Here is a 71,904-nt window from a genome sequence, read left to right as displayed (position 1 = left end):
TTCAAGAGTTATTTCATATTCCCTTAAGGCATTCCTATAATTAAGGCAAGGAAGGGTAATCACTCGTCTCTGCAAGAGGGAGAACTTCACTGAGACAGTGCATATGAGGGTGGAGGAAAGAAAGAGGGAAAATTTGATGGCGTTGGGAACTTCATGGCTCAGGGGACCCTTCCTGCATGGGAGTTAATGTCAATCAATGAGTGTTTTTCAAAGCTCACAGAGAACTGCCAAGGTTCAGGCTGGTTTTGATAGGAGAATATGAATGTGATTTTCCAGAAATAAAATATCTCAGCATTTGTGTTTGTGCTTTAGGGCTAGTTTATTGCCTCCAGATGCCATTTAAGAGGCCAAGATAACATGAGATCTCATTTTTTTCAAGGTATTTCCACCATCAAAGAAGCAAAATGCCTCACTTGGCATATTTCACTGATCTTTCTATTTACTTCTGACGTGCCCTCACCATAGTATGTGAGCACTGGTTCTGGATCTGGATGCCTGCAATGAACTGTGCAGAGACAGTGGGAGCTGCTTATGCAATGCTCATTGCAAGATCGTGCCCTAAGTTTGCAAATTTTGCACCATCAAGTTTCTGCGAGCTGCTGACCCTCCCTTCAACACTGATATTGAAGTCAAGGGACACTGTGTAATGTTTGCCCTTTGATTTTAATGAAATGTTCATTGCAGACAGATATCCAGACACAGGGTCAGATTCATCCTTCTGGGCATAACTGACCTTCTACTATTTTATTAATAATTCCCTTTACAGGGTGTGTTTTTTCCTTCTTCTTCTTTCCATTAGTGCCACGCAGCTTCCTAAGATAGAAATTAACCTAAGGGGAAAAAAATAAAGATGAAGACACGGGAGCCAACACATCTGTCAGCCAAATGGTCTCTCGGAAGAATGGCGCCCCAATTTCCAATCCCTGAACGGCACTTTTTGTCTCTTGCGAGAGGGTGAGTCTGGACTGGTGCCTAGGAGCCAAAAAAGAGCTAACCAGAGTAAGTCTCTGTGCTGCTAGCAATACAGGAAGAGGCGGAATTTCTGTGGAATCTCCCCCTGTCTCCCCCCCTCCTTCTGGTTTCCTGCTTGGGACATGTGAGCAACAGAGACGGCTTTTGTATTGGAAACTAAAGCAAAGCTGCTATTCTGGGATAACCAAATTGGAGACAAATAGCCTACGGGTAACCCATCACCACTAATCTTACTTTAACCTTCTTTGTGGTGTGTAGTGCAGCCAACGACTGGTTTGGTTTCTAGTAGCACATTTAAAGTCTTCCCTCTTTTTCTATGTCTCTCTGTCTTAGACCCTTCAGTAAAAAATTATCAACCATCCATCACCGGCCAAGTGGAGAACAGAGGAGGCCAATGTGGGAAACAGAACTGGAGATCACACACACGCATGCAATGCCCCCCCACGTAGAGGCTTCTCCCTCCCACCCATTATTCCTAATTATTTATTATGTGCTGATCTGTAGTCTTCATTCAGGCAAAACTATCACTGAAGCCCAGAGAAGCTTTGCAGAACAAGGACTGATTAAGAACTTTCATCCAAGTCTACTCTTATTAAGGGAATGAAAATTAAAAAGAAAAACAGTGACCAAAATGTTTCATTCATCCATAAAGGATGCTGGGTTTGGTCCAATTTGATGTAGGGAAGGGAGTGGTTTGATTTCGGCTGAGCCACTTCACTGAGCAAAAAGTGTATATAATAGAGATAAAAGCCTATTAAGCCATCTCAGTACAGTGCAAAATGGTTTCCTGAAGTACATACTTTGCTGCTTGTCCTGTCCATATTAACATGACTCAAGTGATGGGGCTTCCTCCCACCCTTCCCCTTGGTAAATGATCCCAGATTTCATAGATCTTGCTTTTAGGAAGGTTTTCATGCTGGATTTTCATTTTAAATTTTCTTTTGCTCAGTGTCATCCCATTAGTCTGAGATATAGGACTAATAAATAAATACATAAATAAATAAAATAATGCCAAGCCCACAGAGAAATTTATTCATTCATGTTTGTAAAGCACGTGGAGAGCACGGGATGGCAGGTGCTGAGGAAGACAAAGATTTTTTATTAATGACATATAGCACCTTGCAGACAATGAATGAATGCGCAACTAGAGCTGGGCAAAAATGTTCCACCCAAACTTTTTTTGCTGAAAAATGCAAATTTGATGACACCAAAATGTTTTGAGAATTTGTGTTGATTTTACCCTGCAAGGAGAGAGGGTTCTAGAACCCAGGCTCCAGCCCAAGTCCAGACATCTACACTGCAATTTTATAGCTTTGCAGCCTAAGTCAGCTGATATGGGCCAGCCATAGGTGTTTTATTGGAGTGTAGACACTCCACAATGACTGTTGGCTTAGTTCACATTAATGACTCGAGTTACTTTGGTTGAACTAGCCTTGTTTGAGTCATAGTGGACTGAGATGGTATGTCTATACTGCAATGTCAGCCCAGGGTTAGTTGAACTCAAGTTAGCAGACCCTGGGTTTGTTAACCTAGTGCTTGAGCATTTACATTCATTTGTAACACTAGGTTAGGAATTTTCCCAACCTGGAGCTCCAGTGTCTATACTGAATTATCTGGGCCCAAGTTCAACCACCCATATCTCAGATTTCCTAGTTCCCTCTCAAAATATGGCTGTTCTAGCCCTTTGTTCATGGTGTAATGTGGAAAAACTTGCCTGTCCTTATCCAGAAGACAAAGCAAGTTGACTTGGGGGATTTGTGGGATATTTTTGGCGGATCCCAAAAGCACAAGTCCAGTGGGGCTGCATCTACACTGCAAAGCAATAGGGCTTGAACCCTGGCTCCCGGCTTGACTCAGAATCAAACCCTCCCCCTCGTGGGCTTCTGGGATCCTGGGTCCAAGCCCTGGATTTGCATGATTTGTGTGTAGATGGAAGGAAGTTAGGCTTGAGCCTGAGTTTGAACCCTGAAGTTTCACTGAAGTGTAGATGTACCCAGGGTGACCACACTGGGAAACAGCAGTGGGAGTTACACATAGTGATTGGATTAGCAGTCAATGAGGTATACATAATTTGCTGCATCCACACTGCATTGCTAACTCCGGCTTCAGTAGCACTCACATGCCAATCCCACTCCCCAACAGACCAGCTAGCTAGGGCTTAATACATGGCTCAATTCCAGCTAGAGATTTTTGTTTGTGGACAGTTGTTGGGTTAGGAGCAAAATTCAATTTATACCTCAAGCTGACACTTTAGTGAAGACAATCCTCACTTCCAGTCTTTTGCTTGGTTCTCAAGAGCCTGCTGCACTGAGCTAACATTGTGCAATTGTACTACAGAAGTTAAACGTCAGTGGAAGTTATTAAAGTGAAAATGGGTTATTATTCTAACCTCTGGGCTGACAGGCTGATTGGTGTAACCTCAAACTCTGGCTGAGCTAGTCCTGCTTGCACTTGGCAATTGAAAGATGGTTTTTAAACTGATTTCACATCTCTCTAGTTTTTTGTAATAATTAATTTCAAGTGAGTATAGTGCTGTGAGTGAAGGGAAAATTCAACCCAACAGACCCCAGAATCTATCGGGAGAGTAGTTGCAAGAAGGAAGGATAAAACATATAAAACCGGAATGACAAAACCACATGACAAGTGTCTCCAATAAAGTGAGGAACAGTTACTAGGTGGGGCAGGATTGAGGCAAATACAAATGCATTAGGACATTTGAGTTGTCCACAAGGATTTAAAAAGCAAACAAGCCCCAAATCCTCTGAAGCTCTGCCAAAGAATTTTGCTTTAACAGCTTCAGCAATAAACTGCTGCCAAAGGGTAGGAATTGTGTGTCTGTGGGGAACAACGACAATGCTGGATAAAGACACCTACATATCCTCACAGCAGGTATGCCACAGATGGCTGCAAGTTCAGTATCTTGTGGGTAGCACATTGAAGTCTTAATGGCAACAGCATGAATAATAAGTGAGGTCATCAGGACTAATGTTATTACAATAAATACCACAGGAATTAATCACTATTGAGTCATAATGATAACAGAGTGTGAGTTAGAAAGTTATCTGTCAAGGCCTCCCAGTTCTCTGCCCCCTCCCCACCTTTACAGGCTAAGGCTGTTTGGATGTGTCACAGAACTGGTTCTTTACTAACAGAATAAGTAGACTAATTTAGTTACATCAAGGGTTACTATCAGGTAAGAGGCCTCCAAGTTAGGTGATGTAATTTTAAAAAAATGGATTTATGAAGATAGATTTTTTTGTGTATTGTTCTTTTTTTGTTTCTATGAAAATGTATTCTGGGGTCACCGAAGAGTCCACTGAAGTGATGGGAGCCTAAAAGGGATTTGTCATAGTTGTGTGAGGGATATTACAACTGGCTAGTGCATCAGAACCAGAAGGTGTAACTGACCAAGCGAGTTTCACTCTCTAAACTGAGTGACATGCAATAAGTGAACATGTAGCACTGATGGTGAAAAGTAAATAAGAGCTTTAAAATTCATCCCGAGTTACTAACTGAAGTTGTTGCCTGCTGGGAGAATGTGGCAAACATAAAAATCCTGTGAATAGTTGCTCTTTTTAAAAATAAACTCAGTTTGATTTTCTACGTGTCCCATTTACTCTTTGTCCATGAATATTCTAGGGAAAGAATTTTCTGATAGAAATATATATGGAAACATGGGTTTCTAGCTGAATGTTGAAGAATATTTGCTGAAAACAAAATTGTAATTCATGATTGGAAGCAGAATTAAGCTCATCCAGTCAGGGCAGACACATACCATGTGATCTACGTGTCCTAACAAAACAGCTCCAACTTTGAATTGTGAGCATTGGCAACGAACTAATTGTGAAATGACTACGCAGCCAAATAAAATAGAGAAAATCATGATCTGGACACAGACACCTTGCAAACAGAGAAAAAGGTGAATTTTCTTGAATAAATAATTGATTATAAATTATTCCCTCTGCTCTAAGGAAAGCAAAGTTGTTTGAAATATACTAGATTTTGATGGCATGTCTTCCAAAACACGATAAAAACGTTGCTTCCTACACACATTATTTTCTTATAGCTGAATGATCTCCAACCTTTTTCAATGTATTTTTTCCCACTAAGTGTTAGTTTATAAGAACAACCAGGGGTGAGTCCTTCCCAACATTCCCAGGGCTGATTCTGCTCCTTCCACAGTGCTTCCATCCTCTGCCAATGCCAGGAGCCAAGGACCAAGCTGAGCACCTGAAGACGAACTCTTTGCATGTCAGCCCTTTGCACTGTTGCATGGAGGACCTGATCTTAGTTGGTGCCTGTAAGTGCTAAACAACTAGTAATAAATAACGGTGACGATGCAGAACATCCCTCCCAGTGCTCTTTGCTGACCCCCAAATACTTTTTCATTCGCACAGGAAGATCCCGCTCCAGCACATTCTGAACAATTCTCTGCCCTGCTGCACACAGCTAACATCGTCAACGTTAGTACGACCCTGAGAACTGTTCCTGCTTGTTCTCTTTGCACTGTGTGTTAACTATTCACCTCATCCCACAGCTTTGAAGCAAATGCTGCCAGCTGGGCACAGTGCAGAGAGATCACATCAAAATGACCTGAATGGAGGAGCTGACTTTCAGCCAAAATAAATAAAAATAAAAAGTACGGCATTAAAACCATTGCACAGAAGTTAATGTTACTGAAGTTTTTTTTTAAAAAAGAAGAAAACACAGCTCATGGGAGGGTCCAAGATCCCCAGCTGTCCTGTGATGTCCCCATAACAGTACTCTGACAGTGAGGTACATGAACTCTGAGTATTACTGATCCATTACATCAATAAACAGCCAAATCAAAGCCTTCAGTCCAACTCGGGAGGGCACCAGACCCACTCCAGGCACCTTCCACATCTGTTTTTACAACCTTCCCCATACACCTTGATTCTGTTCCACTGAAAGCAAAGGCAAAACTCCCATTGACTTTAGTGGGAGCAAGATTAGGCTGGAGTTTACTTGAGGGTTGCTCAGCAGCACTGGTTTATGATGAGCACTTGTTAAGTATTGTAGAGTTGCTTGTAAATGCTGTACTGTGCTGGTAGGTTTGTTTTTGTCAGGTTGCCTATGAATGCTATGCTGCACATGGCGGTTTGTTACTGTAGTGTTGTTCATGAACCTGGGTTGTGCACATTTCTTTAGTATGGTGGTAGGGCCTGTGAATGTTGGGATATGCATCTAGGGTTTGTTTCTATAGGGCTGCACAAACATAGACCCCATACTACTCATGCTGCTTTGTTATTTGGAGTGCTGCTCACAACAGCTGGACTGTGTATGGTTGATTGTGACTGTAGTGCTGCTGAGTGGTGCACACTGGTTTGTGTTATTGGGCTGCTCCTGGCTGCTGTGCTTCCAGCATTTCATTTTGGTTTCGAAAGGAAGAGCACCGTTGCTTGTATTTTGGAATTAGAAACATCTTTAAAGCATTATCGAGCCTTGGCTAACAAGTAGGAGAAAAAGACCGAACCCGTTTTGGAATACTTGACTTGGCGGCTTTAACCACAAGCCTCAGCCTAATTCTTCATCACACAGGGAGAACTTTGGGGCAAGAATCCCATCTGACTGCAATGCCTTTGCTTACTTTGCTGTGGGTCTTTCTTTGATCCATGCCTGTAACTGCAAAGTGAAAGGGTTTAGAACTATTTGTGCTTGATTTTCCCACTGCCAAAAAGATGGCTTCACCATGCTGGTTCTCCCCAGGATCCCTTCTTCCATGTGGGCAGACAGCAGAACAGCTGTTCAAGCAACTGGAAACCGAGGGTGCAAGTGCATTCAATTGTTAATGCTTTGAGGATTCCGCCAGCTACAACAGCAGCACCATCTAGAGCTTTGAACTGTTCATGCACCCACTTCAACCTGTCAGCCCCTAATGCCAAATGCTTTCAGATCCAAAACCTTTCCCCTTCTCCAGCTGTGCTCTGAGAGTTCCCAAGGTCTGGCTCCGTCTAATTTCATTCCGGGGCCTGCAAAACCCATGTGAAGTTCTGATTAAGATGTAATGGCCAAGCTTTTTGAGCACCGAGATCTAGAAGAGCAGGAGCGCTGCAGGTGAGGAGTGAGGTGCATCAGCCATTACAGCTGGTCAGAAAGTTTTTTTTGGGGGGGAGACAGGGTTTTTTGGGGGGAGAGCAGTGTTTGTTTTGTTTGTCAAATGGGATTTATTTGAAAATGAATATTTTTTACATCAATTTTGTTTTGAAATTGTGGTAAAATAGCCACATTCTCAGAGTTTGTTACCCACGCCTCCTTTTTCCCCCACTGGAAAATGTGGAGGAAAGGGTTAAAACTGAGAAAAAGTTGGGGGAAGAAAACATTTTATTTCACTTACTTACTTTTCCCACTAGAATAGTATGAAAAATGTGTTAAAAAGTGTGAGAAAATTATACTTTCCTCTCAATTATTATTATTATTATTTTTTTACTTTCCCCTGTTTTTCAAGTGGAAGACTATAAAAGGAAGAAAAAAATGGGGGGGAGCAAAATGTGTTGGGTTTCCCTCTCATTTTCACTCCCTTTGCCACTTTCCTCCCCTTTTTCAAGTGAGAAAGGAGGGGAAGGGAAACCTAAAAACCAGAACCTACTTTTTGTCAGTTTTCAAAAAGGAAATTGAAATGAAAATTTTGATTCTGAAACATGTTTCTTTCATTTAAAATTTTTCCATCAAAAACGTTGAAGATTTTCATTGATATTTCATCAATAAACTTTTTGTTCAAAAATGTTCACTGGGAAAATATGACTTTTGCCTCAGCAGACCTGGGGAGAGCGGGACGGGTGGGAGGTGCAGCGGATTGGAATAGCGACTGGGTGCTGCAAGTCAGGAATAAGTTGTATCAAGAGAGTTGTGTGGGGAGTAGACTATCAGGAGCTGCTACAAGTGTGAAGTGCCTTAGCAGATCTGTGCAGCTTACATAATATGTGCCTCCAGTTTGCCTGATTCTGTCCAACTAGCCAATGACCCCAACCCTCTCGCATGCACAAGCTCTAATGCACTCAAAAAAGATTTTAAAAAGAAGTTGGAGTGTGAAGTGCTGATGCTCTTGTGACCCAACTGCATCCTCCCCACTCAAACTTCTCCTTGCACATTAACAATGCCTCTTGCTCCCAGTGCCCCCAGCTCCTGCTGCCATCATGATCTGCAGGAGCTTCAACCCCTCCGTGCTTTCATTTATTTATGGTGAACAATTCTGGCTAAACACTCCCCCCATCTCTGCTCACTATCATCAGCAGTCCCTCAGAAAGCTAGAAACTCTCAGGCCAGCTCAGTCCCTCACTTCATTTCACATCCTCTTGGTTCTAGCACTGCAAAGAGACCATTTCCTGCTGGGCATGCCATAGGCTGACTCAGTGGATGACACCTGTTCCACCCAATACGTGCATGCAGCATGACTAGCATTTTGTTCATGCATCTCAGTTTTTTCCCCAGGTTTTTCCTTTCTTGGGGGGTTAAGTAGTAATTTATAACCTGGTAGACACACACACATAAAGATACTACTGCAGTCTACAATCATTGTCTGAAACACCACAGTGTCAGCCCTGTAAGCTGTAGAATTTGTTTGGTCAGGACAGTTGTGGCGAATGCAACTCTGTAAACGTGGGAAAGGTGTTATGATTCTGGCTTATGTGCAGTGCCCCTGTAAGGGTGAACAGTCTCCCTATTGCATGTGCTGGGGCAGTGCTGTGAGTGAGTTCTAGCTAGATGCTGTTTTACAGTGAGTCTCACACATTATGTTCCCTCTCGCAGAGACTTTATATTTGGTCTTTCTTTCTTCCTCTGTTGCTTTCCTGAATAAAAGTCATCCAGACTGAATACGCATGTTTAGCTCTGGGTACACAGAAACCATCACACAGATAAATCTTGCTCTGCCAAGTTAACAGCAGGGAGTGAAATCCATCTCTGGAAGTGATTGGCGTTGCATGAAGGATACATTTGGCTGGAAGTATCTAGGCCGGTATTTTCAAAGGAGTCTAAAAGTTAAGAAACCAAATGGGATTTGGGCATTTTAGACACCTTTGAAAATCCCACACCTAATGCCTAAATGAAGTATTTCCAAAGTGAGTGTTTGAAAACCAAGCCTCAAATTATTAACTATTACACTGCCACAGCGATGAGGGGTCCCAGTCGATATCAGGGACTGTACAAACAGTTGTTACCTTGGGCCTGTTACTTAATCTCTCTCTGACTGTTTCTGTCCTCTTTATGTTTCCTGTGAGCTCTCCTGGCCAGTGACAGCCTCCCCCAATGTGTTTGTGAGGTGCCTAGCACCTGATCACAGCTGGGGCATTAGGCACTACTGAAGTACAAATACAAATAATGAATAATTACAGTCCTTGCCCTGAAAAGTGCTTACCATCTACAAAGACAGGGGTATTATGAAGGGTAAGGGAAAGACAGAAAATATATGTAATATGCAGGAGCGGCGCCAGGGTTTTTGGTGCCCTAGGCAGGGGTCCTTCCACGCCCCCCGGTCGCTGGCAGCAATTCTGCGGCGGGGGGGTCCTTCCGCACTCCCAGTCTTCGGGGAACTTTGGCGGCGAGTCCCGGAGCGAATGAAGGACCCGCCGCAGAATTGCTGCCAAAGACCCGGAGCGTGGAAGGACCCCCCGCCGCCGAATTGCCGCCAAGGGTGGCAAAATGCCACCCCCCCAAATCCCAGTGCCCTAGGCGACCGCCTAGGTTGCCTAAATGGAAGCGCTGGCCCTGGTAATATGTGCAAATTTTATAAACATATATACATGTTTATATTAAAAATGGATCATAAACAGATAAAGTATCATCTTTCCTCATCTGCCGCTAGGCTGAGACATCATTCATTGGAAAGGCCTTGTTTCTATTAGGCACCATGGCATGAGCAGGGATTTGAAGGAGAAGGTAGTAGCCCCACGGTTCTGGTCAGGGAGAGCATTCCAAGTGTAAGGGATGGTGTATTCTCGAGGAAGCAGGGAATCATCCATTTCAGGGAAATGCTTTCGCTTAACAATTCCATCAACTGCATGACAGGTGAATAGGGTGACCAGACAGCAAGTGTGAAAAATTGGGACAGAGGCTGGGGGTAATAGGAGTCTATATAAGAAAAAGACCCAAAAATCAGGACTGTCACTATAAAATCGGGACATCCGGTCACCCTACAGGTGAAACCAGACTCAGTCTCTGACTCAGAGCAGCCCTAAACTCTGAGTCCATGTCTTGCTGTAGCCTACTTCCTGCTAGATGGCAGCAGGGTCTACATGCTGACTCTGTGCCACAAGGGGCTGCACAGCGGAGGGGACTGATCATGCAAGAAGCTGATAAACCAAGCTAATGAATATGTATAGTTAGCATGACTGGATGAGCTCTCTGTGCGCTCAGCTCTGCACAATACAGGGGAAGACAGGGTCCCTGCCCACGAAGGGTTAACGTCTCAAATATACAGACAATCCTGTTCAGGATCTTAATGCACAGAATGACCACAGGAAGGTCCATGCTCAGGACACTGCCAATTTCTCTATTCTTATATCTTAATGAGGCAGATTATCATTAGTGGCCTCTGCAAACAGATCATGATGTAGGGGGTAACTCGAATGATGACAGGACACTCAATTATTGCATTTGATTGACCAGAATAGTTCTGATGCAAGTGTTCATTGCTTGGCTTTGAGGCTGACACAGTCAGGCCAGTGAGGTTTCTTTAATACTGGGCTAGGGTTTACACTGGGTCCTAGTAGAGCATTGCCACCAACATAATGATGCTGAAAGTCGCATTTTTGGTGATGGGAGGATGGTCCCCGGAGTAAGTGATTTGGTAATGCTGATTTTCTCTCAGAGTTGGTTGTTTTGGTGGGATTGTCTGGGAATGTCTCTCTCTCTTCAACCCCCCTCTCCGCCCTTCTCTCCCCCCCCGTGTTCTGGATTCCACACACAGAGACAAACCTTTATTTGCATTATTTTTGCTTGTCCTTTAAAAACACCATTATAAATAAAACCCAGCCCCTTGCCTGAAAAATCCTCCTTGCATTTTCTGCCCAGCAGCTCTTTCCCTGGGGACAGCGCAAGCCCAGGATTGCAAAGAATGTTCCCATGCAGTTTACACAGAACCACCCATCATGGAAATAGAGTCTCTGGCAACCAGCAGAGGTTTAGAGCAGGCAACTATTCCTCCACCGGACTAGATCAATATCCACCCCCTTCTCCAAACTGCAGAGCTCTAGGGGGTCAGCCAGCAGAACTAGGGAATGAGTCTGTGGATGGGGTGAGATCGGAGAAGTGTGGAGGCTTTGCTTATGTGCTGTTACTTCCCAAGTTTTATGTTGGTACAGGCAGGAGTGTGCAGCAGAGTTTGTGCAAGTGCCAGAGATATAGTGAGACTTAAGAGAGAGACTCAGGACCAGCCTCCAAGCTCATGCACAGACATTTCACAAATGAAATTGATTGAGCTCAATCTTTCTCCAATTAAAATTAATAATAAAATTCCCCTTAATGTCAGAAGCAGCAGAAATTACATAACTTTGTTGTAAGGCCTAGTGCTGCACCGTCAGCAATTCCTTACTAATGCTCTGTGGACTTGGAAGGGGATGACTTCTTCCCAGAAGAGAGCTCAGCTCCTATCCCTCTCCCTGCCCCTCCACTTGTCCCTCCCTGTAGTGCAGAGCCACAGATACATGGAGGTCTCATGCAGTGGCTTCCATGGAGCCAGAGCGAGAGGAAAGACAAAGCCTCACACCTTCCTCCAACAAATACTGGTCCATTCCCATTGCTCTGGCCCTGAATCACCTCTCTGCTCATTGATGCCCCTACCAGGGCAGGGAGCAGCATGTGGAGGAAGCTGTCACTGATAGTGCTGGTCAGGCAGTGTCTCTCTCCAGCAGGAAATTCACGGGGGGGTGGGGGGGAAGAGAAACGTGCGTGGAATTCTCAGACGATTGACCCCAAATGTGCATCAAATGCATCTGGCATCTTGACATTTAGTGCAGTTTACAACCAAGTGATTTTGAGGAGAAGGAAGCATCTCTGCCAAACTTCCTGCTCATAGACTCATAGACTCGTAGGTCAGAAGGGACCAATATGATCATCTAGTCTGACCTCCTGCACAAAGCAGGCCACAGAACCCTACCCATCCACTTTTATAACAACCCCTAACCCATGACTGAGTTTATTGAAGTCCTCAAATTGTGGTTTGATAACTCAACGCAGAGAATCCACGACAGCAAGTGACCCATGCCCCACGCTGCACGAGGAACGGCGAAAAACCTTCCATGGCCCCTGCCAATCACCCTGGATGAAAATCTCCCTTCCCGTGACCCCAAATCATGGTGATCAGACTAAACCCTGAGCATGTGGGCAAGACTCACCAGCCAGCACCCAGATAACGAATTGCTCTGTAAAAAGAACAGTTAACTCAGATCGCCAATCCCAATCCAACATCCCTCACAGACCATTGGCACCACTTACTGCTGATAATCCAAGATCAATTGCCCAAATTAAACTATCCCATCATATCATCCCCTCCATATACTTATCAAGCTTAGTCTTAAAGCCAGATAAGTCTTTTGCCCCCACTGCTTCCCTCGGAAGGCTGTTCCAGAACACAGAGAGTTCAGCAGCTTGACAAGATGTGAGTAAAGTGAGCAATAGGCTGACAGGGGGTATGTGTGAGTGTGTGTGTGGGCTAGATGTTCATCTGTGTCACAGCAGTATGCAGTGCAGCTACAATGGGGAAGAAAGGAAGTTCAGCCACTAGCAGCCTCAGAGCTGGGCTAAACTGCACAATGGCTTCCCAGGAGACCTTCTAGCATCCAGAGATAGCTTCACTCTGGCACACCCTCTTTCCCCCAGTCATTCTCCCCCTTCAACCTAACACACACACACATTCCATGCTGAGGCAAGGAGGGACATGGTGAGGACTGACTACTAAAGCTGGCAGAATTCTTTTCCCCAAACCTCTCTTTGATGAAAGCTTTCACACAAAGCTCTCTGCTTTTGCAAAATTTTCCAGTTTCTCATCAAAAGTTAAGTTTTCCACATTTTGAATTTTCAGTTTTGGGTCCAACTCCTTCCTTTTTCCCTTGATTTCCTTTGGTTGCTGAATGCAATAGCATGAATGATGTCTAGGAATTGGGGTCATTTTTTCTTTTGCCACTTGGTAACTTTTCAAAACGTCCTCAACTTTGGAAAAGTTCCAGAGTGGCAGAGGAAAAATTAAACTTGAAATCAGTCACTCTGGAACTTTTCCAGAGTTGAGAAAGTTTTGAAAAGTTATGGAACAGCAAAAGGGCAAAACAAACCCCCTCAAACATGACAAATATAGATAAAATAAGAGAAAGGGATGAAAGAGGGAGAGAAAGCAAAATTGGATTTGTGAAAATTGGAAATTAAAAAAAAAATCTGGAAAAAAACAAATAAATCTCAAAATGGAAACGACTTCTACATTTTTTCATGACATGGACCAGATCTTTTGGACCAGATCTACCTGCTACACCAGCTCTGTGCCCATGTGCCAGAGGATCTCTATGGAGCATGTTATGGTGGCTTTAAGACTGCTTTGTGTCACAGAATGTCATAAAGCAGACTTGATGGAGGTCAGGATCTGACACCATGTGTCTGCCTATGTGTATCTATGTCATCAGTACACATATACCTTTGTGTGTGCATTTGTGTATGTGTGAGACAAGGAAAGATCTTTTCCTGGACCAACTTCTATAGGTGTGAGAGAGAAACTTTCCAGCCACGCAGAGCTTCTCTTCAGGTCTGAGACAGGAACTTCCACCATAGCAAAACCCAATAGATTGTTTAGCATAAGTAGTTAACACATATTGTAAGGGACCATTCAAGGTGGAGCGGTCCATTAACACTTTATCAGTCATAAGACAAAAAGAGGGGATTAGTGGGTTACAGACTGTTGTAATAAGCCATAAATCCAGTGTCTCTCTTCAGTCCATAATTTTTATTGTCTAGCAGCATATTGAATTTAAGCTCCCAGGCTCATCTTTTGAAAGTGTTGTGCAGGTTTCCTTGAGGACAAGGATTGAGAGGCCAGATGTAGAGTGATCACTTTGTGAAAAGTATTCACCTGCAAGTGATAGAGATTTTTTGTCTTTTGTCATTTTCCTGTGTGAGTTCATTCGAATGGGTGTGTGAGAATATGTGTACATCTGTATGTGTGTACGCGTGCATGGCTGTGGGTGCACATACATGTCAGTGTATGTGGGCATGTATATGTCTGTGTATTAGTGTAGTGGTAGTGGTGTAGAGGTAATAAAATAAGCGGGTAAACTATCCTTAATTGAACTCCATAATCTCCAGATGAGAAGTGGGTTTACCTGAGTTTACACTGGACTACACTGCCATGAGTATGGATAAGTAACTGATCCATGTGTGCCTGCTCGAGATGTGGCTTTGCTGCCTCATTGAATCCACTTTCCCTCCCATTTCCCATTTTTCTTTCTGTTGGAAGCTGTGGCACCATCTTGTGTTGAGCAGATGGAAGCACACATGCTGAGAAAACAGCCAACTGCTGAAGTGCCTAAGGGCCTGTCTCCTGGCGTTCTGAAACAGCAGCACGGTTTGTCTTTGGCTATATTTGGCACCAGTTCAGCGGCATGTGGCTGGCACTTATTGTCAGCAGTGGATCATTCTTCCATTGTCATAAGGGGGAATGGGGTAAAGAATGGCAGGAGCCCACAAGAAGGGATCCTGGGTTAGCTAAATAAGTGAATGTCCCTTCCCCACCCTCCCACCGCACTTTTTCTTTGAAGGAGAATAGAGGAATGAAGCAATCAAGCACTATGCTGGTGCAGAGTGTGAGTCTTTGCCTTTTCGATTTAAGGCCAATACCATCAAATCTGGGTGCCTAAAGTGAGGATCCTAAATAGGGTTGCCAACTTTCTACTCATACAAAACCGAACATCCCTTCCCCGCAGCCCTGCCCCTTCCATGAGCGCCCACCCCTTCTCTGAGGCTCCACCCTGCTGACTCCAGCACCCCCTCCCTCTATCACTCACTTTCCTCCACCCTCACTCACTTTCACTGGTCAGAGGCAGAGCATTGGGGTGCAGGAAGGGGTGACGGCACTGGCTGGGGCTGAGGACTTTGGGGTGGAGCCAGGGATGAGGGGTTTGGGGTGAAGGAGGGGGCTCTGGGCTGGGGGTTGGAGTGTGTGTGGGGGGGTGAGGGCTCCGGCTGGGGTGTGGGTTCTGGGATGGGGCTGGGGATGAGGGGTTTAGGGTGCAGGAGTGGGCTGAGGCAGGATGTTGGAGGGGTGTGGCCTCCGGAAGGGAGTTTGGATGCGGGAGAGAACTCTGGGCTGGGGCAGGGGGTTGGGGTGCAGGATAGGGCTTGGGGTGCAGGATCCTGGGAGCGCTTACTGTGGCTCCTGGGAAGCGGCCCCCAGCTCCCTGCAACTCTAGATGCATGGGCTACCAGGGAGACTCCATGCGCTGCCCTTGAACCCTCAGGCGGCACCCGCGCAGCTCCCATTGGTCACGGTTCCTGGCCAATAGGAGCAGTGGAGCTGGCCGTTGGCATGGGGCTGTGCACTGCGCCTCCCTGGCCACCCATGCATCTAGGGACTGCAGGCACCTGGCAGTCACTTCTGGGAGCCTGCCTTAGCCCTGGGCCCCTGCTGCGCCACCGATCGGTCTGGAGCAAGTGCCGACTGGAGCCAATGACCAGAGTCCCTTTTCGACCAGATGTTCCGGTCAAAAACCAGGTGCCTGGTAACCCTAATCCTAAAAAGGCGGCTTCGTTTTCACAGGGGCTGAGCATGCACAGCTCTCACTGATATCAGTGGGACTCAGCACCTCTGAAAACCAGCCGCTTGGGTAGTCTAGCATCAGGCCCCCAAGTATGACAGTTTTGACCAAATGCTTTAATCATTTAATGGGGTTCTTTGGGTGGGGGAAGGAGGTGGGGAGTAGAAGAGAGGAAAGAAATTGGTAATGATGTGACTCCAGCTGGTCAGCCTCCACACCCCAACTCTGTACTTAGTCTTGCCTAGCACCACAACATGCACACATCAAGGACAAGACTATTTCAACTCAGAGTCCTGCCTGGGGCTGGACATGGCAACAGGTGCTGCAGGAAAAATTCATGCTGATTGAGATTCCTCCTCAGGCTTCCAAAGAAAGCACACAGTGCAGTGACATCTCTGCCAGCTGGTGCATCATGCGTTCTGTCTGTGCCAGGCCAGCTCCCCATCCCCTCCGACCTTGTCTAAACAAGATTTTAGCCCATAAAATCTCCTCGTGGTGTTTCCACTAGTCCGGCTCCACCAAGCAGAGCAAGCCAGGGCATTGGTGGCTGTTGACATTTTACCCACTGTGTTATCTAGATCAGTGGTTCTCAGTCTCTTTGGGCTCACGACCAGTTTGTAAATGTTTATGGTCTGTCACAACCCAGTAAATAGTTGGGGTGTGGAGGCCCTGGGGTTGTTTTATGTGGGTTCTGCCCCCTCGCGGGGGTGAGGAAGGTTGGGTCCTGCCTAGCACGCACTCCAAACTGGCAGCTCTTGTGCGGTGGGGCTGGCTGGGCTTGGGTGTCTACTCTAGGCTTTGCAACCTGTGGGGTTGCAGCTCTGCTCAGGTTTGGCCCTGCCCCCTTGACTGGACCAAATTTGTGAGAGTGGAGTTGTGACCTGGCTCATGGTGTTGCAGTGCCACTCACGCAGATTTGGCCTACCTGGACAGCTGTCATCACAACAGCTGGGCCAGACTCGAGTGGCATGGGGACCCCAGAGGTTCCAGTGCCTGGAGCAAGGAGCCACAGGAACTACCACATGACCCTTTGAAACATTCTGGCAACCCAATTTTGGGTTTCAACCTACAGGTTGAGAAACCCTGATCTATTCTGCAGAAATTTTAAGTGGAAAAAATTAGAGTAAACATAGCTTAAGAGGGACTAGTGCAGGCAGCAGCACTAGCATGGAGCAGTGACTTTGCTTCCCCAGTCGATATTTTATACGTGCAATTGTTTTTCTTGCATTCACCAGAAACAATCTGCCCACCTGCCTGATTTTAGTACCCAAAGATCTAATTTATGTTTCATAGACATTTTGCAAATCCATAAGCTAAAAAAATGGGATAAAATACAGAAGTTACACTACACAATAGGCTGATTCAAGCTATTTAACAAAAGTGTCCTGGCCCCCAATGCATTCAGCTCCCAAATCCATGCTTGGGTTTCCACAACGTAGCATTTGCATCTCTGTCTTTATCCAGTGGTACTGTATGAGCAGTACTATGCACAGCCAGAAAGTGTGCTGTGTTGTGCATTAGTTCATCACCCTTAAATATTACAACTATTCATAAAGTGATCCAGCCTGTTCTTAATTCTACACTCAATGGATTCACGTAGTGTCTGCTGTAGGAAATGTCACCTTGTTTATAGATTGTGACTACGCTGATCTTGAATTTCAAATGCTTGCTGGTTCCCACATTATGGGACAGTGAAAAGGATGCATTGACCAGTTTTTTACCGGAACTTGCAGTGTTTTAATTACCTTTGTCGAAGGAGAAACTCTGTCTCCTTCCTCCAGTGTTACTCCATCTTCCTTTCTGAAGGAGTCTTTGCTCCATCCCTGAGCTGTGTAACTCAGGTTAAGCAACTCAGCAACTTCAATTACTGTACATGTGATTTTATACTTAGATTGGAAGCTCTTTGAACAGGGGCTGTCCTTTTGTTGGGTTTGTACAGCACCTTGCACAGTGGGGTTCTAGTCCATTACTGGGGCTCTTAGTTGAGATCAAAATACAAATAATAATAACAGTACAGCAAAATGAGCTTATCAGTCTTGTGGCTTAAATACGTCACTGTTCTGGGGCAGAAGAATGATACCCCCATGTCTAAGCAGTGGCTTGCTGCCTGTACCTCAGCACTGGCAATTTCATAAACAGCATTAGCAAGGAACATTATAGTTTGCTCCCAGCCTTTCAGTGGAGTGTCATCAGGGCTGACATTGGTCCGTTGTGTTTTAAAGAAGGAAACTCAGAACACGCCATCCAGGGGCCAATGATGTGAGACGAGTTGGTTTGTTTGCTGGGTCCCAGTTCAGTTCCTGCTTGCAGAGATGTCACAAATAACCCAGAGACTGCTCCCTTTGTGGGCAGACTCAGGAGAACTGCTGAGGACTGACTAGACCCTGGGAACTGCTCCAGGGCAGGAGCATGGTGAATTGTCAGTGCAGCCTGACTGCCAATGCCCATCTAGTTGGCAAGGAGGGGACTTCAGAATATAGCCCTATACTATTACAGGGAGGAGGGCCATACCGGTACTAGATAGACAGATACACAGACATGGCTTAGTACAAAGTTGCAGCATAAGTTTGCTTTCAGAATTTCTAGGGAAAGTAACAGCCCTGCAGTGAGAGAACACGAACAGAGACCCACGCTGTCAATTTCACCAGCACAATTTTTTGGGGCCAAAGTTTTCTGTGGAAGGCCCTGACCCAGCAAGAATAGTGGTGGTTATGCTGCAAAAAAGCAAGATTTGGAGATGACCTACAGGGGATCTGCATTGCACCATTCGTTGCAGGCTCCCTATGCAGCCACGTGCACAGGGTGCCAGGGATAGAGCAGGGCCCAAGCTACAGGATAAATAATTTTGGAGCCACTTGGCACTCTTCCTCCATGAATCGGGGAAAAGGGGGGCACATCAGCCACAAGGGCTGCTGCCTTACAGCTGCCAGAGTGATATAGTGCATAAGAACGGCCGTACTGGGTCAGACCAATGGTCCATCTAGCCCAGTATCCTGTCTACCAACAGTGGTCAGGGCCAGATGCTTCAAGGGGAAGGAACAGATAGGGGAAGAACAATTATAGAGTAGCTCTGGAAGGAGCACAGCAGGAAGGAGCCCCCTCTTCCCCATGGAAATAATTAGTGTGCAGTCTTGGGACCCAGCATTTGGCTCTTCAAAACTAAAAATTCAGAAGCCACATTTGAAGCAATGGAATCAATTCCTCATGAGGCCTCGAAATGTGACACACCCTGGACTGAGAGACAACCATAAAAATCCACGCTGTCTCTGTGCTATTGCTGCAGCTGAAGTACATCTTGTGCTGTTGGGGAAGCACGTCGTTGCCACAGAGGATGATGGCTGATGTAAACCCAACTGTCACTCTTGAGCAACTCAGGGCAGGAGCTGGGGCCTGGTGGTCACACACTTCCCTGTGACAATGACTCTGCAAGCAGAGGCCGCAGTGTTGAAATGCCCTCTTTGTGCTAGATGAGTGGTGCCAGATAAGCAGCGTGCCTGCCTCCTCCCAAAAGCCCACAATGCACAGGCCAAGAGAAGCAAACACCAGTATCATGGCTATGTTGTAGTGGTTGCTTCCCAGCCTGTGGAACTGCAGGACTGATAAACAGACACTTTTATATCTAACAGGATTCTTGGTATCACGGTCCCTTCTGTTGTTTCTGCTGACATTGAACCTTGAGCATTGCCATCAGTGGCTAGCCCTACTCTGGGCATCTCACCATTCTGCAAAGCACTTTTTTTCTATCTAAAAATGCATGGAAAGGATTCTGTGCTGATGAAATTGAGGAGCTAACAGGCCTGGTCAGAGCCAATCAAAGTGCAAGCTAGTGCTGTACAAGCTTCTTTGATAAAACTCTGCCAATACACCTCAGTCCTGATCTTGCTATCTTAGTCTGATGCTCTCCATGAGCTCAGCCAAGTCACCTGCATGGTGACTGGTAGCACCCCGATTTTCCAGTTTTGGGCTTCTCCTGAGCAGAGCATTTTTAAATGTCAAATGCTGCCTGGATGTGCAAAACTTGGAAACTAGCATAGCCCCCACCTAAGTGATTTTCATTTATAATTGATGCCAGGATTTGAACCCAAGTGAAAGGCTAATTCCTTACCTATTGGATCTCCCTGTAAAGCATCATCTTAACCGAGATGTGAGCCCAAGACCTACATTCAGGGATGGCTCTATGTATTTTGCCGCTCCAAACACGGCAGTCAGGCGGCTTTCGGCAGCGCGCCTGCGGGAGGTCCACTGGTAACGCGGATTCAGCGGCATGCCTGCGGGAGGTCCGCTGGTCCTGCACCTTCGGCGTACCTGCCGCTGAATTGCTGCTGAAACCGCGGGACTGGCGGACCTCCTGCAGGCGCACCGCTGAAGGCAGCCTGACTGCTGCCCTCACGGGGACTGGCAGGCCACCCCCCACGGCTTGCCACCCCAGGCATGTGCTTGGTGCGCTGGTGTGTGGAGACGCCCCTGCCTACACTATAATGACAATACAACCCTGGCACTATTATGAGTGAAACAATAGATCTTTCCTATATAAGATTTAAAGATCATTAGATGTGCACCATCTATAATGTCTGTCAGGCTTGTGGTATGTATGTAAACAGGAGTATAATCCATTTCAGTTGCAGCAATATTATGTACGTGCTCTAATAGTTAGCATCTCTACAGCTATTTCCACTAATTTGTAAATCCATAGAACTGCTGCCCATTTAGTGTTACAAAAAATAGTTATTGATCCAAACTTGAAAGCTCTGGAGTAACAGGGAAGCCTGGATCTATATGAAAGGAGAACAAACTGCTCTTTAATTGGCTGACATAGTTGGGGATATGACATCTGACTTTTGAAGGTGCTGAGCTGAATACCTATAGTTTCCATTGATTTTAGCTGGAGTTGTGAATATACAGCACTTTGGAAGATCAGGACTCTGGTATATATTCCTTTAAAGTGTTTTTCACAAGTTACAAAGATCCCTGTCTCCCTCTTAAAAAAACCCAATAAACAAAACCCCCAACTTTTCCCAGTAAAGTCTATGTTGGGAGAGCAGCACAAATGGATGTGAGATGTTCATGAAAGGATATAACTTGGATAATGCCAGGAATCGAAGGTGACAGTGCTGCATTATAAACAAGAAGTTCTTGGCAATTAAAGATCCAGATGAGACCTTAGAGATCAGGGTGAGGCCCAAGGGGGAAGGAAAGGCTGGGAGGCAGATTGTCCAATATCTGCCTACTGCTGAGTTCTTACACCTTCCTCTGAAGCATCTGGTACTGGCCATAGCCAGAGATGGGACAATTGGGTCTCATCTACTATGACACTCATAAGAACATAAGAACAGCCATAATGGGTCAGACCAAAGGTCCATCTTGCCCAGTATCCTGTCTTCTGACAGTGTCCAATGCCAGCTGCCCCAGAAGGAATGAACAGAGCAGGTAATCATCAAGTGATCCATCCCGTCACTCATTTCCAGCTTCTGGCAAACAAAGGCTAGGGACACCATCCCTGTCCATCCTGGCTAATAGCCATTGATGGACCTATCCTCCATGAACTTATCTAGTTCTTTTTTGAACCCTGTGTGTTGTGTGAAAAAATACTTCCTTTTGTTTGTTTTAAACATGCTGCCTATTAATTTCATTTGGTGACCTTAGTTCTTGTGTTATGAAGAGTAAATAGCACTTCCTTATTTACTTTCTCCACATCAGTCATGATTTTATGACTCCTATGTTCCTATGACAGTGCTTTGGGGGTCCTAGTCATGTGATTTAAAAAGCCATCAGCTTGTTGCTGGGATTTGCTTTCCCTAGCTGTTGGTATTATTTATTAATGTAAATAACACCACTCACAAGGATCCGGATGCCCCACAAGCAAAAACAAACTCAAACTCAACAGGAAGTTAGCAGCAAGACAATATTCTGCTTAAATTTAAAAATACAAATGAGTCTCACCCTGGAATCTCTTTAGGAAGTGATTTCCATCAGAGGGGAGGTAGAATCCTGCTTAGCTCCATTTGGGGTCTTCAGCTTTAGACATTTATCCCCTGATGTTCAGAGATGCTGGGCATTTACAGCTTCCATTGGCTTCAAATGGAGTGAGGGGTGTTCAGTACTGGACGTGTCCAAAGTTTGGCATTGAAAAATTACAGGTTGATTTTCAAAATATGGACCTAAATAGTCTAGAGATTCTGTATTTTGAATGTGCAAGTGAAGGAAACTGGGCTGACCCGTGACAAAATGTGGCAAACACAGAAAGACTGAATTAGCCACAAAGACTGATCTGTGCTCTCAACCCTGGATGATGTTCTTCTAGGCCAACTGTTCTGTGGATAACAGGGGGCTTTTGTCTCTGGGGCTGTCAATTCAGTGCTTTCTCAACAGCACAAAATCCATACAGAAACTTTAAAAAGAAAAATAACTCAGTAGTAGTCAGAACCGATGGCAGATGAGTGAATAATTCACAAATAACCTACCTGGCTAATTTAGCCAGTGTTTCTGTTCATGGAGTCTCCACTAATGGGTCGTGATTTTCACAAAGGTGTTTGTCATTTGAAATCTGTTTGAGTTTTGGCCTCTGTGAATTAATGAAGAACATATGAAATTCAAGTGGTGTTACTTAGTGGTGGTTGGTCAGATACATCATCTGGTATTGATTCTATTCCTTGACTGGACCAGCTTGCAAACACTTCTGTTGTGAATACTTGAGTGTGCAACTTTCTTCAAGTTTCCACCAGTGCACAGGACATTGAAATTCACTTCCTGCAAACATTTGTGTCAGTGAAACTCAATTGCCTGAATGTTCATGGAAAGCAAATGGAAAAAAGGGCTCAAATACATACAGCGCAAGTTCAAGCCAAACAAAGCTACACCAAAAATACGAGGCACAATTCCCTGAGCTCTAAAACCAGCTCTACTACTGAACATACCTACTGAGACAATGGTGGGAATGTGACCATTGTGTTTCACGGGCCATACACACAGAATGGAGTATGTGCTAGGCCTAAACCTTTTTGCTTCCTACACTCAGTACTAATCAATGAGCCTTCATACTCAGGATGTTAATTTGATAACATCTCTAGGGACTCACAGTGGTTAAACTTGGTTCATAGGTGGTGATTAAAAGCTATTAGGCATAGAAAGGCATCTTTAGTGTGTTCAAAAAAAGACACCAATTAGCACCAGATACACAATAAACTTCTGCCTTACTAATTCGTAGGAAATCAGCACAGTATTGTTTTAGAAGTATTTATCTCATTCAAAATATATTCTAACATGTTCTGATGCCTCACCCTCCATTTGAAGAATGGGTTCCAACCCACAGCTGTTTTTGTAGTCTCCCGGGACCAGATTCTGCCCTCAGTTACACTGGTGTAAATCCAAAGTAACTTCATTGACATAACTGAGATTAAAACACAGCCCCATAGCCTCTGATTATATTAATTGCTAAGGGCTAGCTTTCGTTGCCTTGCAAAATATGGAGGAGTACCTTACTCCTTACATAGCCACACAATGGGACTACCAAGGAGTAGCAGTTCTGTTCTTTATATGAGGAAGAGTGGCAGAATATAACCCTATAATATCACAGGGATGAGGGCCATACCAGTACTAGATATATAGACAGACAGACAGACATGGCTTAGTACAAAGTTGCAGCATAAGTTTGCTTTCAGAATTTCTAGGGAAAGTATCAGCCCTGTAGTGAGAGAACACGAACAGAGAACCACACTGTGCTGTAAGAAGGCTGACAGGTTTGGGGAAAGAGAAGGCAGATCCATTTCTTCCCCCATTTTAAAATAGATCTGAATGAACCAGTTCAGATGAAATAAGACCAGACCCAGGCTGATCTAAACCTCTTGCTCATTGGCTGGTGCTATTTTTCTATTCCTTTCATAAACACTAAGTGTACACAAATATTATTAATAATAATTAGACTGTATATTGTACAGGATGCTTATGGGTCACTCAAGATCATTTTTAGACTGAACTTGGAACTCCATGCAAGGGCGGTGACAGTTAGTGGGGTTTTCTTATCTGACACAGGCCATCTGAAAAACAGCTTGAGCCTCACAGTTTCTTTCGTGTTGGTTTTTTTTCCAAAGATAGAAGTTTAAAATAAATGTGACAAACACATAATCGCCCATGAGCAGCAACATCCTGCATTTGCTATAGCCCAGCCTCCAACACTGGCTGCTGAAAATAGGACAGAAAAGCTATAAATGCCCAAACACACTATTTAATGAGACACTAGTGATGGTTTTCTTTTCTGAGAGGTATAAGCATATGTGAGCAGCAACCAGGTGCTCATGAGATCAAACTCTAGCCACCCCACCTTAGCGAGCTGTGTACATATCAGCCAGTAAAGAGTTCATTTTGAAAGCGCTTTTTGCTGAAGGTGCCAGAAACAGCTTAATGCCCTCAGAGTGTGATTGACCAATCAGACTTGTGGTGAAGATGCAATGCTTCTAATCTAGTATCTCACTGGTTGAATGGGTTGTCACTCAATGTCTTGCTGCTGAGGTTAGAGACCAGCGTGATGTGGCATCTCGTAGAAGAGGCTCTCCATCATGCATGGCTCACTTAACTGCTTATAAAGACTCAGTTGTTATTTTTCTGCATCATCTGTGGGGTTGTTGCAGGCACAGAAGAATGCCCAAGGCGAGCAACAGTGGTCCGTGCCCAGAGTGCTTAGCGCAATAACACACCGGGTGGAATGAACGCAAAACACAAGTTTATTTGGGAACCCAAAGTGGTGCTGGGAGACTTAGTACGCCTCAGATCCAGCCCAGCCAAAACAAGCAGTCTGTTCCTTTATAAATCCATGAGAACTTTTCTTGCTGACGTAGCAAGCCCCGTTCCCCTCCCTCTTACTGTCCAGCTGCACGATTCTTTCTCACCACCACGTTCTTTGTCTTTCCGCCTGCCTCCTCCCCTTCTGCTGCAGAGACATGTATGCTGTATCTAAAACTGACCTTGAAACTTGCTTTTCAGTTTTAGCTTCAGTAATATTAACAGCAGGGAACTGGCTGTTATAATCAGAAAACTAACTGCTGACAATTACATTTTACAGCTAATTAACACATTAGGTTACCATTGGGTAACAAACGTGTTAAACATGGAGGAACAATGGTCATTGAGGCCTGAACAGGAGGGTCTTTATCGACACTCGTGGTCTTTTCCATTTTCCCGTAGTACCTGATTTAATGCTAGTACACCAACAGGGTCTAAATGCTTAAGAGCTCTGTTGTCCCCATTCCTGGAAGCCCAGCACTGCCAGTTGGCTTTCAACATTCAAGTGTGCAAAAGACCCACCCACCCCGGCAGAGACACAAGGGAGGGGCTCGCCTTACACCATCCTGCCTCTTGTGCACCCACCCATGGCCAGGCATAAGTGCCCTGAGTATGGGCCTAGTCACCTGTAAACTGTGGGAACTACCATGTTTAATGGAGAACTGCCGCACAAAAACACCAGAGTGCCATGCTTCGAGATGTGCTCCTGTTGGGTGTGTCTGTTCCTCCACAGAGCTTTCAACCCAGGGCCCTCTCCTTAAGGCATAACACAGCATACGTGGCTGCTGTAAGGCACCTGAAATGTGGGGCACTCTGGGTCTTAGTGTCCACCCACTCCATCTCTTCCTTTCCCTGTTCTGACTCCGTCTCTTTGGAGAGACGGAGACCAGTTTCTGGTATTGTCAGTTAAGAGATTGCATAATCCCCTCAGAGGCGGAACAACGGAGAGAGAGGGGAGGAGGGAGGGAGATCATTCCTTTGCCGGTAGACTCATAACTTCTGAAGTCTTGGGGGTCTCCAGGGAAAGTTGGGGAGCCAGAGAGGGGGGTCCCCCCCCAGGAATCTTGGGGAACCCGGGCTGATAGTAGCCTCAATACTATCTGGTGGCAGCGAAATAAGATCCAAGCTGGGTATAAGCTTGGGGAGGTTCACAGTAAGCACCCAGATTTTGTACGCTAAAGTCCAGATTTGGGACAGACGTTTGTAGCCTGATGATTACTCTGGAGGGGAACTAGTAACTTAAAAGTGAAAAAGCCTGCCAGCTTGCCACCCTTATTAGCACAACATCGAAACTGTTAAAGAGGCCATTCGAGTGGTAATGAAGCCATTTAACAGCCATTCGCCAACCCCCGGGTATATATGCATTACTGTAATATTTACTCAGAACATGTTAGTCTACAGGACCTTAATTTAAAATTTGCTTTAAAAATAGTTCATTAGTTAGTTGGTGAAGATGACAAAATCACATCTCCAAAAAATCCTTGAATAGATTTTTAGATGCACAATCATCTTTAGCCTTAAATGCTTGGATCTGCAGACATATAGTTTATTAAATAAATTCTTCAAAAGACCACCCTTATCTAAAATACACATTTTAATTTCAATTACTAGAGTAAAAAAAAACTTGCTTCCAAAGTCTTCCTGTCCGTCCCTGTCTCCCTTCACCCTCTTCCCCGCTCCTCCCCCTTAAAGAGAGCCCTTAAAAGGACAACATCCCTTTCCTGCCAGATAGCTGGACAAAGAGTTTCCCTTTCTTTACTTCTGACTATCTGATGAACTGGTTTTAAGAGAACCCTCCAGCAAAATCAGTACCTTAGTAAGATATAAAACCCTTTGTTATGCCTAAAATCTTTGGAAACATATTTTTTAAGGTTGCTGAAATTTCATAAACATGTCTATTGTTATGGAGATCCCGCAATGTAAATTAGTGTTCCCTTTTTCTAAAAGCAATGAATATAGTTATGAACACACTAAACTTCTGTGACGGATTAATTTAAAATAATGTCTTTGTTTCAGCGAGTTAAATATGTAGTAATCTGGAATGATTACTTTATGAAGGCTTAAGAGTACATTTAAAATATAAAATCAGCTTAGAAATAGTGATTAAGAACACGTAAAACAGAGAAGAGCTGCATCATGTATGCCATGATATTTAATGTTGTATTCAGCAAGACAGCTGACTTGCCCTTACCACAAAGTTTTTGCAAATAAATCTCTGACAAACTTCAGGGCTGTGACTAACATTTTTTATTCCCAAGTTTAGTGTTTTTAATTAGGTACCTTCTGCATTTCCAGTCTTTTCCCTCTGACATGCAGTGGAAAACATTCTCGATTTTCTTTTGAAAAAACCCTCTTCTGCAATTTCTTTAATGTCATTTGCTTCCCCATACCCCACTCCCATCCCCCTAGCTGCCATTGGGCATAGCGGCACCAGTTTAATAATACTGACCAGGGCCCCATAAATCCTAAGGATGGCCCTGCTCCAACCACATCAGACTGTCCCTGTGGTGAAGTCAGACACAGCAGCCGCTCTGGGAGAAGCTCCAGTAGCAACTGGCTTTTGTGAGCTTTTAATCGGAAACATCTCCAGGATCCAGGGGAAAAAACAGGGATTCGGGAGGTGGGGGAGTCGGGGGGGTGATTCCACAAGTGGGAAGGAAAAGAGCAAGAACATTTGAATGTTATAATTATAGCAGTTTGTCAAGCAAGGACCAAGTAGGATTCTTCAGGTGAGAGGAGAAGCCTGAGAGAGAGAGCACTGGGTATTACAGTGTGATGGGGAATTACAATTCTTGTCCACACTGGGATTTTCATCCTGCATTAGCAGGGCTTAAAAATAGGGAGCATCTGTGCTCCAGCTGGGTTACCGGACTGGGCTGGAACTGCAGTAAGGGCCTGATCCAAAGCCCACAGAAGTCAAGGAAAAGCCCGTTCACTCTCACTAATGGTTTGGATCAGGTCCTAAACTGGCAGCACAACACTTTAATTTGCTTACATACTGGTGGAGTTTTGCCTTCCAAGACATCTCTCAGCGCTTTACTTTCAATGAGCTTCCTATTGTAACACCACTGCCCTTGCACTGAATCCAGATCTAGCCCAGAGGACCAGATTCTGCTTTAACCTACACTTGTCCAGTCCCACTGACATCGGGGAGGTGGCATGGGTAGGGTGGGGTCAATGAGAGCAAACTATGGCCACATGAATTTCACGAGTTAGCTCATCCTGAAATGAATGCAAACCAATTTCTGACCCTGGCCTCAGCTGGGAGGGGCATCACTCATGATAGGCCCATCCGTGCATCCTATACAGACATGCTGCTTACTCCTACACGTATTGACAATGGAAGTGCAGGATCTTGAAAGTAAAATGAGCGAGGACGTGGTGAAATGAACCTCCCATCCCATTCTGGGTGTGGGCTACCTCATTCAAAGGTGCTTTGTCACCCACATTTGCTGCACAGTTTTGTGCTTTTGGGAGTTACCAGGCAGAAGGCTAGAGCTGATACCCTATGCAGGGCTGGCTCCACTGTTTTTGCCGCCCCAAACAGTGTGCCGAATTGCCGCCACAGACGGTGGGGGCAGTCTGTGTGCCATTAGAGCAGCATTTGCGCTTCTGCGGCAGCGGCAATTCAGAAGCAGCTTCTGTCTTCAGCCGGAAGACAAAAGCTGCACTGCTGTGGATAGCTGAAGATAGAATCTGCCACCGAATTGCCGCCACCACGGAAAGGCGCGTGCCGCCCTAACGGCACACGGACTGCCCCTGCTGTCTATGGTGGCAATTCAGCGCGCTGCTTGGGGGCAAAAACACACAGACTGCCGCCCCTTGCAGATTGCCACCCCAAGAACCTGCATGGAATGCTGGTGCCTGGAGCTGGCCCTGACCCTAAGTGTCTCAGAGAGGTTATGTCTGCACTGAAGCTGTACTTTCCAGCTCGAGGAGACATGCCTGCACCTGAACAAGCTTGAGCACGAAAAGCTGTGGCAGTGTGAGTGGTGGGAGGGGCTAGCTGCCCTAGTGTGTGCCTTAGGACTCAGATGGGATTGTATTCGGGGCAGCTAGTCCATCCCATGGTAGAAGCAGCCCCAGATACACTTCTTTTTTTAGCAGGCTAGCTCTACCAGAGCTAACCGGAGTATGTCACCTTGAGCTGGAAATTGCACCTTCCAGCTAGATTGCAGACATACCCTGAATAAAGATCGTTAATATCCCCTAGGGGATGCTGCAAACATGTTCTGGAAAGGCTGACTTGGTTAGGAAATGTGGAGTGCAATTTCAAAGCTATTGCATGCCTTGGGGTAGTGTGATGACACCTGACGAGCTGAAGGGGAAATTAGCTTCACTGTCAAATCCCCACCTGCTTTTGCTAAAGCTGGGCCTAGTGGCTCACAGGCAGTGGGGTGTGCTCTAGAGCAGGGTGTCCAGACTGGAGAGAGATTTAGGGTCTCTCACTGTCTGGAGACTCAGACCCATTGCTAGCTAGTTTAGGTCACCAAGGGTATGTCTACACTGCAAGAAAACACCGGTGGCTGGCTTGTGACAGCTGACTCGGCTCACGGTGCTCAGGCTGTGGAGCTATAAAATTGCCGTGTAGATGTTCGGGCACAGGCTGGAGCCCAGACTTTGGGACCTTGCAAGTGGGAGGGTTCCAGAACCCAGTTCTGCAGCCCAAGCCCTGTAAGCCCAAATCAGCTGACACTGGCCAGCTGCGGGTGTTTTACTGTAGTGTAGACAAACCCTAACTCTAAGGGGCTGTGTGGTAGCTGCAGATTGTCAGAGCACTACCGTACTCCAGCCATGCCCCCGACAGCGATGGCCACAGCCGGTGTGTGGTGTAGGAATGGCTCTGCCTGCTCTGTGCCAGCTTCAACACCTCTATGGGAGGAGTCCTCAGATGGCAGGTCTGGGTGCTCTCCAGCCCCTTTGTGCCACCAGCTTGGTGAAAACAGGCTGAATTATAATGTAGAGCCTGGCCATTTATGTTTTACATGCAAATAGTTTAATGCTTTTTATCCATATTAACCACTATCTTTCTTTAGCGCACGGAAGGTCAGTGTTATAGGCTATGACACAAGGGGAGCATGAAATATAGTTGTCCTGTCAGTATCATGTTTCAGACATAATAAAAGACTGGTGAATAGTTTTCAGATGTGTTTGCTTCTGCATAAAGGGTCAAATATTCCAAAGCTCCTAAGTGAGTATTTCATTTTCACAAATGACATAGGCAAAAAGTTCTCTTACAACTGCAGGCTGAAAGAACAAAGATATTTTGGCCAAAATTTTCAAGCCTCTAATAAGGCTAAACCCATACATAGACACTAAAATTTAAGTGTCCTGATTTTGAAATTTTCTAATTTCCACTGGGCGTTAGGAGCCTAGATACCTTTGAGGATCTGAGTCTGAGTGTTCACCACTGCCATCAAAGAGAATAGGAGCTGTAGATGTTTACACTTAGCCATCAGCTTGCTTTACTTAGGCACCTACTTATGGATTTAAAAGCCCAACTTTAGGCACCCAGGTTTGAAAATGTTCACAGTTTCATGTTAGATTTAAAGACCGGAAGAGACCATTTTGTTCAGCTGGTCTGCATAACACAGCCATAGAACACTAGCCTTCATCTTTAGTACAGTCCAAGGGTGTTTGCTGCGTGAGCAAGATCAAACACTGCTCTGAACACTACCCACCACAACTACCCTGCATACATTTTTTTATAGCAATTTAATTTGTGGAGCAATGTATGGACATCGGATTGTGGCTTCTTGATGAAAATATTTGAGCATGTTTACAGCTGTCAGATCTTTTATCAAGCGCTGGGTTGATTTTTTTTGTTTATTCAACAGCCTGATTCTGCTCTCCCTCACATAAGTAAGAATCAGCACTGACTGCACTGAAGTAATGGAGTCACACGGGTGAAAAAGCGATGTAAATTGGGTCAGATTCAGGCCCATCATGTTTTATCTACAACATTGCAACTTGTGACACAAACAGCATAGGAAACTAGTGAGCACATATCAGATCTGCCATTGCATTCACTTAAAGAGAGAAGCATGATGAAATTGCTCCAAATTGAAACGCTAACTCTGAGCTTTCTTAGAAGTGGACCTCCAGGACTATGGATTGGGGCTGGATTTCTAGCACGTTCAAAGTTTGAGGGTGTTAAGATTTAGAGTTCTGGCTTAGGCTGTCCCTAGGTTTTTTCAACCCTGTTATTGTCACAATAAGCACATGCTTTAGTGTATGGACCAAACTCTGTGTTACACTGCACTGCTCCTTGTATTGCATGCCCAGAAAGGAATACAAATAAAATATGTCCTCCCTCACCAATAACTTGACCTGGAAGTTCAAGGAATTTATGGAAGTTTCCACTGATTTCAAGGGCTTCTCTGTGTTTGCATGGTATAAGAGAGAGAAAGAAAAAAAGATTCAGAACAAATTGTACAAACTACATCCCCAATTCCACTCCCTCCCATTTTTTTTTAAAAACCATCCATATTTTCCATTCCTCTTTATTATTATATATTTTAAAATGCCGGGGATGAAAGAGGAACTCAGCATGCTAGCTATATTCCTCATTCTCTAATACTCCCTGTCAGACACAAGGGTTAGGGCTTGTTCTTAGCTGAGGACCTGAACCTGGATCCTGCAAGCACGAGTGACTTTACACGCACGAATAACCGCATTGAGTTCAAAGTGTGCATGCCACTCATGTGCATAAGTGTTTGCAGAATCAGGGCCTTGGCCAGCACAGTAACAATATGGTGAAACAAGTGGCTGCCTCCCCCTGTGTGTTGATAAAGCAACTGAAAGCTGCTGGCTTAGTTTAGGTCCCAGCAGGCAAAGACTACAGACCCCTGCATGTGGTTTGGCTAGAGGTACTGAGACAGCAGTAAAAGCAGGAAAGTTGGAAAAGGGAAGGCTAGATGGGTAAAATGGGAAGGAAAGGCAGCTTCTGAGTGGCAACAAAGGCAGAACTGATCCCTGGTAATAGATGAGACACAAGCCAGGAGCTGACTAAACATGCAGTGATATCTTTCAAACGAGCACTGACTCCATAGGAAGATGCTGCACACAATGCTGTCTGCGCTAAGACTTTTCCAAAAAATTCCTGGCATTGGTAACACAAGTTCAGCTTTCATAGTCCTAGCTGTGTTGTGGAGCTTAGCGTGGGGGGCTTTCTGGCAGTTGTGTTCAACACTGTGTGGATTAGATGAGAATGACAGTTGGAACTAGCAAGCTGGCTCCACCAGGGCTCCCCCTGTTGCTAACACCCATGGAACGGGCATGGTGTTCACAATGGTGAGAATGGTTTGTGAAAGTTCTCCAGTCAGAACAAGCTAATGGTAAACAAACCATTGATGTTTTCTGTGCTGGTATGTGTAGAACGCTTAGATCAGGGGTTCTCAAACCGGGGGTCAGGATCCCTCAAGGGTCACAAGGCTATTACATGGGGGGTTGTGAGCTGTTAGCTTCCAACCAACTATGTCTCCAACATTTATAATGGTGTTAAATATATAAAAACATGTTTTGTTTTTTTTATAAGGGGGGCAGGTTGCACTCAGAAACTTGCTATGTGAAAGTGGTCACCAGTACAAAAGTTTGAGAACTGCTGGCTTAGATACTCTGGAGATAGGGGTCTTACAAATATGGTGGGTGAATAGTTAGATGAGCAGACAGATGGACAGAGAGAACTATCAGTGCAGTCTGTGGTATATACAGTGACTTTTAAAAACAAATGCTTCCTTCCCATAAATCGCCTGTGGAAATCAATGGTGATCTGATGGGGGCTGGTTATTTCTTTTGCAAGAGAGAGGGGTCCAAACTCCAATTTCAAATCCAAAGACATCTGATCGGTTTGGGAATGAGATTCAGTTCCTTGGTCCCAAACCAGCCCCACCTCTTTTGGTTCTGGCTTGGGACCTTTTTTTTTAAAATTGGGTCCATAAGCAACTGAAAGTGTCAAAAAATCTCTCAGGAACAGCTGATCTCATGAGATATCCTCTCTCTTGGGCTGAACGATATCTCTCTGTCAGCCTATGTCTCTCATCTATTTCCCTTCCCAAGTGCATTCCCCATAACTCTGCTTTCCTTCTGCACCAGGAGTCCACATTGCCAGCTTTGTCACAGTGTAGCCATGGGCAGCATCGTAATCCAAGACAATCTGGCTATTTAAATAGTTAAAGTAAATTTCCTCTTCTAAAAGCAATAGGCTAGCCCCTGGAGTTCCTTTGTAAGCAGTGAACAGCCTCCCCCAAGGCGTGATTAGCTCAAATACAGTAAATGTGGCCTGGTTACCAGTTCTGCTGATGCCTTGAGGCCTGTTCTAATCTGCAAGGTATTCAGTCTGAAAGTGCATCTGGACAGTTTGCACAGACCCCGTCCAGCTTCGCTTTAGCTGCAGTTTGTGAGCTTTGCACCCTGTGAGAGGGACAAAGCCAGGAGCTGATGCTGCTTGCATTTCACAACTCTGACATGTTGTCACTCACATCCAGACATTTCCTGTTATCTAACCTCAGCCTTATCTTCCCCATTTTCAGCTTCCTCTTGAAGAAGGAGAGGCCCCTTCAAAAACGAGCTGCCTTCCTGGGCTGAGCCCCACTGCTCTGCTTCTGCTTTGCTCCCTGGGTGCCCCCAGCAGGCCCCACGTGCCTGACCCAGCACCATACAACTTCTTCCCCTGTGACAGCACAGCTACAGGTATGGTTTGTACCCGCTGGCACTCCTGCAGCTGGCACTCCTGCTTGGCTTTACTCTCTTGTATGCTGTAAAAGGGGGTGGCAGAGGGGGAAAGGACGGAGTTTCAGCTGGGACACTTGTCTCACTCCCCCAAAGGGCCTGCTACCTCTACTTTGAGGTGGGTACAGCCTGGGAGAACAGGCAGCAACAAACTACTTCTAGCAATTCTCCTGTCTAAAGTTGTTTTGGGGGGGTCTCTTTCGGGAGACTTTGGGGTGAGGTCCCAGGGAACAACTCCAATTTCTGCCAGCCCTCTGCCTGGACACTCCACCCCCCTAGGGTGACCAGTCAGCAAGTGCAAAAAATTGGGATGGGGGTGGGGGGTAATAGGAGCCAATATAAGAAAAAGACTCAAATATTGGGACTGTCCCTATAAAATCAGGACATCTGGTCACGCTAACCCCCCACCTTCCTTGGTGTCTTTCCCCTATATTTACAATTTGGTCTAGCTCATCTCTTAGCCCAGATTCCAGAATCTCTCTCCCCAAGATACAGAATCATATCCAATATTCAAGCCTCCTTGGGGCAGATATTTTTAACGAGGGGGTTTGCCGGGTCTCTCCTTGGACCATGCAACTGGACAGTAAATTTTAAGTATATGGATAGAAGGGTTGGCTTCTTCATTTGTCTTTTCTCCCCATGCATCCTGTCAGGAAAGAAAATGCAGCTGATTGTGCCTGGGAGCTCTGCACTTGGAACCATAATTAATTTATGATGATGATGATGATGATGATTTATGATTAATGACTATGTGTACAGTTTCTAATGTATGCCTGGTGCTTTACACAGAAATAAAAAACATGTTGTTGGCCTTGGGGAGATTTCAATCCAAATGAGACATAGAAAAGCCAGGGCTATAACTAGCAATGAGCAGGGGGAGGTGATCTGGGAGGAAGGAGGTTTCCGCCAGTGAAAGATCATACAATAAGTTAGTGCGTATGCCCCACTGGCTCGGTCCTTTTCTCGAGTTCTGTGTATGTGAATTTTAGATATTAGCATTTTTCCTCCCTTTTTCTTTTCTCCTTTCTTAGAAGTTAGTGAAGCAAACAGTTTGAGAGAGCAGAGTCCAGCAGGAGTGCAGAAGAGGTGGGGTGGAGGCCGGCGCTGGAAGGTGAGTTTCAAGGTGGGATTTGCAGGACCATTCAGAGATATGCAATGCCAGCAATAATTAGTATTGTATCAAGCTCTTCTACAATGTTTTGCCTAGAAGCATAAATTATCATGTGTAAATTGCCACTCTTCTGATTTTCAGGCTCCTAAGCCATTTCTGCAGCTCTAATTGATCCCCGATGTGTTAGACTCAGATTATCCATGTATTGATCAGCTATCAAAAGGTTCTCCTTGGCTAATAGTTTTATCCTTTCTGGGTTTCTGGATTGGGTTGCAAATAAGAACACTGGGGACACCATGTGCTTTTATGTCAGCCACAGTGAGATGGGGCCCAGCATTAAACTCTGGATGCGGCTTTTGAATATCCCAAAGTTCAGGGGTGTCTGTACCTGGATTATTGGTTCAAGCCCATCCTTGAAGCTGAGTTTAACTGTCTGCATTGTAAATTGGCTCCTTGTCCAATTATCCAAATAAATACTCTATAGGATTTTTTATTTTTCTAACTCTGTAGGGTGAGAGAAGAGAGCTTTAATACTGCGTACCTCATAAAAATCATTAACCTCTGGGTCAGATCATGATGCCCTTACTCACACGGAATAGGGCCCTGCTCCATGAATAGTCCCACTGAAGTCAATGGGACCACCTGTAGAGTAAGTGATCCTCAAGTTGAGAAGAGATCAGAATTTGGGCCTATTTTTTATTTAAAACAGCAATGTATGTCTGAACGGTGCATTATATTCATCTATTACATGGCACCACAGATGTGCACAGGGCAGTACAAAGACAAATGAACACAACCCTGCTGCAAAGAGCTTTACCATCTAAGCTATGGTGCAAACAACAGGAGAAGATGTCAACGCAGGGAGGGAGAGGTGGAAGGGAAGGGCATGCAGTCCTATAGTTGCTGGGGAGACTAATGCATGGACCTTAGGGGGTTGACTTATTGTTTTTGGGACTCTGGTTTATAAGCCTCTGTGGAGAAATGGGGTTTGAGAAGAAGGTGGAGGAAGGGGTCCAGGTGGGTTTGCAGGGAGAGGGAACCATGTGAAAAAAGGGCCAGAGGCAGGTGTGGGGCAAGGACAGAGAAGGGACATTCAGATGAGTAGCTTGGGCTGAGTGAGGATGAGTGGCGTTTCTGGCAAAGAATAAGAGAACCACCTAGGACCTATGTCTCTACTCTAGACAGCTGGCATAAGTAAGGACAAAATCACGCTGACTGGGGGTGGGTTATTGGGATGACAAGACATGGGGAGCAGGTGCTTGGGGAACATTTCATTGTTTTATACGTTTCCTTGTAGGGACATTTGGTTTGAGCCTGGTCACAAAATCAAGAAAGCAGCCTGAGCCCAGCTCCCTGGAAGGTTAGAGGGCACATGCGAGGCTGCTTGCCGGCCCTGGTGATAAGCTGAGCTGGTGCCCTGGATCCAGCACCCCTGAACTTTGGGGTGTTGCCAATCTGGTTCTGGAGCTGGATGTCTCAGCTTGAGCCTATCTCTGGAACACGTAGAGCTCCATGTGCCTGGCCCCTGTACAGAGGGAATTGGTGCGAGAGGCCTTTCTCTACATGCACCTCTGTGCTGAGGCTGGGCACAATCTTTGTGCCTGATCCAAAGTCTCCTGAAGTCAATGGGAATATTTCCATTGAGCTGGATGGCCTTTGGATTGGATGCTTTTTCTCTGAATCCGTAGGAACCGCTTTGGTTTAGTGCTGTTGGCAGGGCTGGATTCCTCGGAGAGGGTGAGGGTGAGATGAGACCATAACCTCACCCCCACTCCCTCTGCACCAGCCAGCAGAGCTGCAGTGTGTACCCTGCACCTGCTTCCAGGTGGCTACCTCAGCTGTGCTCCTGGAGCCAGTGCTCTTCCAGGAACTCTCTGCTGCAGCTCCACTCTGTCCCCTATAGTGTATGGTGGGTTAAAGCCATTATAAAGCCCTTAGCAAGTAAACAGGAGAGTTTCCATTAATTCTAGTGCTGGGGGAGATGATTTCATCTGCAGCAGGGTCCCATGTACAACTAGGAACCACACTGCTGTAAAAAGACCAAGAGCAAGCGCACAACAAAAGCTGTCGTGTGGCTTTTGGCAAGCCCTGTGCTGCTGTTGCTCAACTCTTACGAGGGATCGAATGCTTTATTTACTGCTGAAAGAACTCTCACCTAGTTAGATTCAGCATCCTTGGAAGGCGGTTCATAACATGATCAGCCCTCATTAGCAGGGAGCAGAGCATTTGCTGTCCTGCATGATCTAAGCAAGCAGCAATGACACTTGTCAGCCAGAGAGCAGGCGTTACTAATGTACTGGGCATGATACTTAGGCAGTTGCTCTGTCAGAAACTTATCAGCTGTCTAACCCAAATCCACAGATGTGCTATAGCAAAAATGGACTTGGGTACAACCTGGCATGGCTGCTTCAGTGTAAACTCTTATCTCCAGCTCTGATCTTTTCTGGAGCATGCCTGGTACTTGTAATTGAATCCTTTGATTCAAATCCTGTGCTCTTTGTTCAGGTAAACCTCCCATTGGCATCGACCATAGTGATGGATGCAGATCTTCAGTGGAATAGACTAGCATTCAATAGGAGGTTCGATTAAGTAAGGGCCTCAGGATTTGGCCCAGTGATATTAGGGTTTTCAATTTACAACTAGAGCTTGGGGGGACACTCAGGAAGCCTGATTCTGACCTCACTCCAGTTTTAAATCAGCGTAAGTCTGTTGATTTCAATGGCGTTACTCCTAATTTACACCTGTGTAAGTGAGAGGAGACTCAAATCTAGAGGTTACAGCTGGTAGGGCATTCTATAAACCCAGCTCCACACAGGTTCATGTGGATTCTCTCTCTCTCTTAATTTTGATTTGAGATTTGTGTTTGAGCAAGTACAGCAATTAGAAATGGGTCTGTGTGCAAACCCAGGTTCTGACTGCATTGAACCTGAGAAAGGTGTGTATCCAAATTGAGAGCTGAACTTCAGAGCTTAGGCTCGGTTCCACTGAAAATTCAAAGAAACACACACCAAAATACAGGCACTTGTATAAGTTTGGGGTCAAATCCATCCTGCTTTGTTATTTTCCTTCTCCCACCAATTGCACAGCGAATAGGAAGAGAGTCCTGTAAAACTCCCAAGAGAGATCCCATGTGGCTGATATGCTCACAGCAGGATTTCTAAAGCATTGGCCTTTTATGCCATTCACAAGGGACTGCATGGAGAAAGCTGCATGGAGAAAGCTTCTGTTTCTGTTTTTCTGCCTCCAGTAATATTGATGGTTAAGTCTGCTTTTGAACACCAGGTTTTTCCAACTGGAAACCAGAATCCCTGTCAATAGTGAGGTCCACCCAAACAACATACCATCAATACAAGGTGCGGAGAGAGTTCCTCTCCTATGTACTGAAAATATGATCTTCACTTCGTGCCACCCCCGCCCCCTTTATCTGTTGCTGACAGCAGCATTATGAGCAGCTCTGTTTTTCCCCTCTCAAAGCCACAACAACTTTAACCTAGAATAGCAGAAGCAGTGGTGCTCGTTTTTTTAAAAAGAGCCTTCTTGAACTTCAGTATCAAATCCTCATCTGATGTAAATCAGCATCCCTGCACGGGATTTTAAGTCAATAGAGCTCTGCTGATTTACACTTTTGATGCAACCTCCACATCAAACTTTACTGGAAAGAGAGTTCTTAGAGCAAACATGAGGCATTTGGACCACTTCCCAGTTAGTTTAATGATGAGTTCATTCTTCTTTCCCCCCTTGTATAGAGAGAATGGTGCCAAGGACTGCACAATGTCTAATTGGTAATCATAAATAAGTTGCATGTAGAGCCCAATGACGGATCTGGGAAGAAAAGCCAAGCACCTGCTGCCCAGTCCCCTGTTATAGCCATTAGCGCACATCAGCTTTGCAAGAGTTAATCTGTGGCCTTGGCTAAACTAGAACACTTGCACGGCTGTGACTAAGTCATTTTAAAATCAGCTTAGTACGACATGGCAAACCCCTCGGGTAGACCACTTAGATTCATTTAAATTCTGCCTAAACCAACGTAGCTTAAGGCCGTTACAGACTGGATTGGTTTTTATATTGGTTCAGTTATACTGGTGCAAGTTCACCAATACCAACAAAACCCTGTGCCAGCAATGTTGTTCAAGCAACTATTCAGGGCGAAATACTCCCTTAAGCAGAGGACAAGCACAAGGACCATGCATCATTAAAGTCCCATTTAAACCCTAACTTGAGTGTTTAAGTGGAATTTGAGCATTGCATAACTCTTATGCTTACTATGCATAGGAGTGAGGTTGGGGGAGGGGATCAACATTGACTAGAATTTTTTTAATTTTCCATGTAGAAAAAATACACCCTTTAGGGGGGTGCATGTGTGTTTGTGGAGTAAGAGATGGGAAACTAAGATATCATCATACCCAGAAGTTAGAAATTAGAATTTAGACCTGTTAGATCACTCACTCCATTTCACTGCCAGTGTAACAGTTTAATTCTGTTTTCATCTCCTTTAAAGGTTTTCATCTGAGTTTCTCACTGTGGTCTCAAAAATAGCCTGCTTACGTTCTCAGAAACTTGGTGCCTCTGGTCATGTGAAATGAAAAGAAGAGAACTCTGACAGCAGCTAACTGTTTCATTTTTAAAAATAGGCTGTGCCGGGGCCTATACCACAGAGCATGTGAACAGCACTGAAATGGTGTGACATGGGATAAGTTTTTTCCAGGAGTTGTGATAGATTTTCCCTGCATCATAATTTCAAGCAGCAACCATATTCTGAGCTGCCGGTTTCCTTTAAACACACGCATGCATCTGTCAGTGAAGTTTAGCAATGTCTTTTCTCTTACAGACTTGGTGCTCTGAATTTTGTAAAGCAAACTATTGATCAGATTGTTTCTAAAAGGATTAAGGCAAGGACACTGCATCTGCATGTTTGTTTGCAGGGGGGCGGGGAGGGAGGGAACAAAGGGAACAGGGTTTTAGTGGGGAGTTACATTAGGTTATGGGGGAGTGAGTTGTGCTGGCATATGTGGGTAGAAAGCTATGTTTGTTCATGGGGGCAGGGGGGAAGCTTCATCATAGAGTAGGCAGAAAAGGGAACAAAAGGGTTAATTTTGACAATGGAAGAGAACGTTCCTAAGGTCATTCTTGAAGAAATTCATTATTTCTTTCTGAGCTCCCCTGGCTGAACAGCAATAGAGAATTAGAACCCTTACAACATTATTGCCAAACAGTGCAGTCCAATATAGGAAGGTGGCGGGCTCGAGACCATTACTGGAGGGAAGGCAAGAATGCTGCTGAACTGCCACATTGTTTTAGTGGTTTTGGTTTGGTGGGGGATTTTGGGTTTTTTTTTTTATGAAAGTGAATGCATTTAACACTGGACTTTGAGCCAGTTTTAGGATCTGGTCCTGCTAATAGAGCAGTCAGTGGCATTGATTTCAAAGGGACCAGAATCATGTCCTTCATCTCAGATAGGTCTGGAGGTCCCATTTTTCAAATTCAGGTGGACAATTCCAAACCTCGGTGCTCAGTGATCTCAGCACTTAAACATCGAGGGTGAAATCCTGGTTCCATTGATGTCAATGGGAATTTTGCCATGGACTTCAGTGAGGCCAGGATTTCATCCCTAACACCTGTTTTAGACACATAGACCCAGATGCACAAAGGAATTTAGTCTCTTAGCTTCCATTATGGACCTGGGCCAGAGACGCCAATTCAGCAACATACTTAAGAATGTGAAGCATTGGCTACAATGAGATGATTTATATGCTTGAAATTGGGCACTTTCCTAAGTACCTTGCAGATTTGAGGTTGCAAGTGATTGTGTGATCACTGGAATGCAAAATTACAGCAGGGGTTCTAATTAAGGAGCCTAAATTTGAAAATCCTGGCCTGCTTATCTAAACGTATAATTACAGAAATGAAAAATGCAAACGCTCTATTAGATTATCTTGCCTGTGACCCCTATCCGGTGCAGAAAGCTCCCTAGGGTATGTGCTCTGGGCTTTTGTCTAGACTAGTACTTTTTAAAAAGGCCCTTGTGTATCCAGAAATATATCAGCCTTCCTGACAATGCATCCAAACTCCACTTCTGTGTTTGTGGATAGTCCTTGTGTGGGCAATGCAGTAAATATTTCAAGCCCTGTGGGCTAGCAGGGCACTCAAATTAGCTTCTATCTCTGGGCATCAATCACAGCTCCTCATATCCAGCTTCAGTTCACAGATCAATGTAGCTGATGTGAACTCAGCAGAAGTCAACACTTGCTTATTTGGCTCCCCTCCCCACCAATCAAAGGAAGAGATTTTCCTTACCTGTCATTGACAGAAACTCAACCTTTCTTTTTCTTCCCCTCTAGGACACCACGTCACTGAAGGTTTCCCAGGTGGTACGCCCACATCCTGCAGTGCTGCGCTCCGTGTATTTGACAAGCTGAGTTTGACACTCAATGTGGCAGAGTGTCAGTTTGTCAAATACCCCAAGTGAGGCATTTGCTTAGCAACACACATCAGCACCACAGAAGATTGATTACTTCATTTGACTGTTTAATATTTTCTCTCCGCTGAAAATACGAAGAACTATCTAATAAATGCATACTATGCTTTGCTTCCTGTGCTAGCAGATTTCCTTAGTGCCCCAAATTCAGAAGCATCTGTTTGAACATGCATTTGAATGGTGAGTTTCTACAGAAATAGGGCCAAATTTTTGCTGGTACACTTCCATTGAGTTACACAAGCAGAGAATTTTGCCCAGAATTATTTAGCCAAAGACAATGCTTGTAACTGAAGTATTGGTGGCAATTAGGAGGTGATGTTGAGTTGTTGTGTGACAATGGTTTTTTAGTATATTCAACTAAGCTAAAGGTTAAGGCAGTTGTGATCCCACTTACAACACCATTGCCAATAACAGAGAATTTCTTCATCAGATGTGTTGAAATATTTATGTATAATCATAGAAGATGGAGAGGAAATAGACTTACAGGGCCGTTATTTCATTTTCCCTCTTCTGCACCAGCCAGTATAAGATTATTCCCTGCAGTGAATTCTTCTGTGGTTTGTTTAGTTCTATTTTAAATGACTCATGTGAAGGAGCTTTCATCACTTTGCTTGGAAGTCCTAGTAAAATAAAATCTCATGTTTAGAAGTCTCCTTCTCTTCAGCCAGTTACTCCCGGTAAGATCACCTAGCAGAGTTGCCTATTATATTTGCTGTACTTCTGCCGTTGTATTGAAGCTATGCTAAGCCAGCTCACATGAAGAAGACCTATTTATTGGCCTACACTTTCAAAAGTGACTTGTGATTTTGGGTGAGACATCATAAAGAGGTCTGATTTTCAGAGGTTGGGGTGCTCAGCATATTTAGAAAATCGGGTCCCTTCATGGTGTCTTAAGTTGGACTCTCAAAAACTGAGCCAGAACCCAAAATCCCTTTTGAAAATTCAGGCCATTGTTACTTTGCTAGTGCAAAGGGCTTGTTAGAAAACAACCCTTCTCGCTGTTATTGGAGCAGTATCAGCAGCCGATTGTGCAATTACATTTTATATTTTATATATATATATATGGTATTTCATCCTTAACTCTCCTTTTTTCTTTAGATTACGTCCACATATTGTAAAATGTTTTGGAGATGCTGGGCTTTGTATGAAGAATGCTGTCTATAAATAAATGGTTTTGACTTTCTAAGTTAATAGCCTGCTTCTGATCATCTTCATAATAGAACTTCAGCGTGCACCTGTGTGAGCAAACACGGCTGTAGTTATTCTGACTCAAACTGTCCCTCCTGAGTTTTCTTTCCAGTCCCTAAAGTTGATTCATAGACAGTTCTCTCATCTTTATTATTATTTTTATCTGTGCATTCAGTTTTTAAAAAGTACAAGGTCCATTGTTCTGTCTGACTTTCCATTTCTGATAATCCATAGTGTAACTGAGGCATACATTATCCACCCTAAACCCTTTCTGTCTCTGGTCAGAAGCCACTAGGTCAGATCCTCAGCTCTTGTAAATGGGCCTGACTCCAATCACACTACACCTTTTGACACCAGCTGAAGACACTTCTCAGGGTCCATTTTAAGTCCCTCACCTCCTCTTTTCCAGCAGTTTATCTCAGTCTTTATTCTTACTACTTTGTCGCTCCCCTCCTCGTCTGAAATGTCTAGGAGCAGATCCTTCAGTTTCTTCCAGGCCCTGGGAGGAAGCAAGGTTAATCTCTCCATCTTTGACATTTTGGTGGGACAAATCCTGCTGTTTCTGGGGCATTTTTCCTTTAAATTCCCATCAAGATCTACAGCTTCTCACCACCTCTGAAAATCAAGATAGACACAAAAAATCCAATGCACCCCAAATTAGCAAATCCTCTCTGAAAATACTGGCTTAAATGTCTGCATCACAGCCCCACTTTGCCTCATAGTTCCATGAATATAGTCTGCCCTGAATCCCACCCTTGCAGTGGCACTGATATCAAGTCAATGGTGTTGCCCAGATACAACCAAAGGCAGAATTTGGTTCATGACATGTTAACCACTGCTGTCAAGTATTGTACATCTTGTACACAGAGCAGTTTCACAGAGGAAGCTGCGGTTTTTCTCTCTCCTTTGGCTCAGATTCTGGAGTTGACTGTATTAGTCAGATCATCAGGTGAGTGACCAGTGCAAAGAAAGGAGAAGTTCCCCGGTTATCTGGAGAAACAACCCTCCCCCTGGCCACCCCTGCAAACCCTTTTGACTTTCAAGGGGAAATGTCCTGTTCTGGCTGGCTTCTCCCTTCCAGAAATCACAAGCCCACAGTATAGAGGGAAGCAACAGTGCAGGGCCAGAAAGGAAGCTGCTTGGTGCTTTTGGGGAGGGGACCAAAGCATAGGTAAGGGCATCCCTGGGGCTGCCGGAACATGTAGCAGTCAGGGACAATCAGAGCACTCCAGCCAGGCCTGCTCTGGACCTGTCTCAGCCCCTCTTCAGTTTCTTCCTCCATTCTGCTCCCACCCTATCCTTTGCACCATGGTTTCTGCAGGGGCAGCACAGAGCTGATGTTCTTTTGCTGGGGGGAATCAAAATTGTGGGCCGTGTGGCCCCTTAGCAGCCTCCATGCACCAGCTGGTGCAAAGTAGCCACAGGTGCAGCAGTGAATTTTCTCCAGGTGCCGCTGAGGAATATTCCCTTTTCTTTATTTCCAGTGGTGCACAGCTCCTGTGTGTCACTTGTTGATACAAAGCTTCTCCAGTGGTTACCACGGAAGCATGGACAGACCCTGAGAGCTATTAAACAATACGAGGCTTATTTCTCAGTTAGTGGCACAGAACTACACCCCAGCACAGCAAGTGGAGATTGTCCCCCTTAGCTGCAATACTGTTCAAATGGAATCAGACCCTTACAATTGCTTCAACCCTCAGAAAGGATGCGCACACTGCCCTACTGGAACAGAACCATGAGCTGTTTAGTCCATTACTCTGTCTCTGATAGTGGCCAGAAACTTTAGAGGCGGTGTGAGCACCCACAGATCCCCTCATTATACAATACTGTTCCAGGAAAAGTGGGAGAAAAGATATTTCTTCCTGTCCCTGCCCGTTGATCAATTAGTGCCCGGACACATGAGGACTGACAGCCCCAGAAATGTTGCACTTGCTATCACCTCTGCAGATACTATTGTTAGGTATAAAAGCATTTAAGGCACTTGTTTCACATAAGAGTAGCATATAAGTAATGTCAAGCCACAGGCTAGTGTTGGAGGCAGGAGGGAAGGGGGCAGAGTCTGAAGCACCTTCATGCGCTCAGGCAGATTGCTGGTGAGCAGCTCAGCATGTAAACTCAAGTAAACAAGCAGTAGGGAAGAAACAAAGACAGAGACAAAGCGATTGAGTCAAGAGCATAATACAGGAAGCAGCACATACGGCTGAGACAGGGAGCTAAGAACAGGGCTTCACACACCCTTCCAGGAAGGAATGTTCCTCCCATTTGTTTTTTGCCAGAGATCTTTAAATTCACTGGGGCAGATTAAAGGAGTAACTGCAGATAAGGGAGGCAGTCCATTTATATATTACATGACAAATGTTGCCAACACTCATGACTTTTTTTGAAGCCCATTTCTTAGCACCCCAGCTTCTGGAATCAAGAGATTCTGCTTTCATTAACAAAAGTAACTTGAAAACATGAAGTGAGGGCACCCTGAATGCTCAGAAACCAGAAAGCAGATAAAAAGAACCCAGCATTAACTATTTGTAAAAAAATAAAATAGAATCCCTTTTTTAAGCCCATCTCATGATTTTTTGATGCTTCAAGCTGGCGGTACTGCTAGGGCATATGAGGTGCTGGCAAAGTGGGTCAAACATCTGCAGTCTCAAGGATCCAGCAGGTTTATTTAAAACAATAAACTCATCAGGAAGGGCTAGAACAAACAGGCCCCTAAGCTCTCAGGGCAGGATGGGCAGGTGGAAGTGTGTTCTTACTTCTCCATAAGAAACAAGCAGAGTAGCTTGGCTTTAGGCTAATAACCTAAGACCCTTCCTTCATAACTTACTAAACCTGTTCCTTTCTCATAGGGCTGTCATGAACAGCCTCCCCTTCCCATGATTACTTTCATGACAAGGGTCAGTGCCTACTCTACCCCCAGGGCCTGACAGAACCTCAAAGGCGAGTAGAGAGAAATCTATTTGAATTTTTGCTTCAGAGGACCTCATTTCCCTCTCTGAGCTTCCTCTTCTTTTCCTATCACAGGCTTGCAAAAGGCTCTACTCTTTTCTCCAAAAACCTCCTCTTACTCAATCTGTCCTGCAAAACCTACTGCCTGCCTTGCCTCAGCTTTTACGGCCACACCCCCACCAAACCCAGCTGCAGTTGATTGCAGCCCAACCCTGCTACAGCTTTTAACCCCTTCCCTGTCTGAGTAGATGAGGCAGAAATGGGAGGCAGGGGGAACACAGACTGATGATACAGGTCTCTTTATTAACCCTTAGAAAATTGCCTATTTCCCAGGTATGTATCCCATGAATGACAGATAAGCCAAGTTGTGCAGACCAGATCCACAATCCAATCAGAAGTGGAAGATCCTCAGTGAGCTCTGGGGTGTGCAGAATTGGGGTTCTGAGTTGGCCAGCTGCAGGGATGGGCCTGGGTCACAAAGGATCTGAATTGTCCATAATTTGTGACAAAAGCTGGGGTGGACAGGCAGGTTGGATTTGGTGTTCTAGTTCAGCTGTACTGAGAGCTAATTGTTTCCATGGGCATTTTTATGGTCAGGCTGGGGAACTAGTGGGGAAAAGGTTCTGGCAGTTGTGTAGTTGGGGAGAAAAGCAGCCCAAAAGGGAAAGACATTGCTTTGGGACAGAGGAAGCTTTGCTAAGTAGTGATACAGTCTAGCAACACACCAGTGCCATCCATAGCTTATCTCCACTCTGTATCCCCCACAAGTGACCTCACAGCCAATTGACCAACCCATGAAAGCAGGCAGACCGGTAGAGTCCGTTTGTTGCGGGAAGCACTAAGGTGTCATAGGGATGACCCAGAGGACCTGGAAGCAGATGTAGTAAATAGGTGATACTCTTGGGGATACAGTGTTACCAACTCTCATGATTCTCATTGGTGTCTTTCTTAAAGCTCCAGCTTCTGGAATCAAGTGATTGCATGAGAATCTCAGCTTTCATTTTTTTTTTTAAAAAGTAAGTTTCTAATCCTCATGGTTACAGAGAAACCTTGAACACTTGAACCCTAAAGCTTCAAAAGGCAGGCGACACATAAAAGGAACTCAAAATATATTGTTTTTAAAGAATCTCATGTTTTTAAGATGGTCTGATTTTTGGGGACTGACTCATGATTGTTGAATGCTTGGGGGTGGTAATACTGGGATACAGCAAATCAAACATAAGCAAGGAGCAGCTTTGCAGAATCACCACCTGCTAGGGTGACCAGATAGCAAGTGTGAAAAATCAGGATGGGGTGGGGGTGGAGAATAGGAAACTATATAACAAAAAGACTCCAAAATCACGACTGTCCCTATAAAATTGGGACATCTGGTCACCCTACCACCTGCTGGCACAGTTTGGTTACAGTATCTAAGGTTCAAGCATAGTAATTGCACACACAGGGCAACTGGATCCTAGCACTTTTTTAGAGGGCTCTTCTCACTCATAGAGTCTTTGGAGTGCAAAGAGGCCTTGGGACTGAATGAGGAGCACATTGTACAGTGACTGAAGTTGAAAGAAGTCAGTCAAATTAAAGTGGAGTCTTTATTCTAGCCACATAAATGTATATTTGAGCTACTGCCCTAGGAGAGAAAGATTCCATATCCCACTCGGACACTTTGACATGTGTTTGGTAGTGGTCTGTTGTGACTACTTAACATACTTAGGTTTTGAATAGTAAAAGTAACATGAACAGGCCTCCTCCTTTGGCAGTAGTCGCACTTCTGTCTCCCAATAGCAATGCCCATTGGGAGTTCTGACTGAGAAACAGAGGGCTGTGTGACTGACCCCAGTTAGACAGCTACATTTGGGTTTGATGAAGGCCCCTGCTGATCTGAAGACTAGGTACAGCTCAGGCAATATCATTATAAGCTCCCAGCTACAGGGCCTCCTACCCTCTTTAGGGATGAATAGGTGATGTTCTATCACTCCTGGGCCTTTCTGCTGACATGATCAATTCATTTATTTACCATATTCATTTCTAAGGCACTGATCACCATATTATCTGGACACCATTCACATAATTTAGTTAAGCTGATGTAACACTTCCCAGTGTATTTTTCCTCTGCTCCCCACTTCATCCATTGCTCTTGAGATTGTCAGTTGTGTTGGTGGATTTTGTGATGTCCTCCTGGATTTGAACCAGTGTCCCTGAAGAGAAAAGCTCTTTACTTGCACTGCCAATTCCCTCCATCACTCACACCCCTTTAAGGTCATTTTTATAAGGGTGATGAAGGAGGCAACTGTTCAGGCTTCCAGGTCGAGTAGTTGTGTGGCTAAACAGGGACTCCTAGTGGCCTGAACAAGAAAAGGTTACCGCAAGGAGAAATAAGATAAAGCTTTTTCCCAGTCCCATCTGCCCCCACTTTTCCTCCCTCTCTCTCTTCTTACGCTCTGAGATTTCAAGATCCACCCAGGTTCTATCTACCTGACTGGTGTAAATCAGGACCCGGAGAGCAGCACCAGGTAGGATTCAAATCAAGGGTTACTAAAATAAAAGCAATGACCTCCATTGACAGGTAGAACACCCTCCATTTGTCTTATGGAAGAAACCCCATTCAGAATGGGTGAGACATAATTGATTTGGAAAGGAAAGGGGAAGGGAGGTGAGGTGGAAGATGTTACTGGAGATAAGCCCTGGGCTTCTCAGCTAGTTGAAAATTCTCCATTAAAGTTTTTCTCAGGGGAAACAAAAATATTTTGCAATATTTTTTCACTGAGGTTTGGTTATTTTTTTGTTTGTTTTCTAATGAAAAAATTAGAAATAAAATATTTAATTTTTTTCTTTTTTAAAATAAGTTTTTGTTTTGAGGGGAAATAGTCATTTTCTCTCCCTTTCTGACTTTTTTCCATTGGAAAGCAGGAGGATGTGGGTGGGGAATGAGAAAAAATTAGAACAAAAATTCCATTTTATTTTACTTTTTCCTCAGCTTTTCCAGTGGCCTCTTTTTCATTAACTTTCTCCTTCTTTTATTAGTAGAAAAAGTAATGAAGTGAGAGAAAGTATGTTTTCCCCACAAAGTGAAACAATCTTTTGAATTTTTTTTAAATTGAAAATGTTTGCAAAATTTTTCATTTTAAAAAACCAATAATTTCCACTAAAAATTTCAACTGAAGCAAAACATTAATTTCTTTTAATGTGTGTGTGTGTGGGAGAGCGAAATACTCTTGTCTTTTTTAACCTACTCCACAGGGGGTACTAAACGATGGTTACTGGATTGGTGGGTGGTTGGCTGGTTTTTCTTTACAGCTCAGGAGAGAAATCATCTTCCTTTTTGGGCTGCAGCTGCTCCTGGTCAGCAGATGGAAGCAGTGGTGTGGGCCAGCCAGCATTGCCCTATCTTTGCACAGGACCATTTCTGTGTGCACAGCTGCAATGTATTCTCAGTGGAGTTGCAATGGTATAATTAAGAGGAGATCTGACCCTGGCTCAGCAGGTCTGACAGCAGCACAAAATAGCAAAACCTTGTTTGTGTCATTAGAGTAAGCAGCTGTGAGCTAACCTTTAGGACCCAAACTCTCACATGCTCTTGTGCTGTCACTACAACGGCAGGCAAGCTGCATGTCTGTGAAAACTTGTGTGAAGAAACTGCACAAGTGACTGTGAAAATGCCATCTAACTTTATTTTGAGTAGGGCATTCCCAAATCACTCTGCAGAGTTACATCAGACAAGAGAGCAAGGGGAACAAATTGCAGGAAACAGAATGAGCATGCATTGGATGATGAAAGACCAAAGTGGTCAGAGTCAAGATTCAATAGACTCCTTGAGACCCCTTTGCAATTACCATGGGAGAATATTAAAATACTCAGCACTTATCAAGCACTTGCTATGTTCAAGGCACTTTACAACATGAAAGCCTCACAACATCCCTGTGAGATAGGTCAGTATTAATATCTCCATTACACAGATAAATAAGTGAAGCAGACAGATTGAGACACATGCCAAAGGCTACACAGTGAGCCAGTGTCAGAGTCTGTATTAAAACTCAGGAGATTCTGGTTCCCAAACCATTGCTCATATCACTAGACTACTCCTTTCTTTCCCCTCTAAGCTCTGACTCAGGATGACAAACTTCTGCAACATTCCTATTATATTGTGTTCCTATTCCCCCCACCCTAAAGTCAAGCTGTAGTGTTTTCCCCAACAGCAACTCTGATTTTCCAGAAGAGAGGCAAGAAAGAAAGATGCCTTCCTCCAATTTAACACACCCTGGACATCAACCAAACCCTTACGGTTCCTCTACCACCCCACCCCAAATCCTGGGGAGAAGACCTGAGTGCAAATAAGATGTAAAATCAGTGGTTTAATTGCAGTGGAGGAAGCCAGAGAACTTTCCGCCTTTTAATAAAGTTCCCTGGGCCTAAGCATTCAGTACCTTTCTAGCCAGGGAATGTACACTTATCGTTATGGATCTTTTTATTGTTTTAATTATCATTTGTTAGGTATGTTACAATCCACTATTTACCTTGATCTGCAGCTTCAAGACTTTTGTGGAGCCCTGACTCCTGTCCCCCAGGATGCTCACAAATTAATCACTGCATAAATCAGTTAGATAACTGCTTTGCTGAGGGTTTCTGCAACAAAGGCCAGAGCTTAATTTGCTGAAGAAGCAGAAGGTGACACAGTTCCCCTTGAACAAATAAAGGAAGGAGTTTAGAATATTTATAAGAGGAGAAAACAGACGGGAAGGAGGGTTTCCCTTGGTGAAGGGTCACCGTTCAAGCTCTCCAGCTCTATCTTCTGCACTCCTGCTTGCATGAAAATGCTGGTTCCTACTGAACATCGCCCACTTCATATTCAGATTCCATTGCGTTCACAAGGATCTTGCATTCAATGTTTTCCTTTATGCTTATTGTCTCATATTCATTCTCTTTCACAGGCTGTGTCATGAAGTTGTTTTCGACTGTGGGTTTTCCCTCCTCATACTTCCATTTGCCATTGACTCCTGAACAAGTCTGTCTTCTCGTGTCATTCCTTGTGTTTTGACTGAAACAAAAGTCCAACATTAATGGGAGGAAGGAGCCAGGGGCGACTCGACATTTTCAGATTCTGATCTCATTTAAACCAAGCAGGGTAAATCCAGAGTCATTCCATAACTTCAGTGGAGTGACTCTGGATTTGCAGTAGGGTATTTGAGATCAGGCTCTGGTCCTCTGCTTTTGAATGACAGAGGAATATTAGCTGTGGAATAACAAGACTCCTGATACTCATCCAGGGACATTATGGGAGGCTGTGCAAGTAGGCTTAAAGAGACACGCAACAATGATGAGAGAGTCGCATACAAAAAAGAGGTAACCAAGAACAATCAGTAGAGAATTTGGCTTCATCGTTAGCTGACATTACCATACTGATCTCAATGGGGCTACGCCGGTGGGGAATTTGGCTGTTGGAGAATAAACGATAAAACAAATAGTGGACAAATTGCAACCCATGGACCAACTGTAGCTGATAAAGTTCTCCAAGGTGGTCTGTGGCTGGCCACACCTTGCAGTGAAGATGCAACCAATGAAGAGCAGTCCCAGCATGCAGTGGACAATACTGGTCAGAGTTAGACCTTATTTTAACATACTGCTGTACAAACTTCACTGATAGAATAGCACCTGGACATATTTCATTGGCAGAATATCACACTGCAACACACACTCTTATGATCACTTTCATTGGCATCTGGATAAGTAGCTCCCACCGTACGTGTTGTTTTTATTGTCGGGGCCTTTAAATTGGCAGCTTGTCTTGTGTGTTAGTAAATGGAAGAGTAGGACACAGGGATTCAAATTTCCAGGAAGAAATACCAGGGAGTAATGGAAGGAGGTTCAGCAAAGGACAGTTTGGATGAACATCAGGAAATGGTTCTCAACTGGGAGACCCATTCAACTGGGATACTATCCCAAGGGAAGAGCTAGAAATTCCTGATCTTTAGATTCTGGACCAAACACTGGGAATTCACTGGAAAATCATGCACTGGTCTCTTTGGTGAAGGAACAGAGAATACAATAGGTCTTTTCCAACTCTAATTTTGGTGTGGTTCTAAGATATCATTCAAGAACATTTCCATCGCTGTCCCCTGTGTGAATAACTAAACCTTCATGCTGTCAATCACATACACCATTAAGCTATTCAAACCTCTCCTCCTGTATAACCAAAGAGGACATTCATTCTTCACTTGGCAAATAGTTTTCCTGCCACAGAAATCAATATTACAACCCCAGAAGTTCCCTCAGCATGACAGGTGATGAATCTTACTCACTATGTTACTTCATATGGATTCTCTGAAAAAAAAGAATAAAAACACAAATATGAAAATGCTGCATTTTATTACCCTACAGAGAAAATCAGTTTTATTTAAAAAATGTGCTCATTGAACGGTTTAATAATGATAAATGGCACTTACATAGCACTGTATAAAGTTTTTATAGTACTATACAGACATTAATAAATCCACTCAAGCACCCTGCTAAGTAAGTTTTTTGTTACCATTTTACAGATGGGAAAATGGAGGCATGGAGTGGTTAATGACCAGCTGAAAGTCACAGCTGAGCTGGGATTAGAAACCAGGAGTTCTCACCTCCCAGCCTTGTGTTCAGTCCACTACATTTTGCTGCTCTTCCCTGGCTGATATTCCTGTACAACAATTATATATTCATAACTATCTGGCTTTGAAATTCCCATTTCTGAAATGAACAGCAGAAAGCTCTTACTATTGGGACTGGATGTATCGTGCCTGCCCAGCTAAGGAGCAGACACTAAAGTGGATTTAGCCTCTGGTGACTGGTTATCTGGGGCCCAGATTCTCTGTGTCTGGCACATGACCTCTCTTGGTCTCTTGTATGCAGGCAATGGCTCCACCAAGTGAGGCAAGAAGAAACGGTTTCCCCCTGAATCACCAGTAGGATCCATGCTGATCTGGTCTCAGCTACGAGTCACCTACTCAAGTTCTATAGTCAGTAGGAGATGTGCTGAGTATTGGAGTCAACTGGAGGCTGCTTTTAGAGAATGGAACCGTGCTGATTTCCTAGCAACCATCTCTGGAGCACACACTTGCAAGATGTGCATTCACAGTCCTGCAATGGATAGGCAGAGTACCCTGTTCAGTGCTCATAGGAAATCTAGGAAGGCAGGCACCGTGATTATGCTTACCCTGTCCATTCCCTTCCTTGATAGAACATGCCTGCCCCCTTGTGTTCATATATGAGAAGTGACTCATTTTCCTTTCGTTGTATTGCATCAGTATTCTAATTGGGGACCAGCTCATTCCTTCTAGTCTATATGCTGGATGGAGGAAAGCTGCTTAGAATATTATTTCTTCTTAATGAATTTCCATATATGTAAACTAGGCCAGTGAGTAGCCTGTGGGAGTGCAATGTGACTACTGGCCTGCTGGGAAGACCTCATTTATCTGGAGTGAGTTACACCTAAACTTCGGAGAAATCACATATATCCAAGAGAACACTCCCCATCCCATCCTCCACCTGTGCACACATCTCCCCCATGACCTCAGACCACATTTCTGTCAAACACTTTGAGCAAACATCTTAAGGTTTTTAAAGCAGATCTCAAAACTGCCTTTGCTGTCTGTTGGCAGAATATTGGCCCCCTCCCCCAGAAATCCTCAGTAGTAGAGCCAGCCTGAACACTCAGAGCAGCCCTGAGCTTCCTCAGCACACCCCACTCACCCTCCTTGATCTTTCTCCTGCACAAGATGACAGTGACGATAACAAAAACCACAGCCACACAGATCACAACGATCAGGATGATGAGATACAGAGGCAGGCCGGTCCTCCGGGGGCCTAGATCAAAACAGCATAAGCTGAGGTTTCAAGCAAGGAAGCAGTTCTGCTTTGTAATTAATAAAGGCTGGAAGGAGGTTACTAGTGGAGTTCTTCAGGGATCAGTTTTGGGACCAATGTTATTTAACCTTTTTATTACTGACCTTGGCACAAAAAGCGGGAATGTGCTAATAAAGTTTGCGGATGACACAAAGCTGGGAGGTATTGCTAACACAGAGAAGGGACCCGGATATATATACAGAAGATCTGGATGACCTTGTAACTGGACTAATAGTATAGGATGAAATTAATAGTTGAAAAGTGCAAGGGTCATGCATTTAGGATTAAAACAAGATTTAGTTTATAAATTGGGGACACATCAGTTGCAAATAACAGAGGGAGGAGAAAAACCTCAGAGTATTGGTTGATCACAGGGATGACTATGAGCCGCCAATGGTGATATAGCCATTAAAAAAGTTAATAGCAGTTTTAGGATGCATCAAGGTGAGGCATTTCCAGCAAAGATAAGGAGGTGTTAGTGCTGTTATATAAGGCACTGGTGAGACTCCATTCTGGAAATTACTGTGTGCAGTCTGGTCTGCCGTGTTTAAGAAGGATGAATTCAAACTGGAACAGCGTTCAGAGACGGGCTACTAGGATGATCGAGGAATGGAAAACCTGTCTTACTGAAAGGAGACCCAAAGAGCTTGGCTTGTTAGCCTAACCAAAAGAAGGCTGAAGGAGATATGATTCTCTTTATAATATATCAGAAGGATAAATAGCAGGGAGGGTGAGGAATTATTATAGCTTAGTACCAATCGTGGACACAAGAACAAATGGATATAAACTGGACATAGGAAGTTTAACTTGAAATTAGATGAAGGTTTCTAACCATAGAGGAGTGAATTCTCTGCAGCTTGAGCGGTCTTCAAACCACAATTTGAGGACTCAATAAACCTCAGTCATGTGTTAGGGGTTGTTATAAAGTGGATGGGTAGGGTTCTGTGGCCTGCTTTGTGCAGGAGGTCAGACTAGATGACATAATTGCCCTTCCTGACCTACGAGTCTAGAGTCTATGAGTCTATTGAAGGTCCTGAAACAGCTATTCCATGGGGAGTAGGGGGAAACAAGACATATCTGGCTTTAAGACTAAGCTTGATAAATTTATGGAGGGGATGGTATGATGGGATAGCCTAATTTTGGCAATTAATTTGGCAATTGACTTCTGATTACAGTGGGTAAGTATGCAACGTGGTCTGTGATGATGTTAGATGGGATGGGATCTGAGTTTACTAGAAGCAATTCTTTCCTGGGTGCTGGCTGGTGAGTCTTGCCACATGCTCAGGGTTTAACGCATCGCCATATTTGGGGTCGGGAAGGAATTTTCCTCCAGGGCAGATTGACAGAGGCCCTGGAGGTTTTTTGCCTTCCTCTGCAGCATGGGGCATGGGTCGCTTGCTGGAGGATTCTCTGCAGCTTGAGGTCTTCAAACCACAATCTGAGGACTTCAATAACTCAGGTTAGGGGTTTGTTATAGAAGTGGATGGGTGAGATTCTGTGGCCTGCATTGTGCAGGAGGTCAGACTAGATGATCATAATGGTTCCTTCTGACCTTGAAGTCTATGAGTCTAAAAACAGACAAACCACGATGATGGACCTTTCCCTTGGGAGCTGAATGTACTGACTGAGGCCTGGGTTATTATGTGGTTTTTGTTTGTTTCCCTTCCTCATACTGAGTCAGCCAGCTGGGACAAAGGGGCTCAGAGCAGAGGTAGTAGATCAGTCAAATCTATTGTCTCACAGCTGGAGTTCTTGCACTTGCCTTTTGCTGTGATATTGGGGTCCATTGTGGTTTATGGTCAGCATCTCCATTCAGAGATGAAAGGAAGCCCCAGCTGACTGAGAAAGTAGGAGCTGTGCGGAGCAGAACTGTGCAAAACGTTCACATCCAAACACCAAATCATATGAAACTCATCTGGTTTGGGATCTCATTAAAACTCTAGTTTCAGCTCATTTCATCCAAAGAGTCACCATGGTTCACAAACATTTTGAGACATGCTGGGATTTGTCGCAAAAATCACAATATCTACTGTTTCACTGAAAAACTAGGTAAATCATGACAGTTCCAGCTGACTTTAACTTTGAGATTTTCAGTACATTTGAATCCTGAAACTCAGAGCAAACATTAGGATTCGGACAAACCCACAAGGACTGGAAGCTGGGAAGGAGGTGAACGTAAGAATGGTCATACTGGGTCAGACCAAAGGTCCATCCAGCCCAGTATCCTGTCTACTAACAGTGGCCAATGCCAGGTGTCCCAGAGGGAGTGAACCTAACAGGTAATGACAGGGCCGGTGCAAGGATGTTTTGCGCCCTAGGTGAAACTTCCACCTTGCACCCCCCACCCCCCGCCCTGAGGTTCCTCCCCTCTAGCCTGAGGCACCCCCCCCACTCCCCACCCTCTGCCTTGAGGCACTTCCTCCTGCCCCAGCTCACCCCTGCTCCGAGCACGAGCACCCCGAGCACGCCATCGCTGCTTCACTTCTTCCCCCTCCCAGGCTTGCGGCGCCTAAGCTGATTGGCGCCACAAGCCTGGGAGGCGGGAGAAGTGAAGCAGCTCACCCCTGCCCCACCTCCTCCCCGAGCATGCAGTCGCTGCTTCACTTCTGCCGCCTCCCAGGCTTTCGGCACCAATCAGTGGGAGAAGTGAAGCGGCCACAACGTGCTCGGGGAGGAGGTGGGGCAGGGTGAGCTGGGGTGGGGAGTTCCCCTGCGTGCTGCGCCCCCACCCCTTACTTGCTGCAGGTGGCCCTCCCTGTGCTCCCCTGCCCCAGCTCCCTCTGCCTAAATGCCGGCGGTGACTGGGGCAGCTGAAGATCTGGCCGCCCCGGTTACTGCCGAAGAAAATGGCATCCCCCAAATCCCAGCACCCTAGGTGACAGCATAGGTTGCCTAAATGGTTGCACCGGCCCTGGGTAATGATGAAGTGATCTCTCTCCTGCCATCCATCTCCACCCTCTCACAAACAGAGGCTAGGGACACCAAGAAGGATTTGGACCTGCTGCCTCTGCCTAGTCTTGGGCTGCCCCTCTGCAACCTCAGTACCCTTCTTGGCCTTTAACAAGGCCTGCGGCCTGGGGGTTTTCCAGGCTCAAGCTCCCGAGCTCCTCTGGCTTTTCCCCAGCTCTTCTCCACTTTAGGTACCCTGCTCAGTTCCCAGCAGCCAGGCCCATCTCTCTCAACAGCTAGAGAGAGACTGTCTTTTGGCTTCTGGCCCACAACTCTTTTATAAGGGCCAGCTGGGCCCTCATTAAGCCAGCCACAGCGTGGTCAGTGACTCACTCAGCTTCTCACAGCTGCTCTCACTCTCTTACCCTGCTGCAGCCCTCTCCAGGGCTGCTTTTACCCTTCCAAAGCCGGAGCGGGGTGATCACCCTGCTACACCCTGCAACAAAATCTACTGCCAGGTGTCAGCATAGGAACTCCAGCTTGACTCTTTGATCTCCCTGCCCGCGGCTTGAAAGGTGTCCCCTTACCCACTGTCATGCCATCCGTTTCTGCAACTTGCACGTCACTCTCAGTTGCCAATGCTGTTGTGATCAGATCTGCAAATCAAGCAAGGTTCAGGTGATCATAATGGTTTATGAGTCACTCAGCATCAGAAAGAAATCTGATTCTGGTCTATGAAGCAGCTGCAGGACTGGAGGGCATTTCACTGTTTAACCTAATAAGTCAGTGAAACAAACCCTTTAGAGCCAGTGCTGTCCATGTACCTGCCAAGGTGACCATCCCTTCTGGACAGAAAATGAAAGGCCCTGCTGTGATACCTTTGAGCCCCCCAAAATCACTGGGGTGATAGGGGCATGATTAACGCCTCTGATTATCTTCTGCGGTTCCAAATGGAGCTAAGGAAATCCATAACTCCCCTGGGCATGTCCCCAAGTGTTAGAATGGCTGCCATCCCATGGAGACTGTAACCAAGCAGTCCAGCTGCATGAGGCCATGTCTCCAGGGCTGGCTCCAGGCCACAGGGCACCAAGAGCGTGCTTAGGGCGGCATGCTATGGGGGGCGCTCTGCCAGTTGCTGGAAGGGCGGCAGGCAGCTCCGGTGGACCTCCCTCAGGTGTGCCTGCGGAGGGTCCGCTGGTCCCGTGGCTCCAGTGGAGCATCCGCAGGCACACCTGCAGAAGGTCCACCAGAGCCGCGGGACCGACGAGCAGCAGAGTGCCCCCTGCGGCCCTGGGTGCTTGGGGCGGCGAAATTGCCAAAGCCGGCCCTGCATGTCTCTCAAGGAACAAGGGAGAGTGGAGCTGGAAGTCACCTACGGCAGCAGAGGTCATTTCCAGCAAGCCACATGCCTCAGCAGCCTACAGACCATCTGCTAAAAACTGACTGGAAATGAGTGGACATGTCACATAGTCAGTTCATCCTCTCTATCGTTCACATACAACTACAATGAAAATATCACTTCATGTCCAGTCTCCAAGCTGCTTCCGATTCAGTGCTGAGCAGGTCTCACCTCTTTCTGAGACAGGCTTGGCCGTGGTGTTCGCCTTGTTCTCAGAGCTGGGTACTGTGGTTGCTGGTTTTGTGAGGTCTGTGAGAGAAATGACCACACGTCAGATTCTGCTACTCCTTCAATTTACAAATTGGATAAATACAAAATCTTTAGGGAGAAGTTGGAAGCCTCCCATAATGCCCTTTATTGTACAACACTATATCATTGGAGGGCATGACATTTCTCTGATCCCAGCCAGTGAGCTGAGTGATCCTAAAGCATGCGGATTGACAGCCATTGGTGTTTTAACCTAGCAAGTGTCACTATAAATGTCTAATCCTTTTTAAAACCCTCTAAGCCATTTGCCTCATTATCATCCTGCAGCTGGGAGTGTCTCAGAGACCACCAGGCACTAGTTTGGGGGCACTTACCCCTCACAGTCAGCTGCACTGCATCACTCTGCTGCATGACTTGTGAGCTTGCTCTGTTTTCTGCTTCACAGTAATATTTCCCCGTGTCAGACGTTTGCAGAGAATCAAACATGAGTACGGCGTGATTGCTCACAAGCACTGTGTTTCCTCCTGGCTCTCCCTTGAACCATCTGTAGGTGATGGGTGGGGACCCATTGGCAGAGCAGGTCAGGCTTGTCCTAGCCCCTTTTGGTACAGTGAATCCCAGATTGCCTGCTCTGATGATGGGTTTAGTCACTGAAACTGAAAGACAGAGAGAAAGGGATTTGGGTCAGTAGTTAAGAACTCTGTAGCATTCATCACCACACAATTTTGACAAGGTTCCATGCCCCCTTTTCTGTTTTATGTCCTACCTCCAGTCTCACATTTAGACCAGTATGTTTTTGGAGTAGTCAGCCATTTTGAAAAAAAATATTTTTTATGGGGAACATTAGGGCTCTGTGTGTGTGTGTGTTTTAACATGTTAAGGTTAGAAGAAAATAGAATTTATTAACACACATTTTATAGGCATTTTAAGTGGATTATCACCAAGTGATAGAGAAAGGAAAAATGTTAGAAAAGAGAGAGTTTTAAAACTGCAAAAAAGAGATATGTTAACAGGTCTTTTTAGAGAAAATAATTACGCATTTTTTAAAGAAAAGTATTATATTAATTTAAAAAGAAAATATTGTTTATGTACTCATATTATTTTGCCATAAACTCTGAAAAATAACTCTGTGCCTTTTGAAATAAAGAACAGAGCATGCATTTTTAGAGAAAATAAACAAGACACAAAGTAAGAGAGAACAGCTAAGAAAAGCAAAAGCATCTTAGCCTGTTACAGAAAAAGAAAAAATAAAGGGAGAGAGAAAGATGTAAAGCATGGGTGGGCAAACTTTTTGGCCCAAGGGCCACATCTGGGTATAGAAATCATGTGGCGGGCCACGAACATGGTGGTTCCTGGCCAATGGGAGCTGCAGGGGCGGCACTTGGGGGAGGGGGAGCGTGCAGAGCCCCCTGGCTGCCCTATGCATAGGAGCCAGAGGGTGCACATGCTGCGGCTTCCAGGAGCCATGTGGAGCCACAGCACGTGCGGAACAGGGCAAGCTCCAGACCCCGCTCCCTGTCAGGAGCTCAAGGGCCAGATTAAAATGTTTGAAGGGCTAGATGCGGCCCCCGGGCCGTAGTTTGCCCACCTCTTAGTAAAGCATCAAGAAGGCCTCTGGCACTGAGCACATGGCAGAGAGAAGAGAAAACCATCTAACTCCTGCAGCTACTTCTAGAAAAATGCCAACAATTCTGAGGGACAAGGTGAGTGAGGTAATATCTTTTAAAGGATCCACTTCTGTTACTGAGAGAGACAAGCTTTTGATCTACACAGATCTGGTTCCTTGAAATACGTATTAGCTACTCATGCTACACAATCTATTCCACCTTGTGTTTAGTTGTGACATTCTGAGTTAATTTCACAGACCTGAAGATGTTTGCAGGCTAAGAGACTTTTGCTTTTTTTGGTTGATCTCTCTCACTTTGTGTCTTGTTTATCTTCTCTAATATACATGCTCTATTCTTTATTTATTATTTATTTTTCACACTTTTGTCCAGCGTAACTCAAATGCATAAACAATATTTTTTCCTAAAAACTAATATTTAATACCTTTATTTCTAAAAATGCATAAAATATTTTTTTCTCTGAAAAGATTTCAAGATATTTAAGTATCAGAGTGGTAGCCATGTTAGTCTGGATCTGTAAAAAGCAACAGAGTCCTGTGGCACCTGATAGAGCAGGGGTAAGCATGGGTGCCAAAGGTGGCACGCGAGCTGATTTTCAGTGGCACTCACACTGCCTGGGTCCTGGCCACTGGTCCAGGGGGCTCTGCATTTTATTTAATTTTAAATGAAGCTTCTTAAACATTTTAAAAACCTTATTTACATTACATGCAGCAGTAGTTTAGTTATATACTATAGACTTATAGAAAGAGACCTTCTAAGAACGTTAAAATGTATGACTGGCATGCAAAACCTAAAATTATAGTGAATGAATGAAGACTCGGCACACCACTTCTGAAAGGTTGCCGACCCCTGTTATAGACTAACAGACCTATTGGAGCATAAGCTTTCGTGGATGAATACCCTCTTAGTCAGGTGAACGACGAAGTGGGTATTCACCCACGAAAGCTCATGCTCCAATACGTCTGTTAGTCTATAAGGTGTCACAGGACTCTTTGTCAACATATTTAAGAAACTTTTCTCTTTTTTGCAATTTTAAAACTCTCTCTTTTTGGACACTTTTCCTTTCTTCATCACTTTGCCAGAACCCATGTTATTTTGTAAACTACCTAAAAATGTTTATAAAATTATGTTTCTTTAAAAGTGTCTAAAAAAACCTATTTTCTTCTAACCTTAACATGTAAACATACACACGCAACCCTAAGGTTCCCCATGACCTTTTTTTATTTTTTTCAAAATTGCCAACTGTGCCAAAAGTGTATGTATCCGAATATGAGACTGGGGCAGAACATAAAACAAAAGAGGGGCTTGGAAACCTGTCAGAATTATATGGTGACAAATGCTATAGAGTTCTTAACTATGTAGGTCTGAATTATCCCAACACTGGGGTGGAGGGGGGGCATTTATTATACATTTGGAGGACAGTATGAGGCCAGATCTGGATTTTATGTTGTTCAGATGCAGGGTTTGGGCCTTTCGCCATATTGACATAATTCATTGCCTGCTCATGTCCTGCTCAGTTCTTGGTTGCCTGGTGACCGCTTTGCTCCAGCTATGCTAGTGCAATATGGCTGCCAGGAATACCCCAGCACAGAAGGCTTTCTTTGGCAGATGCTGAGCCATCTCTCTGCCCTTTCATATTTGCTCACCACCTGTGGAAGGAGTTGTGAAGAATCTGCCAAGCAGGGAACTACCCATTCCCGTCAACCACCTCCTCACCACACTTCATCTTCCACAGGCCAGGTAGGAGGAGGGGGCAGGAATTCTGTTGAAAGAAATGGCCAAGGAAGTTATCTGGTCCTTCTGCAGAAGGGGTGATGGCATGGCCAGTAGCAGCAGGGAAGGCTGAGGCCAAGAGAAATGCCAAAGAACTATGTACAGAGCAGGCTGCACAGAAACCGGGATACCACATGTGGAACAGGGGGTGACTGCTGGACATTGCAGCTGGAGCAGGTCTGTATAGGACAGAACTTATGGGGCAGCAAAAAAGGCAGGGCAGAAAGCTGGTGCTGAGGGGCCTCAGTGGGACACACACCACCAACTGATCATGACCAGGAAACCTGCAAGCTTCTGGTGGGTTTGACCAGAAGACTGGACTAGAGAGAGCAACCCAGGCAGTAGACCTGAAGAGTCCTAACCCTCAATTTGATTCCCTTCCCCCACCTCCTGCAACCATAAGAACAGCCTCACTTTGAGTTAGAACTGGTTAAGCCTTAGTATCTAGAGTATTTTCAAACTTTCCCTTTGTTGCTGGTACCCAGCAGGGCAAGTTCCTAAAAGGCCAAGCCACTGAAGTGCCTTCAGGGCTTGTCCCAGCATCACAGTACACCTGGCATGCTATTAACACCTTCGTGTTCCACAGTACTGAACAGCTACACCCATCAGAGTTTTCCTGGGGACGCTGTTGTTGGGGATGATCTGGAGTGGGAAGAGAGCATAGCTGGGATCTGCACCATCACAGGCATGAATTCCATCCTCTGGCTTGATTCCCCCGCATTATGGTGGGACTAGTGCCAGTTAGGGTTGCCAACTTTCTACTCAGACAAAGCTGAACACGCTTGCCCTGCCTCTGCCCAACTTCCGAGGCCCTGCCCATGGCCTGCCCCTTCTCTGAGGCCCCGCCCCCACTCACTCCATCCCTCTCCTTCTGTTGCTCGCTCTTCCCACCCTCATTCCTCATCGGGCTGCCTCAGGGGGCTGGGGTGAGGGCTCCAGCTGGGGTTGCCGGCTCCAGTGTGGGGCCAGGGATGAGGGATTTGGAGTGCAGGAGGAGGCTCCAAGGTTGGGGAGAGTATGGTAGGGGGCTCCTGGCTCAGGCAGGGGGTTGGGCTGTGAGAGGAGGTGTGGGTTCTGGGCTGGGGGTGCAGGTTCTGGGGTGTTGCCATAAATGAGGGGTTCAGGACATAGGCGTTGACCTCTGCTCACGCCGATGGCTGCTCGACCCCCCTCTGCCTCCAGCCCTGCCGCAACTCCACCCCTGCCCTGCCTCCTCCTGCCCCTGTCCGCCCCCATTCCAACCCCTTCCCCAAAGTTCCCATCCCAACTCCACCCCCTCCCTGCTCCTATTCCGACTCCTTCCTCAAATCCTTGCCCTGGCCTCGCCTCCTCCCCTGACTGCGCCACATTCCTGCTCCTCCCTCATCTCTCCTGGAGCTTGCTATGCTGCCAAACAGCTGTTTGGCACTGGCAAGTTGGGAGGTAGGTGGAGAAGTGGGGACGTGGCGCACTCAGGGGAGAAGGTGGAGGAGGAGGTGAGGAGGGGTGGCAGGGTGGGGAGAGGAGCGTGGCTGCCGGTGGGTGCAGAGCACCCACTAATTTTTCCCCATGGCTGCTCCAGCCCCAGAGCACACATGGAGTTGGCGCCTCTGGTTCAGGGTGCGGGAGGGAGCTCCGGGCTGGGGTAGGGGGTTGGGGTACTGGGGGGGGTTGGACTTTGGCTGGGGGTGCAGGCTGTGATGTGGGGCTGGGGATGAGGGATTTGGGGTGCAGGAGGGGGCTCCGGGCTGGCGGGTATGGAGTGCAGGAGGGGGCTCTGGGCTGGGGTAGAGGGTTGGGCTGTGGGGGAATGTGAGAGCTCCAGCTGGAGGTGTGGGCTCCGGGGTGGGGCAGGGGATGAGGGGTTTGGGATGCAAGAGGGTGCTCCAGGCTGGAATCAAGGGATTTGAAGGGCAGGAGGATGCAGGAGGGTGCTCCCGGCTGGAATCAAGGGGTTTGGAGGGCGGGAGGGGGAATCAGGTCTGGGGCTGGGGTAGGGGCCTGGGAGGGGGTCAGGGGACAGTCAATGGCCTGCCAGGATCCCTTTTTGACTGGGCATTCTAGTCGAAAACCAGACATCTGGTCACCCTAGCTGCCAGAGCAGTGAGGAAGAGGTATGGAGCTCGAGAATTCATTGGAAATGCTGGCCCCAACCCTGCGGATATGAGGAGTCAGTGTGCAGGGACGGCTCCAGGCCCCAGCACGCCAAGCGTGTGCTTGAGACGGCAAGCCACGGGGGTGCTCTGCCGGTGCCGCAAGGGCGGCAGGCAGGCTGCCTTCCGCGGCTTGCCTGCGGATGGTCCGCTGGTCCTGCGGCTTCGGTGGACCTCCCGCAGGTAAACCACTGGAGGCAGCCTGCCTGCCATGCTTGGGGCGGCGAAATCCCTAGAGCCCCCCCTGTCAGTGTGGCATGGAAGCCCCTCTGCATAACCCCATCCCCACCAGATCTGCAGCCAGCTCAGTCAAGTGCTTTATGACTGACAAATGTTACACAGGTGCAAGGGTTTATTACTGGATTTACCTTTAACAACCTTAACTGTAGTGGTTCTCTCCCTCATTAGCAGGCTGTTGTTCTGGCCTCTCCAGGTGACTTTGCAAGTGTAGTGTCCACTGTCCGTTACTTCAAGTTTCTCAATTTCAAGAGAGACATCCCCTGGCCTGTATTTTGGGACGCTGACTCTACCTCTGTACCGTGACAACAGGATGTGATCGCCAGAGCTATCCCTTCGAAAGACGGTAGCAGGGCTTTGATCTCGGACCAGGGTCCAAATGACTGTTTGCTGCACAAAGTCCTGGGAAGGCTCGTAGACACATGGCAAGGTGATGGAACTCTTCCATGTCCCTTCAGTGTCGTGGGTGCCTGTCAGTTCCAGCATGGCTGCAGAAAGCAGGAAATGAGAGATGGAAATAAAAGAGGAAAGAATATCAGCAACACCAAACCATGCTGGATGGACCACCAGGTTGAGCTCACCAAGCCACAGACCATTTTATATGTGCTATTTGTTATTACCATCTGAATCCAGGGCTGTCAGTCATACCATTGACTGCATCCAGGGGTCTGAACAATCCTTCCGGCTCCCTGGTTATTTTTGTTGCTCTTCTCTGAACTGTCTTCCATTTTCAATACCTTTCTGCTAAGGAGACGTAATAGATCTGAATATAACATCCCAGCTGTGCTGACCACAAGTCCACAGAAAGGAGCACCATTACCTCCTTTTCCCAGGATTGTGGTTATATATTCATATTGCCTCTAAGTACACGGTTGTTTTAGATCTTTCAGCTCCAAGGAGTTCCTTAGTTTTCTGATTGGATCTGGTGCCCCAATACTCTACCATGCACGTTCCTTTCACAGCATGACTAGCCAGTGCTTTTCCCACCCCTTCACGCACACCTGTCCATCATATATGGGAGGAAGGAGGGGAAAAAAATCATCCCCACTGCTCTAATGCCTTTAATATATTGAGGGCCAAATTCTGCATTTAGTTACACCAAGGGAAATCCAGACTGTAGTAGTATCAGAGGGGTAGCCGTGTTAGTCTGGATCTGTAAAAGCAGCAAAGAATCCTGTGGCTCCTTATAGACTAACAGACGTTTTGGAGCATGAGCTTTCGTGGGTGAATACCCACTTCATCAGATGCATGTAGTTCAACTACATGCATCCGACGAAGTGCATATTCACCCACGAAAGCTCATGCTCCAAAAACCTCTGTTAGTCTATAAGGTGCCACAGGATTTTTTGCTGCTTTTACAGACTGTAGTAAGTTTAGTCTGCATTTACACCAGTATACCTGAGGTGAGAACCTGCCCTTTTGTCTCAATATTCAATCTGGAACTTGGAAAACAGAGATGGAAAGTTTCACAACTCTTAAAGTTTCCATTGGAGCATTTCCATTTATTTCTCAAATATTGTCCAGAGTCCTGCAGTAGTTTTCCTTGAATATTGTGAAATTATGAACAGCTATGAAAGTATTTTGTATTCTCTCAGCATTGGCCTTTTAAAATCCTAATGTCCACTGTCTAAGGCATTAAAGGCATAGAAGCCATCTGTGTTGTGCAAACAAACTACCAAATAGACACAATGAACCAGATTCTCAGCTGGTATAAATCTGTGTAGCCCTATGAGACAAATGACTCTACTGAGATCAATGAAGCTACACTGATTTACAACAGCTCAGGATCTGGCGTTTTAATACATGCAGCAGAGGACTGTGAATATCCATGTCTAGGAATCAGTTCTGGCGAATTATTGGAAAAACTAGAACAATGAGCAGAAGCAAGATTAAAAGGGAGAGTCTTGGTTGTAATCTAGACCAGGGCAATGTCACTGAGAGTCATTATCAAGCTCTTGGTACTAGACAGTTCTTTGGCCTGCATTATGTGAAAGTTGGTGGTGGGTCTCTGCCAACTCCTTATCATAGGTGACCACATCCCCATCATTGCCATGCCAATAAGCACTTCTTGCCCACTTGCTGGCAGTCTCCCCAGAGAGGCCAAAATTGAACAACTCACAGATAGCGAATTCCCCTCTCATCCTACAAGTCACAGATATCCCAGACCAACCAATATGACGGGGAGTATTCATGGAGTTTGGGCTGCAGGACATGGGTCCTCTACCAGTTATAAAAAATCTCAGACAAGCCGACATTAGAGATAATGTGCCTGGGCAGATGCAAAGACTGGGATGAATTCTTTGGGAACTATGTCTACTTCAATCATAATGAAAGCCCTGGTGTCAGATTCAGAAAAGATTTGCTTTGAATAATGCAATAATGAGACCTGGAATTGAGTGAGGAAATTACAAATCTGGTCACACAAAGGCCAGATCTCTGACACTGATTTTCAGAAATTTTATGAAAAGTCTCCTAAACAGAACACAATGCAACAACAACAAAAAAACAACAAGAAAATACTCCAAACTTTGTCCAAAAAAATGACAAGAAGCAAATGAACCGCAGGAACTAGCTGGATACAAACAGAAAACTTGAAAACAGGAAGTGGTAAGCATGGTAGCTCTAAATGGAACCTTTTCCAGCTGGGAAGAACTTAGCTGAAAAGTGAGCTTTGAGGTTTGTTCTTTTATTTATACTGTGAACTGGAGCAGAGTGAAATATATACAATATATTCCAAATGTTTTGAAAGGCCAAGTTATCTTAGAAATGAAGAATGACACAGCTGGGCTCAAAGGGGGCTCGGCCTTTTAGGGGAGTCAGCTAGCAAAAAACAAATATGATTTAAGGAAGACAGAACGAAAATAACCATGTTGGAACAGAAGCACTGAAGTATAACATATATGCTGAACAGAACAGCCCTGCAGTATGCTCAGTAGTAGTTGGCAGTGTAACCTCCTCAGCTTGTATGAGTTGAACAGGGTCAGATTTGGGAGGCTCCAAGAATAGTCGAGTCTATATTGGGGATTTACGGAACAGTAACCTGGTCTTTTGCTCTTGGTAAAGAGACACGTTTTTATGAAAAAACTTGCATTGTCCTACCTACCTAGCTGTATTTTAAGGAACCTATGTGCTTTGCCCCAACCCTACCCCCTTTCTGGTAAAGTTCACTGGAAACTTAGAAACCTTTACTCCATAGTTCCTGGATTGTGCACTGTTGCTTTGTGCTGTTAAACAGCTGCTGTGTTTCAGCCCAGAGCTTGCTGCATTTTTCAGAGTGATACTATTACTATATCCCAAAGAAGAGACTACTAGCTGTAATGGGATAAACAGAGCAAAAGAAAACTGAAGCTGAAACATTTTCGAACAGGAAATATTTCCTACCAGTGACAGCTGTTTAACTGGGTTGTAGCTTCCCAAGGGAAATGATGGGGTTCCCATTGCTAGAGGGATTAAAAACTAAACTGGTCAAAACCACAGAGAATGTATTTTAGAGAACATTCCTCCATTGGTCAGAGGAATGGGTTAGCTAACCTTCTAGAATACTACAAATATTCAAACCTTTTCATTTTCGAGACCATTCCATAACAGTGGGACAATCTCTTTTAGACCCTCTCCCCTCCTCCTCTCCCAATCCCCCACCTTCCATAAAATTGCTCCCTGAATCACTGGTCTCATACAGTAAACCTGTGAACTGGGACAAGAATTCTTTGGGGTGGTCCAGATCTGCATCTGGTCTTCTTGGTTCATGGGCATCTTTATAAGACGAATCCCAACCAGGGCACTGAATCGAAACTATGGGCAGGTTTGCATTTGGAGCCAAAATTCTTATCTCATCTCCAAGTTCTGTGAATCTAGGCTCACTCTTCCAGTTTATCAGATGCCCCTCCAAATTTCAGCCTCATAAATACTCAGAGAACTGCTGAAGCTCATTAGCAAATGACTTCAGAATGTTCCTCAAAGTCCAGCTTTTACTTTTCGTCCCCCTGGTCCCCTTTTCTGAAAGTCTCCTGTTCTTTTTAACTCAGTTTCAAACAGAACTCCAAGTAAGCAACTGAAATAGGAGTTCACATACATCTAACCTTCTACTTTTGCATCACAAACCAGGACTGGTGCCTTCCCCCACATTCTTTCCTAAAACATGAGAGTAACTCGGGGCTTCCACACACACCTTTCAAAGCAGTATCAACATTTCCCCCTTATCTTGTTTTCCAAGTTCTTCCTAATGCAGTGCAGATTTACTGGTAAAATGTGAGCACATTTCATTTGAAACTGCAGCACTACATAAAATGACAGCTCAGATTCTGATCTCAGTTACGAGTGTAGCTAGCGTAACAGAGTTCTGGAGATCAGAATCTGCCTGGAGGTAAGCCAGGGGTGCAGCTCTAGCCAGCACTATAATTACGATATCCATCAGCACAATTCTGAAAAGTTGTTACGTTCCAAAAGAATGAATGTATTCCAACCATACAATGAACTTTTCAGAAACTAAAATGCCAGAGAAGAAACTCTCTCAGAATCCTGAACAATCTTATTTTGTTCTAACTCTGGGCACATTACATCTGACAAATTGCTTAATGCTGGGCTGTTTGTTACATTCTCAAAAACATCTCCCAGTTGCATGTGATGCAAAATGACTGTAAATGTATATTAGCTGCAGAACTAAGGTTCTGGTTTTCACAGCGTTTTTAATATTTATTCTTTCATCAACAACATACCTATACAAACAATCAGCTAACACACATGGGGATGTCTGCACCTGTAGAGTAACTTTCCCTGAATATGAAAAGCATTTGCATTTACTCACCATTGCAGAAGATGAAGGAATTCACAAGTGCCACTAACCACATGAACTTTTCCATTCTTCACAGGACTGCAGCTATTTCTGTCTTACGTAGAACTCAGAGAGACAGACCCGCTGTGCCAGGATCAGAAGCCAAGTCAGCAATACTTCCTTTTCTTCACTTATTATATCATCTGGGATCTAGAGCTGCTGTTGCTGCTTCTCTCTTTTCCTTCCTTCTTTCACAAAATATACAAGCTACATTCTACTGGTGGCTGAAGGTGTTGTGTGACTGTTCTACAGATAGGAGAGATCCTAATGGAGGATGGCGTTAATAAGAAGATTCTAATAATCTTTTCTTTTCCATTTCATATTTACCTTGAGTCTATCTACCTTGCTTATCATTCACTTGATTTTTTTTTCAAGTAACTTCTTCCTTTGAGTCTCTTTATAAATTGCTATTTTTTCTGCTTTCTTCTCTTTCATGTTTTCCATTCTTTTCTCAGTGTACATATACACACACACACAGGAACGATGTTAAAAGAACATTTTTAAGGTTGAAAAGTCAAACACTCCAAAGTTAGGAAGTACCTCAATTAAGGTTGTGCAACCTGAATTTGGCCTGCTTGACCATATTTATTATGATACAAACTTTAACTACATGAGCACATACTATTTTTCTGTAGGAGTCCCTGCCTTACTCAGTGCACAGGATGGATGGTGCTCACTGAAAATTGTATTTTATCCTCACTGTTCAATGTCTGGGCACATCCCTTATTTACTGTACACTTTCAAACCCTGCGCTGAAGGCAGACTTATTAGTTTTCTCCTGGGCTTTCCTATGGCACTTATCACAATCATTTTGGAGTGCTTAATTGATATGCCTGTGATGAGGAACTGAAGAACGGACAGATTAAGGTCAAAAGAATCCACTAATTTTGAGTGCCCAATCTGAGACACCTAGGACTTGATTTTTCAAAGTCCTTAGCATTACATAGTATGTCCTAAGTTCAAAGCACAGCTGCCATTGACTTCAGTTACAGCGGTGAGTGCTCAGCACTTCTGCAAATGGGACCTCAGGTTATCAAGTTAGGCACTCAGAAAATGAGGAACACACAATTGGTGACCACCAGTGAAACGTTTGGTTTAAATTACTTTCCTAGCATCCTGTTCCCCGGGGCAGCATTTAATTAACTTAACCATGACCTGCTTCTTTCTCTTCCTGCAATCCCTGGCCTTATTCACTACACACTTTCCAGCTTCTACCTCACAGTTCTCTGACACTTCAGCTAATGAAGGAACTGATAGCGATAGTAGATAGTCATCCTTCACATGCACCAGAACTAAAAGAGGATGAGACACATACCTACTGGAAAAGTATCACAGCTGAGGAATGGCGAGACTGAGAAATCTTGGGGTCCATTCCAGGCTCTGAAGAAGGTGTGGTCTAGGGGCACAGTCTCTCCTGTCCATTCCCCTCAAGGTTGATCTCTTCTGCCCCATCACCTCCAATCTACCCCTGTCCCAGGCCTGTCTATTCCCTTTCCTGTCTCAGTCTCCCCACTCAACCAGTCAAACACCCTTTCCCCTCAGTCATAGTTTCTTCCCCCTCCTCCAGTGCCAGTCTCCTTATCCCAACCTACTCCTTCCCTTCCCCTCATAGGCTGTTCTTATTCTCTTTGCATTCAAATCAGACAGCATTCTTCTCCAAGCTGCCTTGGCACCAACAGGGAGGTCATCGAAACCAATGGAGAAACAGGCTCCCTGCTCTCAGTTCCAGTTCTTGGACAAATCCTGACGCAGCCCACCTGGGCGCTACGATTACCGGAAAAGTCTGGCTTTCCTCATAGCTCTGGGCTGGAGTATGCTCAGTTGCTCTGTGGGGATGGTGCATGTACAGTCCAGTTACAGGTGGAAGCTGTGTGGGGATGGAGCATGCTTAGTCCGGTCAGCCCTGGGAACTGAGAGAGACTCAAGCAAGCTCAGGGAGGGCTGAATCTTTGGAGATTTTAGCTTCTAAAATAAAACAAGTCTCCACTGAGCATGTGCAAACTACAGTTGTTTTAAAGTTTATATATTGGCCAAATTTGGTCAGATTTTTACAGCAACAGTAAAGGGCATATTCCTGACACAAAGGCCTCACCCCTGCCAATTTTCAAGTCCCTGTGCCAAAGCTGTTCAAAGAAAAGTTTGCCAGAATGTTTTAACATGGGCAAAACAATGCGTTTTCCCCTATCCTTGTTCTCTGAAATGGGTGAACTTCTTTGGCTGAAATTTCCCCAAAATATTCAGCCTGCTGCAGATGCTCAGCATAGAAAATTTGAGCCCAAAGAGCAAATGTATAAGGAGCTGAAAACAGGTTTTAGAATGGGAAGTGAGCGACCTTAAAAACTGGTGGTGCTACCAGCCTTACCTAGAATACATGAACCATAGTGCAGGTGCAATGGTTTATAAAGGAAGCACTTATTGCGTTGTTGACCTCATTCCTCTGCTTATTCCATTTTCCTGTTCATAGAAAGCAGTGTTACAGAACTGAAAAAAAAAAGCCACAATACGTTATGTGTAGTCTTTTCATTGTAACTCACTATATGGCAGCGGTTCTCAAACTTTTGTACTGGTGACTCCTGTCATATAACAAACCTCTGAGTATGACACTCCCCCCATAAATTAAAACCAATTTTTTATACGTTTAACACCATTATAAATGATGGAGGCAAAGCAGGCTTTGGGTGGAGGTTGACAGCTTGCGATCCCTCCCCCACCCCCAGTGTAATAACCTCATGATCCCCTGAGGGGTCCCAACCCTCAGGTTGAGAAGACTTGCTATAGGTCATTCTAAATAGTAATAAGTCTGGAATAGCAGCAGTAAAATATGTATTTCAGGCTGAACATGTTCTGTTGAAACTTTTTTTTTAATAGAAAGTGGCATTTCTATTAAAGAGACATTTTCACACACACACAATATTTTCATTAATATTTTGGGAGGTCTCTCTAAAGTACTGAAAACTCACCCCCACTTCCAATTTTTTTTAGTGTCCAGCAACCAAACACATTGTTTTTTGGTTGCAGAAAACCCAATTATATTCCAGAAAAAAAGTTTATTTGAATATTTTCCTTAGAAAAAAAATTATTTCCTAGCCACTTCTGGTCTATACACAGATCATCAAATAGGATGCCACAGAGCCCTTCTTACCAAGAACAAAGGATTGCCATATTATTTATGGGCATAAGAAATACAACCATGTTTTCCCAGGATATACTAATGCAAATTTTATAGCAGCCCTACAACACCACGTTGTTTTTTGCCAGTTTTACTGTTTGTCTTTGATTCTTTGAGTCTTAATCTGTTTACTCCTATGAAGTACTTTCCTTTATGTATGATGTTCCTGGAGTCATTTGTTGTTCATGTAGAGGGATGGTTTTTTTGCATGAATTAATTAGAATGTGAATACTATGTGGGATGGGGTCAAGAATGAGAGGGAGATGCATACGTTAATTTCAGTGTTCTTAGGCCAGGTGAGTGGATGAATAAAGTGGTTAAATTATAATTAAGCTGAGCAAACCTGTTTACTGTGAGAAGCCTTTGGCAGAGCAGGAAGGGAAAGTCATCCTTTGGTCTGGATAGGTGATAGGAGATCCCACCACTATCATAATGGGTGGCACAGTCACACTGACATACACCTCCTGGGGACTATCTATGCTGAAAATTTAGAAGAGGAGGAAGCATTGTGTGAGGGTTTTCAGTGACGGAAGGACAATCTGAATACAGCCTAGCGTGGCTATAAGTTTTCTTCTGGTCCTTTTCATAAGGCAGGTTAAGTGTTGATACTTGTATGGGGGAGGCATCTTGGTAAAGGTTGTGGGTCACTTCTCATTTCCCTTGCTCCTCTACGGGAAAACTAATCACACAAGTTCTGCTTTTCCAAACCAACCTTGCTTTACATAGTAGGAAGCAAGATTTTTAGTTAGGAACTGGCTGAGGAGGCATATTTCATCCTAAGGGATTAAAGCAAGTTGCTGACAGCTATCTGAGAGCGTTTTGAGCCAGT

At 45.1% G+C, this 71,904-nt stretch overlaps 1 protein-coding gene and 1 long non-coding RNA gene across 2 annotated transcripts; one reads left to right on the top strand and one right to left on the bottom strand.

Moving 5' to 3' along the window:
• Positions 1–31,348: 31,348 nt before the first annotated feature.
• Positions 31,349–41,999, top strand: LOC116816574 (uncharacterized). Its single transcript, XR_004371750.2, has 4 exons — positions 31,349–31,608; positions 33,029–33,188; positions 34,259–34,338; positions 40,677–41,999. It is a non-coding gene; the product is annotated as an uncharacterized LOC116816574 (long non-coding RNA).
• Positions 42,000–48,587: 6,588 nt separating this feature from the next.
• On the bottom strand, positions 48,588–68,015 carry VSIG4 (V-set and immunoglobulin domain containing 4). Its single transcript, XM_032765905.2, has 7 exons — positions 67,880–68,015; positions 63,207–63,563; positions 57,683–57,964; positions 57,273–57,350; positions 52,661–52,774; positions 51,235–51,256; positions 48,588–49,973 (listed from the first exon to the last, which is right to left on the bottom strand). Exons 1-7 carry the CDS (start codon positions 67,932–67,934, stop codon positions 49,760–49,762), a joined length of 1,122 nt encoding a protein of 373 aa, XP_032621796.1. The 5' UTR covers positions 67,935–68,015; the 3' UTR covers positions 48,588–49,759.
• Positions 68,016–71,904: the final 3,889 nt, after the last annotated feature.

The sequence above is a fragment of the Chelonoidis abingdonii genome, chromosome 8 (genome assembly GCF_003597395.2).
Source record: "Chelonoidis abingdonii isolate Lonesome George chromosome 8, CheloAbing_2.0, whole genome shotgun sequence".
Lineage (NCBI taxonomy): Eukaryota > Metazoa > Chordata > Testudines > Testudinidae > Chelonoidis > Chelonoidis abingdonii.
The sequence above is the reverse complement of the archived record's forward strand: the minus strand, read 5'-3'. Positions and strand labels throughout refer to the sequence as shown.

Coding starts and splice junctions, on each gene's coding strand:
- VSIG4 (XM_032765905.2), bottom strand. CDS start 67,934: ATGGAAAAGTTCATGTGGTTAGTGGCACTTGTGAATTCCTTCATCTTC. Junction 57,351..57,682: donor AGTGCAGCTGACTGTGAGGG/GTAAGTGCCCCC, acceptor TTTCTCTCACAG/ACCTCACAAAACCAGCAACC. Junction 52,775..57,272: donor CAAGCCTGTCTCAGAAAGAG/GTGAGACCTGCT, acceptor GTTTTGATCTAG/GCCCCCGGAGGACCGGCCTG.